This window comes from Bombyx mandarina, chromosome 03 (assembly GCF_030267445.1).
Source record: "Bombyx mandarina strain Sakado chromosome 03, ASM3026744v2".
Lineage (NCBI taxonomy): Eukaryota > Metazoa > Arthropoda > Insecta > Lepidoptera > Bombycidae > Bombyx > Bombyx mandarina.
The window spans coordinates 15,110,493-15,182,581 of record NC_143210.1 but is presented as its reverse complement, the minus strand read 5'-3'; the positions used below and the strand labels follow the sequence as shown (position 1 = coordinate 15,182,581).

The window sequence follows — 72,089 nt, the reverse complement described above, 5'->3', positions numbered from 1 at the left end:
GTAGTAAGACCTTTCGGAGGGCGCGAGTCTTTCTAAGAAATCAGACCATCTGGCATTACGGACTTCGGCGATGCGAGACTTTACGTCGCGTTGTAGGGCACGCATTTGAATACGATTTTCCGCGGTAGGATACCTGTCGTAGGCGCGTATCGAGGCGTTCTTAGCTCTAAGGAGTTCCCTAATATCGTCGGACAATTTAAAGCGGTGAAGGAAGTCCTCCGCTACAACTTGTTTCGATGACCTATCTAATGTCGAGGTGATGTGTGACGTTAAGATGTCTGTGGCTTCAGCGGTATCCTGAGGAGACGGGGTAGAGTCCGGGCTAAACGGGAGCGATGGTGGATCAGATTCAGCCAGCCCAGCGTGTGCCAATCCACCACAGCCCTCGTGACGGGAACGGAATCGGGAGCGCGACCGAGCTTCATAACGACGGGACGGTGGTCTGAATCTAACTCTGAAACTACTTCGATCGAGTGTAAGCGCAGAGTTACGTTTTTTAATAACGCTATGTCGAGTATATCCGGGCGATGCGCGATATTTAGCGGGTAGTGAGTCGGGGTTAGCGGAGCGACGATATCGAAGGCGAGATCATCGACTAACGCGTCAAGCCGCCTGCCATTCGGGGTTGTGGTGTGTGAGTTCCACCTGATGTGTTTACAATTTAGGTCGCCCGCCAGAATGACAGAGCTCCCCATGCCGATCAGCGCCTCGATATCACTGCTTAGAACGATCTTATCCGGTGGAAGATAAACGGACGCGATAACGATCGGCGCGTGTCCCGTCAGTGAGATTCGGCACACTGATGATTCGATATTAGCGAGCGCGGGAGGATCGAGCGGGACGCAATGCAGGGCTCTTCTATAGTAAATGACGGTACCACCCCCACGAGCAGAGAGCCTGTCGTTCCTGACCATGTTATAGTTCGCGATTTTAGGGTCACGGCGCGCGGGCTTAAGTAGGGTCTCCTGCACTAAAAAGATATCAATTTGATGGTCACGCAAAAAGTCAGAAACCTGATCACGTTGATTTGCGAGACCGTAAGCGTTAAAAAATCCTATCGTTACGGATAGGGGCTTTACTCTACTTATATACGCCATTGATTACCGGCGGAGTGAGGGGAGGATGTACGTATTTAATGACGCGTATACGTCGGCGTATTCTTGCACAACGGCTATAAAGTGTTGTGCAGTGGAGGCAGCGCGAATGGCGTCGCCCAAAGCGTTAACGCGCTCAAAGTTGATCGACTGAAAGAAGTCGATCGCTAAAGCGAGATTGTCGGACGCGGTCGGAGGGCAAGTCACGGGAGAGGGACGAGTCGCGGGGGCGGGACGAATCGCGGAGGAGGGAGTTGTAGCCGTGTTCGTGTACGGCAGCGGTTTCGCCCAGGCCGACACACTGGGCACCGGCGCCGGAACGAACGCTGGCTTAGCCTGCGACACAGAGGGTGCCGAGGCTTTGATGTCTGGGCCGGAAGCTCGGAGGCGATTTTGGTGGGCGACGCGGCGATTTATTTTCGGGGCTCGGGGGCATCCGCGGTAATTTGCGGGGTGACCCTGTGTTCGACACAGGACGCAGCTAGGCGGTTCCGTCGCGGTTTTTTTGATCGCGAGGGCATAGGGCCGTCGCGTGATCGCCTAAACACTTGACGCATCGGGGGCGCGCCTGACAGTTACGGGAAGAATGCCCGTATAATTGGCAGTTATGGCACTGGCTAGGTGTGCCTTTCTTGTGTGGGGTTTCGACGGCGATTCCGGAAAGGCTACAGACCGTTCGGATGTTGAATATTTGCTTACCCTCCGAGGTAGGCTGGAGGGCGACGAGAACCATGTTATATGGCTCCCTTCCGCGGCCTGTGTGTATGCGGTGTACGGAGTTAACCGGTAGGCCTTGTTCGAGAAGGTTGGCCTTGACGAGCTAGGCATTCAACTCTTTAGGGATGCCACGTATGACGGCACGGAGTTCGCGCTCCTCGTGGAGCGTATACGTGTGGAAACTTATACGCTCCTTACGGAGGTAAGAAGAGAGGGCCCTATGGTCGTCGGGTGTTCGAACCTTAATTTGAATGCCGTTCGTGATGTTACGGGCATTCGTGAAATTGATATTTTTGGCCTTAAGGGCCAGGGAAACTCGATCCCAAGCTGCCTTCTCTTGAAGGATTACCGGGGGAGGGGTCTGGGTTTTATTTTGTGCCACCGGACGTGGCGACGGAGTGGCACGGGCTGGAGGCGCAACGGGAGTCTGAGGGCGGGGGCGCGACGCGTTCGCGGCTTTGCTAATTTTAGCGGCCGCGGGAGCTCGAGACTCCGCTGCACGCTTCTTACCCTTTTGTACCAGGGTGAATCCATTCGTCGATGAGGCGGGGGCGAGGTCGACCTCCATCTCCGAGTCAGAGTCGGAGGACGAGGAGGCGGGCGCAGGTGACCTACGAGCAGGTGTTTTGGAGGGCGCGACGGAGGCCGCGGATGATCGCGCTGCTGGAACGGTGGCCACGGCGGACGACGCAGCAGTTTTACTCGCGAGTATAGGCGACGCGGGAATGGCAGGCACGACGGAGGCTGCGGTGCTCGATGCAGAAGCTTTGCTCGCAGGTACAGGCGACGCAGGAGCAGCGAGCTCGGCGGAGTCCACGAGAGGGCTCACGGTGTGATCGACCTTGAAGGCCAGAAACTCGGAAGTGAGCTTTCAAATCAAATCAAATCAAATCAAAAATTTTTTATTCAACATAAATGAAAGTACATACTTGTTGAACGTCAAAAGAACTACCGCCAATTCACAAGAACTAGCCTCCGTCCTGAGAAGAATTGGCAAGAAACTCAGCGGGCATGTCTTTTTTTTTTTTTTTTTAAATAAGAAATTATTATTTATTTATTTTTTAATATTAGATTTTTTTTTTTTTAAATATGATTTTTTTACAATGCGTATTATAACGTAACAATTACTACGATATTGAAATGCCCGGAGCGAGCAACTCATTCCCACTTTGTGCAATCTTCTAGATAATCATTGACTTTATAGTAAGCTTTATTGCACAGATGTTCTTTAATAGTTTTCTTAAACCTATGTATATGTAGGTTCTGAACATCTTGTGGGATTTTGTTGTACAGGCGCACAGACAAACACCCGAATGAGTTTCGTATCTTATGTAACCTACTCATCGGCACAACAAGCTTGTGTTTGTTCCTAGTATTTCTATTATGTATGTCCGACTGTTTAGGAAACTCCTCAATATGTTTACGAACATACATCAAATTTTCAAAAATGTACTGGGATGGCATAGTGAGAACTTTAATTTCTTTAAATTTCTCCCTCAGGGATTCCCTTGAGTGCATGTTATAAATAGCACGTATAGCTCTTTTCTGCAGAATAAATATCATTTCTACATCGGCCGCATTGCCCCATAGCAAAATGCCATAGGACATGACACTGTGGAAGTAAACTAAACGAGCCGTGTCCGCGTTTGTTAACATTCTAATTTTTTTTACTGCATATGCTGCAGAGCTGAGCTTACTCGCCAATTTATGAATATGAGGTCCCCATTGCAGTTTGGAGTCCACTGTTATACCAAGAAATACGGTTGACTCAACAAGCTCCAATGTATCCTCAGAAACAATTACATCACTATCCACTTGTCTCACATTTAAAGATGGTTTAATACATTTTAAAGTAAATTTAATACATTTAGTTTTCTTACTATTCAATAATAGGTTATTGATACGGAACCAATGAACCACACACGAAATCGCATCATTCACTTCGTCATAGCCTTGTAATTGTCGTTTAATTTTAAATAATAAAGATGTATCATCTGCGAATAATACGACCTCGTGTCGGGACTCAATAAAACTAGGTAAATCGTTTATATATATTAGAAATAAAAAAGGACCCAAAATGGAACCCTGAGGTACACCCATTTTCAACAAGGTGCCTGAAGATCTATTACCTTTCACATCTACTGTTTGTATCCTTCCTGGTGTTTGGTTTACCCTTTGGGTAGCGAAGCCGGAGAAATTCCGCAAATACAGCGTCCATGATGGCTACGTGCCCAGGTGGGGCTACCCCGGGTCTTAGAAAACACTCGCCTTGCGGCGAGGCCCCAACTTCTCGGAACTGAGCGGTTCTATTGAACACAGGTGGCGATGCGGCGCGATTACTACAGGACAAAGAAAAAACACAACAAAACAGAAATAACAAAAAGAAACAAAACAATTAAACACTTCCAGGAAAACAGTTTGTCGGCAGATGTACCACGACACAGAAATAACAAAAGGAAACAAAACAAATAAAAACTTCCAGGAAAAACACTTGGTCGGCAGATGTACCACGAACACAGGCCGCGCGAACAATGGCCGGGCTAACAAAGGCCGGGCGATCGAGTGGTCGATGAGCACGTCCGCGCGTGACGGGTGCCCCTATCGGAATGACGAACGGCTCACAACGTTAATGGCTGTACGGAGTGAATACTCGTACTACAAACGAACGCACGGCTCGCTATTAGTGTGAACGCTATATTGCTGATCTAGCAGCATTTTCAACGTTAGCATCAAAACAATATAGGGCCATTTGCGTCAAATTGTCATAGTAAAAAAACGTCCACCCATCTGAGCTTTAAAAAAATCTACTGTACTCATCAGACATTGCACCGACAGACATCTACTCTTTTCAAAGTTTTGACAACATCTTGGGTACGAAAAATTTAATACCCGAGACGCAGTAGTACAAAACGCCAGAGTTTGTTGCCTCCCGTACACCTGACTTCTTTACTGACTGACTCTGAAGAGCATTAATAAATTACCGCTGCCACTGCCCTCGTAAAGATGCATCGATGCTATGGCGTTACATATTTTGATTGATAGAAATAAAAAATTTTTAAAAACATGATTAACTTTCTAAGCGGCAATTTCATAGGTCAAGATCTAATTTCTTCATCAACAGCAGTGAAGTTGTTTGCGAAACTAGTTTATGTCTTTACAAATCCACATAACGAATTATGACATCATGAAAAGACGGACTAACGACCATGCAATGCAGTAAAACGAGATAATCTGCGACTTTTGGCAACAAACCAAAAAAACTCGCACGGAGACAATCAATCAACCAACATCACGGCAGCTCGTCACACATCCTCGACTCACAATGTTCCTCGAAAGGGGGAACTGGGAGAGCGAAGGGGAGGGATGGGTAGGAGAGGGTTGGGGAGGAACTTGAATGTTATTGACAGGTATTGTAGGTATGACGCGTATTAATGGAGTGGTCTCATCGTAGACGTCCCCAGCAGAAAAGTAGGCGTCGTGCCGACACGTGCAAGGATGTTGCGTCCTGCGCTCAGTGACAGTCACTGATAGCTCAGTGTCGCAGCTTACAGGAGATCTATTGCTGCAAGGTAAAGTAAATAAGATCGCAGACGTGTTATTGGGTTCACATGCACCTACTTGGAAAAGTTTTGTAGACTTAAGACATGGACTTGGAAAGATGGTCCAATGCAGAGCAAAAGTCTTTATTTAGGGAGAAGAATATAGCCCTCACGACTAGATATAACTTAACAGATATATACAGGACAAAAGTATCAATAGATGCTCATGTGCGCAGTTTAACTTTATCACTCTGACTTGTGTGCTGTGCGGTGACATTGAATGGCATCATCCTTTCTCTCCCTAACAAATTCATAAAGAAAAGCGACTAAGGTATTCACCGAGGATTGGGCGCAACATTTTTTGAGTTTCAAACCAGCGTTCTGCGACCACCAATCAACATTTACTGGTGGTATGGTATGACCATCTTATGAGTTTGCACGGATCGGTACCACCACCCTGCCCCTTTCTGCCTAGACGCAGTAATGTGTTAAACACTGACGAACTCCCTACAATTTGCACCTCATTTGTTTATCTTCTTCCAAAATTCAATATGCGTGTCTAAAGTTGAAAGTCAAGTTAAGACGAACTCCATAATGATAAACAACGATAAAGATAACAAAGATATCGTTAAGTAATTTTTTTTATCGTTTTGATAAAGCCGGCCGCATTTATTGTCAAACAAATGTTTAGAAATAATTGACAACTTGTAGGGTCACACGATATTCATTCTTAATAGTAGAAAGTGTCAAAACAATACGCGTGTAATATTTGAAAATGTTGATTTCAATACCTTCATTCAAGTCACTAGCCGGGACCGCTTTCATTAATTTTGATTTCAATATTTATTTCATTATTTTAAATATTAACTACATCCAGATTACATCCATATTACATTAAAAATAACACTTCACATAGAATATGTACAAAAATGAAATAAAAACAAAAGTACCTTAACATATTAGGCTGGTTTGGATGTACGTACTATTATAGTAAAATATACGAATTATATATTATATATAATTGAGTGTTTAATAAATTAAACACTAAGAAATAGATTAAGTTTAAGTCTCAAAACGCAAATACGAACCCTGAGGACAATAATGAAGTCATTAATCATTGCGATTATAAGTAATTATAAATGATATTGTGTCAACAGGATTATTAACACGTGGCAATAATTAGTTGTTTCATAAAAAGCGATGTTCTGATGACACCCTGTGAATTATATATAAATTTTTATTTTTATTGCTCCAATGCGTGGACAAGTTCTTAGCCCACCTGTTGCTATGTGGTTACCGGAGCCCGTAGATATCTACAACGTAAATACGCCACCATTCACTTTGAGATATGAGTTCTAAGTCTCAATTTTTACAGTACAACGGCTGCCCCACCCTTCAAACCGAAACGCATTACTGCTTCACGGCAGAAATAGGCAGGGTGGTGGTACCTACCTGTGTAGACTCACAAGAAGTCCTACCATCAGTAAATATTTGTCCATTATCCATGCGATTACAGGCTGAGAACCTACAAAGATTGTTTCAACGTTTGATACTAATTATTAATGTGAATCAACTCAATCCACATTATGCAGACTAAATTAATATTAATGTCTTCAAAGATTCCACACTTCAAAGTTTCAAAGCTTTAGTGTTCTGTGATTTACTAAATGTTTTCTGTAGGTCCAGAAAACATTTACTAAATCCCAAAAAGGGGTCTCCAAAGGAGACGTATCAACTCAAGACTAGCTGCTTCGCGAATGAATCTATTGCCGGATCGGAATCATGACCCCTTGAGAAGATCGAGAAACTCAGCGGGCTATTGCATGGGTTAGGTGCACGTCGAACTCTTTGCCGAGTTCGACTAGTACAGTTACCGGGGTCTCTAAGCCTGCTCCTCACCTGTCGATGCCCCTATCGTAGTTGGAGGCGTCCGTATCGGGGTCGAGGTGCAGTTGAAATACCTCGGCCTCATTCTGGACAGTCGTTGGACCTTCCGTGCTCACTTTCATAACCTAGTCCCTAGTTTGTTGGGGGTGATCGGCGCGTTGCCCAACGTCGGGGGCCTGACCAGGTGACGCGCCGTCTCTATACAGGGGTGGCACAATCAATGGCCCCATACGGGGCGCCCGTGTGGGGCCAGTCCCTGGCGGTGAGGGTTGAAAAGCTGCTGCAACGGCTGAAACGAACCGTCGCGGTCAGGGTCATCCGTGGTTATCGCACCATCTCCTTCGAGGCGGTCTGTGTACTGATTGGGATGTCGCCTTGAGTTTTGGAGGCGGAGGCGCTCGCCGCTGACTACCAGTGGCGGGCTGACCTTCGTGCCCGCGGTGTGGCGCGTCCCAGCCCCAGTGTGGTCAGGGCGTGGAGGGCCCAATCTCGGTGGTCCCTGCTGAAGTCATGGTCCAGGCGGCTGGCCGATCCATCGGCTGGTCGTAGGACCGTCGAGGAAATTCGCCCGGTCCTTGTGGGTTAATAATAATAATAATAATATTTATTCAAGCCTCTTAAAATACAAACACGTACAAAAATACTTAACACTAGTATAATAATATACATGGCTTTTTTATGAGGTATACAATAACAATATTCCCTGACTTTTATGCTAGGAAAAACCTGTGTTACAAAAGTCAGTGGTTCAGTGCTAGGTCACCAGGTAAAGAATGTTAACCAGGAAGAACGATCTGTAAGAATATAGTACGTGCGTGTGTGTGTGTGTGTGAGTTTATGTGTGTTAGTGTGTTTGTGTGTGTGTGTGTGTATGTGTGTCATACAATAAAGTATAAAATATTATTATGTATTATATTATATTATATATTATTATATAAAATATTAATTTAAAATTAGCTACAATAAATCAACAGTATATCATACTATATATACATCATTATACATTTTTACAACACGACTTGTTCTGTTTCAAAATAGTCTAAGTTTAAGAGCCAAGACTTCAGATTATTTTTAACGTCATCCCTATTTAAGCCATCTATCTGCTGAGATATATTTACTTTATTATAAATTCTGCTACCTGACGAATAAATCTGTCGTCTGGCAAATTCCGTCCTACAAGCAATAGTGTCAAAGGCCGGTTTTCGTCTCCTCGTGGAAAGTGAAGTTTCTGGTATTGATGGGAGGCAGGAGTGCTGTCGCAGAACGGACCTGTGGATAAACAGTTGTCTAACCGTCAGCACTCCTGCGTCACGATACAGTTGTCTAGTAGAGTACCCAAAAGGCTTCCCACAGCATCACCTTAAGCACTGCCCTTTGCGCTCGATCGATATTAATAAACTTTGTCTTGCAGGCACATCCCCAAATAGGGATGCAATAAGTTATAAGCGACTCGCAAAGGGAAGTGTATACGGTAAGCAATATTTGCTTATCTGCCGTGCCTCTTAGCTTTTTAAAAATAAAAATTAAGCTTCGAATGCGCGTCGTCACAAGTTCCAGTTGATCATACCAATTGAAACAGCTATCCACCAACACCCCCAAGTATCTGATATTATCAGTCCTAGCAATCTCCGAGCAATTACATGCGGAATATCGTCCATCACATACATGGGCCTTGAGAGTAATGGAATCACGCGGGGGTTGGACAGATTTTCTGCTTGCAAATGTTAAAAATTTGGTTTTGTCAATGTTTAGAGTTAACAGGTTGCGATTCAGCCATGTCATCGTCTGCTTCATTGCAAACTCAGCATTCTCAATTGCCTCTACCCACGTGTTGCCTGCACGTGTTATTGATCAGAAGAGGGACACAGACAGTGTCAAATGCCTTAGACAGATCTAGAAAGATACCAAGACACTTTTGTTTGCGTTCAATTTCCGCAACAGTGTGCTTAACTAGCGAACTTACCGCATCTTCAGTGGAAATGTTCTTTCTAAATCCAAACTGATAATCTGAAATTATTTTATTGGAATCTAAAAAGCCACTCAATGCTTTATTCAGAATTTTTTCCAGAACCTTCGATAAAGTTGGCAACACTGAAATCGGTCTATAATTGTTAACACTGTCTCTGTCCCCACTCTTGTATATTGGATGGACAATTGCCTTTTTGAGTGAGTTGGGAAATTTTCCGGATTCAATAGCGAGGTTACAAACGTAGGTAATTACTGGGGCTAACGCAGGACAGGCGAGCTTGAATAACTTAGGGGGTATACCATCCCAACCAGAAGCACAGTCACCACGAAGGCCACGTATTACGTCAATGACTTCCTGTTCGGATACTCCCGGCAGAACCATTGAATTCAGTTGAGAATATGTCAACTTGGGAACAGTGGTTTCAGTAACCGAAGCATGAATTATTTTACTAGCAAGCTTTTTCCCAATATTTGAAAAGTAGGAGTTAACTGAGTTAATGGAGACCTGGCTATCACTAAAATTATTAAGAAGCTCTAGAGGCGGAATAGTTTCTTTTCCAGTTTGAGTGATACTCTTAATTACCTTCCAGGTATTTTTTGGGTTATTTTTTACTTTATTAAACTCTGATCTCTCAAACTCTCTCCTCAGCCTTTTAAGTAGATCATTGCAGAAATTGCGGTATCTTTTGTAAGTCTGGACAAGAATGAGGTTAATGGGATTTGCTTTTACGCTTTTGTGCATGTTATCACGATTACGCATGCATCTTACTAAGCCTGTGGTTACCCAGGGTTTTATAGTTCTTAATCTACATGGGATTACAAAAGATATTGTGTGTGTTTGAAGCAGCGAGATAAGTTTGTTTCAAAATAGATCCGTAGCCAGGTTAACATCATGAGAGGTGTAGATTTCTGAAAAATCGTACACTTTTAGTTCAGCAATTAGCGTAGGATAATCTATTTTAGTACCAATTTTGTTAACGAGCCGTCTCATAGGTTGGAAGTTTAAGTTAAAAATTATAGAATAATGATCAGTTATAGTGGAGTCTGTGACAAGAGTCGTAGACTCCAGGCTCGACTTTATGAGTACGTGGTCCAGACAACTATCTCCTCTCGTGGGAAACAAATGACCAGGTAGAAGTCCATGAGATGCAGTTGTGTTCAAGTACTCGTGCGAATGAGGATCTTTATTATGGGCCTTGATGTCAATGTTGACGTCACCAATGATGACGATATGTTTAAAAGAAGATAAATTTAAAAGAGCATTATTTAGGCTAAGAATAAAATTGTCTGTGTTTTTATAAGAAGGTGATCTGTACAATCCAATGATAGCAAGTTCATCATCAACTTTACATATTAAACAATTGGCATCGGTGAAAGATGGTTCTAAAATAACATGTTTCAGAGTGTTTCTTACATATATAACCACCCCTTCATTTTGGTTCCTCGCGTTTTTCGATGAATTTGAGATAAAGCCGTCAAGTTTTGGTCAGTGTACAGTATTCATCAACCAACACTCCGACAGCACAAGAATATCATGTACAAAGCTAAAGGAGCTCAAGAGCACATAAAATTCGTCAAAATTTTTGTTTATGCTTCTGATATTCATATGTATAATCGTAAGAGACTTTGAGTGCGGGTTCAAGTACCTATCACAATGCTGAGAAGGACATTTATAAGCGTGAGAAATGACTAGCTCTTCGAGTTCATGGTTGGGTGAATCGTGACAGAGGACGCCTCACGCTCACACAGGTGCTCACTGAGCATGGTTGCTTCGGTGAGTTTCTGCACCGGACTGCAGAGTGCCACCGTTGTGGTTGCGACTTGGACACGGCGGAGCATACGCTTGTCGTCTGCCCCCCATTGGAGAGGTGGCGCCTTGACCACATCGCAAAAAAAGGAATGAGAGACGCACAAGCTTGCCGCCGTTGAACGGGGGCCAGAGAGGCGGATCTCGCCCAAAGCCTGGTCCTCTAAGCGTTTCGGGTCCTCCTCACATGTCAGTCTGGGGACCGGCGAGGGGGCCTAAAAAAACGACGTGCAAGCCGCTCTGCACCCGTTTTACGCAAGAGCATTCAGGTCATGGAAGGTCGGCTATCCTCGACCCACGCTTGTTCTGACCCAGCGGAGTATTCCGTGGGATGACCCATTCATACCGGCGTCACCTACGCGGGCTTCGGATAGCCTGCCGACCGTGAGGGCTGGTGGTCCTGGCGCCAACGACCGCCGGTCCGGCGTCCCGAGGGGGAGGGTGATGGGAGAGATGTGCTCCGCACTAAACTTTCACTTTCTCCCCTTCGTCTTTTCATGAGTTCTGTCTCATGCGAGGTTCGGACGTGAGTTGTTGAGCGACCGATATGCCATTCCCAGTGGAGGGCGGAAAACCGGTAATTTCCAACTGACCAAAAAAAAAGTCTGCTTCTATTGTTAGAGCTGAAATGTGTCGATAGCTCAGTTGGTTGGCTGCTTAGTGTTATAAGTGAAGGCGTCTAATGCAATTAAATTCAGTTAGCGAGATTCAGACATCTTTCAAGTATCTTGTGTTCTATGATGGCTACAGTTACTGCCCCATCACTCCCCTCCAAGACCAGAGGCCGTGCCATTAAGTTAGCGTTGTCTGAGATTAGCTGTGCGAGCACCAGTCCTGCGCGAAGTCTGCGGTGAGCCTGGATGCGGTGGCAGTGCCGTGTTCAGTTCATGTAACGCATAACTGCCAAGCTGGAGATATGTGACCCCGAGTGTTGATGAACCGGTTGTGGGCTGCGATGTGCTATAGCGGCGTGTTGAGGCAGTGAAGGTGCGTGCCGTAGGAGCAGGAAGAGCGTCAGAGGGTCATGTAGCCCATGCACATCAGCATTCCCTAGTCACAGAGAGCGAGGTGGGCCGATACGTTACGTAATCTAATTAGTCTATGATCGAGTGTATTCTGTGTACATAATATGTAGTTCAGCGAGTCAATTATTTTTATAGTAAATACTAAGCTTGTTTACATGCTTTTGTTCATATCCTCGACAGATCGGGCCGGACGTCGATTATCTACAGATAGTCAGGTACTCGTAATTATAACCACTTGCCCCTCGTCGAGTCTGCTCTATTCGCCTTTACTCGTGACTCATTGTTAACAAGGAAATATAATATTCACCTGATATGTTGCCAATCTTCTTCAAGTGAGTGAAGCTTTCATCCAAAACATATTAAATTCTAAATATGAAATAATTCTGTTATTGCATCTCGCAGACGTGAATTTATTCAAGTACATATTATTATAATAATCAATACATATAATAAAATCGTAACTGGTCGCTGTCTGTACATGTATCTCAGGAAAACTGTTATAAGGGGCTTTATGAACGCAATAGAACCCAAAGAAATGATTTTTAGATTTTTTGTCTGTTTATCTGTTTGTCTGTGCGTTTGTGCACGCTAATCTCAGAAACAGCTCTGCCGATTTAAATGTGGTTTTTACTAATTTATTGTGGCAAGCTTTACTTAACATTTAGAGTTTGTTTCATGTCAATCGGTTCATAAATAAAAAAGTTATGCCAATTTAAAGAATCACGTAGCTGGGCGTTTGTAGATTGATTACGTCTGTGCAGCGGCGCCGGTATACAAAGCGCGCCGATGCCGCGCCGCTGCCTCCTTGCCGAGCCGAGGGCTCGACGAGTAAATTAACCCAGAGGCACGTTTGCTTTCTATAGTTAAAAGATTAGGTTGACACGACTTCATAGTTATTAATAATTAAAAAACTGTAATAAAGTTAAACTGTGTAATAATCTGTAAGTATTTATAATTTAGTTTTATGATAAGTACGTGTTTACCAAACAACGTTGTGTTAGTAGGTACTATTTATTGTAAGAATGCCTCGAAAAAGATCCAACCTCTCCCAGTGCAGCAGCAATGCTAAAAGGATGAAATTAGTTCGATCACAGGAATCTGAAGCAGGTCATGAGGCAATACTCATTACATCTCAGGAACGTCGGGCGAGGTTTCGTGTTAGAGAAACTTCGGCTCAGCGAGAATCTCGATTGAGTTCACATTGTTCTCAAAAAAAGACCACTCGAATTAGGGTGAACAGGGAACAGCGTGACGCAAGTTTGTCCATCGATCGTGAATCTTATACACTATCGCGTGAGTCTGAGACTTTCACTGATAGGTAATCCCACCTGAGCTCCTTAGAGGGTTTGGACAGCAAATGCCCGGTCTTAGGAGACACTTGAAGAACGAGAAACACGTCTCACTGCCGATCGCGAGGCGCATGCACTATCGCTTGAGTCTGAGACCTTTACTAATAGGGAAATCCGTCTGAGCTTTCAGAGGGCTCGGACAGCAGTTACCTGGTCTCAGGAGACACTTGAAGAATGAGAAGCACGTCTCTCTGCCGATTGCGAGGCTCATGCACTATCGCTTGAGTCTGAGACCTTTACTGATAGGGAAATCCGTCTGAGCCCTCAGAGGGTTCGGACAGCAAAAGCTTGCCCGGTTTCGGGAGACACTAAAAGAACAGGAAGCACAACTCACTACCGATCGCGTTTTCAGCGAGCCTATGCTTCGTGATGATAATAAATAAAGCCCAAGGTCAGATGCTAAAAGTTGTGGGTGTAGATATAAGTGTTAACTGCTTTTCACACTGTCAACTCGGTCACACGGTTATGTAGCTCTGTCACATGTTAGCATCCTAGCAACCTGTATGCTTTGATCCCCGATGGCTATACGTCTATGTTGTGTATAGAGAAGCATTACTTTAAATTAGATTTTTCTAAATACCCAAATGACGGTGCTTATAAACCAAAAGATATGTCCTAAAACTGCTGCCCAAAGTCACTATTCCACGCGGACGGAGTCGCGGGCACAGCTAGTATGTATATATGATTAGGTTACGTATTATAATTTCTGATATAAAATTAATTAAAACATAATGACATCAATGATAATAAGCGTATTATAAAATTAGCACGTCGTTTATGACGGAGGGAGGGGTGCGGGGGGTGACAGGTGTCATAATGTAATTAATGCAGTTGCGACCTTGGAGCCGCGGCTCGAGGAGGTTGGGAGGCGGTGACGAGGCGGCACGTTGCTACTGCTAGTGTCGGCGGTGCAGTCCGGCCGGCCCACCGTGCCGTACGTGTGTATCGCTCTCTGCTGCGTTTTCGTATCGTGATCTCGATAAACGTGTTCGGTATAATGATGTTTACTCGCGACCTGAAGCAACACGCGCTAGCCGCGGCCGCCGCCTCCTCCACCTCTTTATCCTTCCTTCAACGTACTTATAAATACGTTTTACTGCCGCTTAATGCATCATACAAGCGATCAAATACTAAACTGTAATATCGCCTCAGTGCTCGTGTGTTGATGCTCGGTGCACTTACACTTCTGATATCTTAGAGTTAAGCGTATTTTATTTTGAGTTAATCATACCAAAACGAGTTTTTGAAGAATTTTAAGACCGACGATGCCATAAATGCTACCCTCGCTCGGAATATTGATAATAAGATGATCGAACGTATTAAACTTAAGGACTCCACCTGTACGCGTGATTCATTCCTTTTTTAAATATGGTACAACTAAAAAAATATTATAATAACGTTTTTAATGGTAAAGTTATAATATCTTCAGATAATGCATATTATACCGAGCGATAAATACGATCTGAATGAGAACAATAAGCAAGAGCAGAGCGCGTGGGGTCCGCGCGGCGCTGATGTATCAATTGCCGCCGCCGCCGCGCCGCAGCGAGCACACGCACGGAACAATCACCTGTTTTCAATATTAATTCATTACTAAACTGCATTATATGATCACACATAAACAATCTTGCTATTTTTATATCTTCTTTCAAATTATATAGGAATTTGGGAAAAAACAATGCTTGCAACATTTACCTATAAATAAACAACAATATGAATATGCCTCAATTGAAATGGAGTACAATAATTAAACTACACTGATATAAAGATCCGTGAATACTCGTAGTAACGGCGGTGTTAATAAATTTAATAAGAATGAGTTGTCTTTTGGTCTTCTGTAGTTTCCATTTTTTGTTTCATATTGCGCCGAGGAGGGATGCAAAGCGATAAATCTCAACTCAAATGTAGTGAGCAGTCCCTTCGCGTCGCCCTTGCAATATGCATACACTTGCACACGCACGCGACTTGCACCTTATCGTAAAGGCACAGAGTCTCGTATGGTCTTGATCTCGCAATCTCCGGCAGCGGTAACGATGCGCTAAATCCGCTGCGCTTCAATAGTTAGGGATTCGCCGATCGATTTCAATTTGATTCACAAATAAATCATCCTTTCACTTCGCCTTCGACTACAACACTAACCGTAACGCGTTGTAATTAGACAGCTCTGAATTCCATATAATGACTCTGTACTACGAGTATTGCTGTTATTATTACTAAGTGTCGGCCTGGAGCAGCCGTCTCTCCGGCGGGTGTCGTGAGGCGATTAACGGTTTCACTGGAGAATGGGGCAACTGCTACACGAGCGCCCTGCTGGAGAGTACTCAGCGTAGGCAGCACCTTGGCTGTGCCTCTTATGTTGCACTTCCCACTAGATGAGCCGTATGCTTGCCCGCTTACAATGGAAATTATTAAAAAAGAATCACAATAGTATTGATGCGTGGACCCCATGTCTGAAGGTGGGCGGCGGCTCTCTGGTTGTGATGCCTGTCGACTGCGTTAACCAGATTGTGCCGGGCGGACCCTCGCAATGCTCGCAATGCTGAGCATTCATAGGTTGCGAAATGAAAGCACAGACAGACCTGAATGCGGCTTTGTGTTCTATTGCTTATAGCTGTAGGATACAGGACGAGAGAATACTGCCCGTCGTGAGTGTTGCTGCGAGGCAGCGGTGGAGGTACTATCAACTTACTTGTCACTCACCAGCCCAGGTCTACTGTGTCGACGCCGAAGTGTCCTTCCTTGTCTAAATCCACTCCACAACTCATCTAATGCAAAGTGGTTAATATTGGAGTCTATATATTATAACTTTGGTACCCAACGTTACCAAGAAAAGCTCCTAGTATTATTTCAACCGAAAAGCATAGTTCCACTGCAAAAAGTTATTGTTCGCGACTGAGTAGCGCACCGTTATAACTTAAATGCTACATCCCACGAGTGCACTGAAGCTGAGCGCCTTAAATACATATAGGACATCCGCTGAGACAAAAGTGAACAATACGACCGAGTCACGTGTCGCACCTTGTGGCGACATCCACGTACTGCATCGCAATGGAGTCTAGATACCATTTAATAGCAATCAGCACTTGTTTATAATGCAATATAATATATAGAATTTAGAAAGAAATACCTAGTTGTTGGATAACAAAATTACATACATTAAAATAGGACTTTAACAGTATGCAACGACTTGGCTCTGCCCCTGGCATTGCTGAAGTTCATGGGCGACGGTAACCACTCACCATCATGCTCGTCTGCTTACAAAAGCAACAAAAAAGGGCTCAACACAGGATAATAAAATCATGAGGTATAACATATTTTCAGGGAGGGAGTATGCAGGACTTTATGGTGATAACTTTATGCAGAACTTCAATATGTTTATTGGCAACGTTAAGCTGAATCTATAATTAATACCTGTAAATAGCCAGACCGTTCAGTGCGCGTCACAGCTTCCTCCTGTGAATCATTCGCAAGGTGGTCTCTGTGAAAGTCGTTGATCGTTTTCTTCGTCTCCGTGGTTCGTCGGTTGGGACCTAAGTCTGTTGAAGCGAGAGTGTGGTCGGTAGCTAGAGAGCGAGTCTGTCGACGGCGACGATAACTTTGCCAATTACGCAAATAGGGAGTCTCCCTTCGATGCATCGGTATTCATTAAAAGCGCAATTAGCGGAGTGCATGGCGTGCGCGCCGCCGCGCCCTCGCCGCTGACGACGCTCTCAAACTGTAGCATTACGAAAATGTCATTCGTCAAAATTTCCCCGAAGACTCCAGGCTCCATGTACCCCGCACCCCGCGCCCCATGCCCCTCGCTCTCCGCTTTCCCCTCGTCCCTGCCGGCCGGGTGGTTGAGGTCCCGAGGGCTGGTCTCCGGCAGTCCCGCTCACGCAGGGCCCCGCGCCGCACGCGTCGCCTTCGCCGCCCCACACAGAACTTTACGCGCTACTTTGTGATACGATCTCAGTGATGTTCTTTGGAAATTAAATAAGTGAAGTCACACAGAGTGTAGTGATCGGTGTGGTTGTGAACAAGCACAAAGAAACATATTCTACGTAGCCTAGGTAGGGATCTTTTCATAATATTAGATTATGTGTTGTTTTTTTTTTTAAATTTAAACGAAGATACATTTATAACTTTATCAAAGACATGGACAACTCTAATAATATTTTTTTTTGTTATTAATGATGCGACCGATAACGCCTCTAGCATACGCTAGAGGCTTAATAAATTAATTTTTATCTAAAATGCTTAATAAATTAACTGTTATCAGGAAGTTTGAATAAGATAATTTGGCGTGCGGTGCTGCCCCACGGTGGGCGCCACAAACTAGCTAGCTGCACAAACTTAGAGTTCATTGAGTTCATTGTCGTCCGTCAGTGTGTGTTGCTAATACGAGCGGTTGTTGCTGGCTAGCAGAAGAGAAAATGATGCTATTTACTATTTGGCTATTTATAAATAGAAAATGTTAAAATATCATTCAACGTAAAAATATTAAATCTTTGTGAAATGACCCTAGTAAAAAAATGGAGCTGAGTTGAGAATGATGATGGAGGTGGCGATTACCTGATGCACATTATAAAAATGTGTCAGAGGAATCTATAGCGTAAATTATTTAATATTATCGAATATTTTTACTGGACCTCATGTGAGTCCACACGGGTAGGTACCACCACCCTGCCTATTTCTGCCGTGAAGCTGTAATGCGTTTCGGTTTGAAGGGCGGGGCAACCGCTGTAACTATATTGAGACCTAAGAAACCATATCTTGAGCTGAGTGACGGCATTTACGTTGTAGATGTTTATGGGCTCCAGTTACCACTTTACACCAGGTGGGCTGTGAGCTCATCCAATCATCTAAGCAATAAAAAAAAATGAATTCGCAGTTTAATGTTTAGATGAAATAGTTCTGAGATAGGTACTTGGGTAGCGGCTATCAGATCAGCTCCGGCGTATCCTCTTTGAGTACCTAATCGACGAACGGGAATCAGATAAAATCGGAACTACTTTTTTATGCATTGTTCTTTTATTGTTTAATCAGTTTTATTTACTCCACAAGTAAATAATGATTTAGTAAAACTGAATTTAATTTGCACATACATACACTCTCACGGAAACACTTGGCTTATGATGACAAGACAGCTTGGTAAGGATTGCTCACGTTATTGTCGTACATGAAAAATAGAACGTTGTGTGTTTAGTGCGTGTAGGTAGAATGAATCTAAATCCTTCTTCCTACTAATATTATAATCGCGAAAGTTTGTAAGAATGCATGGATGTATGTTTGTTAGGCTTTTACGAAAAACACTACTGGATGGATTTTGATGAAAATTACAATAATAGAGCTTACACATCAGCATAAAAAAAGGCTCTAATTTATAAATAGTGTGAATGGTCCAAAACATAACGATAAGTATCAAGTTAGTAGGAAAAAATCTGCCATCTGCGAGCTATTCTGGCTTGCGCCGCAAAAACCGTTAAAGTTTCACCTATAATGTACTTTGGACCTAATATAATGTATTTTGGAAGGCTTAACGACGAAGGGAATATCTTCCACCGAGCGAGTGATATTGCTCGGTAGACCGATGGTCCGAATGTTGTTGCTTGAAACTTGTAGGTATATATGCGACCCGGTCATCGTCCTCGTCAAACCCGTCGCTTGCGACGAAGGGCTCGATGAGTAAATTAACCCTCAGACACAGCCCACTGAGTTTCTCGCCGGATCTTCTCAGTGGGTCGGGTTTCCAATCCGGTGGTAGATTCTGCGAAGCACGGCTCTTGGTAGGGTTCGTGTTAGCAACGTCATCAGGTTTGAGCCTTGTGAGCTCACCTACTAGTTAAGGCGACGCTGATATAGCCTCTCAAGACTATCAGCTTAAGTAGGAAAAAAAAATTGAAAATGCTGTGGGCGGTACACACTCAAGTTCAGCGGAGCAAAACGTAAGCGGGCGTTAGTCAATGCGGGTAGGGTATATAGAATAAAAATTGATAATTCGATCCTTATATCAAAAAAAGAAATTATGTGGTGTCGTGGGACACCAGGTAGGAACGAAGTTCCTTCGGCTAATGTAGAATCGACACAAATTGCAAAAAAAATCGTGCTCAATTTTATGTAGGTTTTCTTGATTTTTCTCTTAAATGTTGCTGATTAGTTTTTATTTAAGTACAAGAAAGTATTTAGGAAATTCAGTATTTTAGGAAATAAAAAGAAAGAGGGAGAAAGAGAAAGGTATTATACACTACTCGCTTGTGTATGCGACTGTCGCGCCTGCGCACGTCTCATTTAACGGTTTTATTCCACGCACTTTTTCCACGGATTTTTTCTTACGGTTTTACTATCACATTTTTTTCAGTTCGGTCGCGCAGCAAAATCCCTATCCCCTCCAAGCCTGCCGTAAGGAACTTCGTTCCAATAAATACTTTTATCGCATCTGATATTTAAATAAACTTTGTCTTAAACCCTACATCATTGTATATTTGTTCAGTTATGACTGTAAACAACCATATGCGCGATATTGTGAAAGATGAAGATAGAAAAGTCTCTCTCTCTCTCTCTCTCTCTCTGGCTACCTCTCCCTCTCTCTCCATTTCTCTCTCTCTCTTTTATTCTAGTTAACAGTTCTTACAGCTCCTACAGCTTATTCCGTTGATGGACTTGAGCATCATTGCACAGTATGACTCGAAATGGTCAACCAGGTTTGTTGTATATGAATAAAGTGGACAACTCAACGGCGTATGCTCTAAGATCACTTTTTAACATACGACCTATAATAAAATCGTTGCCAGAACTGCACGGTGTAGAATACCGACGTGCAGAGTGAGGTTCTGCCAGTAATTGGGCACTGGCGTCTTGGTAGTGGTTGGAATTTATTTTCACCAGCAGGTTCTGCATCATTCTTCAATTGTTCGTATTGTAAAGGATGCCTTGGCCATTGAGTTCCTAATATGTGTTATTGTGCATCAAGTATAATATAGTTTATATCCAAAATAACATGAAGTTCTTGACTTCCGATAACAGAGTACATAACAGTAAGTGCGTGATAGATGAGAGTTTCGGAGAGTTATCAGTGTAGTGCGTGTCGTGAGCAGTAGATACACACGAGCGCGGCTAGGCGACCGGTGTCACGCGACACTCGTGTGACTGGACGACGACACGACGACGACACGGCGACGACACGACACATGAAGTACATACAGCCAGCGCGTGATATAACGATAGTTTCACAAATAACTAGTGACGAGCAATAATGTGATTGCTTCGCAGTAGAACTAGATAAGGTGGGGTCGGCTCGCGACGTGCCACACCACCAGCACGGTTGGAGCTGTAGGCGTCGTGGTCTAAGGGATAAGACGTCCGGTGCGTTCCTATCGAGCGATGCACCGGTGTTCGAATCCCGTAGGCGGGTACCAATTTTTCTAATGAAATATCTACGTACTTAACAAATGTTCACGATTGACTTCCACGGTGAAGGAATAACATCGTGTAATAAAAACCAAACCCGCAAAATTACAATTACTGGTGATAGAACCTTTTGTGAGTCCACACGGGTAGGTACCACCATCCTGCCTATTTGTGCCGTGAAGAAGTAATGCGTTTCGGTTTGAGGGGTGGGGCAGTCGTTGTAATTATACTTAGTAATACTGAGACCTTAGAACTTATATCTCAAGGTGGGTGGCGTATTTAGGTTGTAACCACTTAATACCAGGTGAGCTGTGAGCACGTCCACACATCTAAGCAATAAATAAAAAAGAAAGTTGCATATCACCAACCTTCATACTTCACAGTCGGACAGATCGTTATCGGCTGACCTCGCTGATACAATACCCACTTGTTAGATAAAGAGCTGCAAGTCGCATGCCCAACAGACACATCTCCGATACTATTCGCAACAGTATCGTCGTGCTCGCCACATTACTTGTTGTACAATTACCAGTGCATGTTACCAGTTCATGAACTATCAGTAAACATCGGACGAACCATCGGATGGTCGCCATCCGTTGTTCAGACACTGTTATAATTTCCTAATCTTACTTCATAATGAATCTTCTTAGGCGTCGATGTAATAGAATCGATATGATTGAGAACTAAGATAAAATGTTATAATCCGTCCCATTCCGGTATATGGCAGACCAGAAACATAAGAGGTAGAAAACTATAGCAAGAATGCAATAACATATTCCGACGCCGTAGCAGAGGAGCAAAAGAGAGCAACGTAACTTTAACGATACAAGCCATGGAACCAGATAGTTCTCCCGGTCACCGTTCTCGTCGAACCCGTCGCTTGCCGAAAGGGCTCGACGAGTAAATTAACCCACAGACACAGCCCACTGAGTTTCTCGCCGGATCTTTTCAGTGGGTCGCGTTTCCGATCCGGTGGTAGATTCTGCGAAGCACGGCTCTTGCTAGGGTTCGTGCTAGCAACGTCATCAGGTTTGAGCCCCGTGAGCTCACCTACTAGTTAAGGCGACGCTGATATAGCCTCTCAAGGCTATCAGCTTAGGTAGGAAAAAAAAAAGATAGTTCTGCGCGTCCTGTGCGCACGCCCCAGACGCCACAAGCGGACGGCTGAGTGACCGCCGTGCGCTTGCATGCCTTGTGTTATCAATATTTACTACACTTGTGTTTGGGACAAGCACTGCATCAGCAAGATCCGAAGGCTGGAGATGTCTCTCGAACCTGCACTGCCTCGAGGTGGGGTCGGTGCGGTCGGTGCTGATACGTGGGGCTGCCCCGCTCGCAGCGCGTACCTACTGCTTAAGTTACTACATACTTTAAGGTATATTCTCGCTGTGTGGTGTCGGTTTAGAACAGCTCTACCCTTTCTCATAAACTGACTAATGCGCTTAATGTTCATTGATGAGATGAAACTAATGAATCCAGTAGAAAATTAGTGACAACGTTCTCGGAGCGTACTGGAATCGCCACTGGTGCTAGGTGCGCGTACAGTAAGCCCGCGCAGCTCGCTACTACCGTCCTGTCTATCTCTACAACGAAGCCGTCACGTGTTTAAGAGGTGTGACAGCCGTTACTCAATACAATTTGCTCACGCGACTTGGAATACGGGCCCACTAACGATCGTCATTGGGTCGTTCCTTTGATGGTGTTTGGAGGATTGTTAATAAATCAAAACAACAATAATTATGTCCAAGTTATACCACGTTTAACATGAAGAGAACACAAGTACAGTAACACATCCGAGTAGGTATACAAAGTGTTTGTTTTGGTGGAAAAATTCAACAGTTTTTGTTAAACAAAAATAATTAATAGGAATTTTAATGAAGAATAGTAGTAGGCCTTTTACGACTTCCTGTTGTTGTATGGCATATCGACGGTACTGATGTTGTGTAGTATGTTATCCTCATGCAATAGGTACGTAAGTACATAATATATACTCGTACCTAGTTATTATAATGTAGCAAAAAGAAAGTTAAAGTTTCCTGACGTTGCCACTTCAGCGGATCTTGTGAAGAGCTGCGTCTTCATTGAAATTAAAATTTTAAGTTTTTAAAAGAAGCTGTTTTCCTTTGCGTTTGTCACGGAGCAGCGAGCAGCAGACGTCTCGAGACGACTTCAGAAGGACGCGGAGACGGCGCCCGTCAGCGTCGCGCCCGTCAGCGTCGAGCCGGTCACTGTCGCCCCCTCACTACTACTGTAACCATCATGTACGAGTTCAACCACGAGTATACAGACAGACGAATATTACGATATGTCGACCCGCTATCGATCAATTGTTAATCAATTTTACAGAATACAGAATATAAATAATTTGTATATTCATTATTGGGTTGATTGCGATGTCATTTACCGATAGTTGTAGATCTATATATAAAAGCATCGGTCAACCTGAAAGATCTTTTTTTTTCGAGCTTGGTGCCGAGCCTCATGCCTGAGGTTTCGGTTTTTCTTAGGGACATGCAAAGCTGTGATTCTAGTAGCTATTTCAGCTACGTGCTGCTTGGTAGATGAGCTGATGAGGTTTTAAAATAACAATAAAAATCTATCATTAATTTGTCAGTACGCGAACATTTTATTTACTATTATATTGTTTTAAAATGCCAAGGATAAGACAACCTGCATTCTGTCTGGTGGAATTTACTTCCTTGATTCACCCGGGACAAACATTCCTAATTCCATTACTGTTGGCAAGGATCAGATCGCAAAATGAAGTAGCCCTAACGTTGGCTTCATCTGGAATACTCGTAGCTGCAACATCGGCAGAAGGTGGACGAACTCCACACTCTGCCTTGAAACGACCACTGAACATGCAAATCAACGAAGCACCGGCTTACAACGTCGATACAATAAATGTACGATGCGAGGTCACTGGACGCACTGAACAGGACGTTAAAAGATATTTGTTGGTGGAGCCATGATTCTGTTGTCAAGTGATTTTCATCAAACTCTTTCAATCATTCCCCGATCAACTGTTGCTGACAAACTAAAGGCATTTGTGACAGCATGCAAATACACTCCAACTAACAACTAACATGTTGTATCTTTACAATTAGATCAAACTGCCAATATGTTTTCGAAGTAGTTATTAGATATTGGAAATGGTAAGGTCGCAGTAGATATCTCGACTGGATTATTATTATTATCAACACTACCCACGGATTTTTGTTACTTTACCAACTCAAAGGAGGACCTTATTACTGACATCGATGAATAGTTCAGAATCGATAATTGGCAGAGTGAACGAGCAATATGGGCGGCCAAAAACAAAGATATCGATGGTCTCAATCCGACCAGTAAAACTTTATTCCAGGAGAGCTGTTTTCTTATACATCAGTTGACACAGCTCCAAACCAGGATGACGTAGTCAACTACCCCACAGATTTCCTGGCTTTGCCTGGACTACTACCTCAAGAATTACAATTAAAAGCAGGGTCAGTTATGATTAAACTGCGTCACATTAATGAACCTCGACTGTGCAACGGAACGAGACTGGCTGTGAAAAACTAATGAATAGCGTGATCGAGGTCAAGATCATCAACAAAAAATGCAGTCGAACATGTTTTCCCACAGATTTGTAATTTGATGTTAAGCGTCTACAATTTCCCGTGCGTCTGGCCTTTGCAATGACCATAAATAGATCGCAAGACCAGTCGCTGCAACTCTGCGGAATCAACTTGGGATCTCCCTGTTGCGCCCATGGGCAAGTATACGTCACGTGTTCGCGAAATCGTCTTCTCTATACATATAATTACACAAAAAGCAGTATATCAGAAAGCTTTAGACTGATTAAGTATATAACTGTGTTAAATTTTACAATTCAGAAAAAAAATCTATTATGTATTAACCATATTGATACAAAGTTCACTGGTTCATCTAGTCTAAGCATATTATTATAATGAACATGAAATCTTGTCGATACAATATTTCTTTGTAATTTTCTGGTTTTAAAGGTTGTGATCGTTATAGCATAAAATTCTGGGACTTTTTGTCCTAGTTTTGTACGATTGAGTATGTCCGTAGAGGCACACAAAAGACTAATAGACGGATTTTGTTTGACTATGACTAATACATGCTTCCAATACGTCTTCTAATTACACACTCGCGTGTTGCCGTGGCGCCGGCTTATGCCATCTCACGAAATAGTGACGTAGCGCCAGTCCTGCGGGCTGTTATCTAATTCTGTGGAATCACTTGAAAGCGGTCATCGCGGATCGCCTTCAGGAAGGAAGTTGGAAGGAGTGGAAGTTGTGGGTAGCTCGTTACGAGATATCCAGGATAAACAACAGACCGATGTAAGGCTGTTCAATATCACAAATTATTGTAATTGTGAGTGCACTTCGTTTTGCGCCGACATATCGCAGCTTCACTAGAGCGAGGCGTGCGGTCCGATACACAATATAGTCTCCCGGTGAGACTTCAAGAAATTATTTACTGCAAGCAGCGACGCAGGTGAGCTCCGCTGTAGCAGAGCCTCACATCACACGCTCGGTAGCTATGCGAGAGAGAGGTCATCTACATTCTTATTATTTATTCGGTAACTTTGTCCCGTTGTTTTTGCTTCTTCTTCTTCTTCTGTTTGTACTCTTATATGTTCAGCAGAATTGAAAAGGTGCAGTGTGAAAACTAACAGACATACAAACATTAAAAGATTTATTTCACAAGCGGACAAGCTTCATGAGTTAGCTTGTAAAGTGTCAAGCCCAGAAGGGTACAAGCTGTTTCATCGATATTTGTAGAAACATCAAAAACAATTTTTTTTTCAACCGCTTTCATAGATTTCAAAATATCAATTCAATCCATAGACTAGAAGTGCTCACAGATTCATGCTTTCCAAATTAGGTAAAAAAACGCCTTAGCAACATAATCTAATCTGTTGCTGCTGATTATGAGTGTGATTGGTTTCTGTAAATTAGTTGCATACGTTCGGTGCTCGAGTTCCTACCTAGTACCTACCTTGTAGCGGAGCGCCGCTGTGCCTCTTTATGACCACCGATAAAGTGATTAGGACATATTTTATTAGTCCGTCTTTGCGTTTCAAGGATAGTCGCATCTCGCCGCTCACACGCGCGACGCCGCGCCGCACTCAACGATGGATCGTCTGTTTGTAGCAATAGATAATATACAAGATCTAAATAAAGAACAATACTAGGTTTTGCGCCCGGGACTTCTTCTTCGGTTACTTTGGGATCATGCTAAATTTTACCCGCGACTTGATTTACGTAGAAGGTGAAAATATTTTTGAATAATATAATGTTTAGAAGCTATTTAAGGTACCAAAATCACGCTTTTTAACTGATTTCAAAAGAGGAGGCTATCAATCGACCACCATTTTTTATCTATGTATGTTCACTGATTTCTCGAGAATGCTTGAACCCATTCTGATAATTCTTTTTTTTTTGTTCAAAATCGATCCTGAAGAAATCGAGAAACATCTGCAATTTTCAAAGATTTTTTTTATTGACATTGTAGGCATACGAGTATGCGGTCCACCTGATGGTGAGTGGTTACCGACGCCTATGAACTTCAGCAATACCAGGGACAGAGCCAATGCGCTGTCTACCGTAACCACACCTGGGTGTTTCTTGTTATTGTTCTTATTCTGTGCCGCCGCGCACCGGCCGGCCGGCGCCTTGTACATCAATATTACGCGCTTGATCATTATTTTGCTGCGATATTATTTTAAAACTGCTGTATTTTGTAAGATACTCATTGAAATCAAATGATGTAAAGGGCAAATTTCTTTTAAATAAAATACTTGTAAAGAATAACGTATTTATTTGGATCAGGATGAATATCTTTATAAAAAAACCTTCACAAATAATGCTTTATTTTAGAACAAATTTGGTTAGCGTAAAAAAGGTTATAGTGAGCCAACCTTAACATATAGACATACGCTGTCGCGGACTTTTTTTATAACTTTTAAAGAGGAATAATTCTGTCATACATTATTTTAGCGAAACTTTAACCGTTTCCACAGCGCACACAACGGAAGATCTTAAAAGGAAATAAGCCCGATTTTGAAATATTCTTTGTTAGTGCTCTGCTCGTATTCTTCTTAGCGTGATGTTATATAGCCTTCCTGAATCGATGAGCTACCAAAACTGAAAGTATTTTTCAAATTGGACCAGTAGTTCCTGAGATTAGCGCGTTCTACCAATTAAACAAACAAACTCTTCAGCCTTATAATATTCTAAAGTATATATAATAAAATACATAATATTAATATATTTAACGGCAGAGTTACGCTGTTCGATAAGTACTAATCAGCTGTACTCCCGGTCTAAGTTTGCCTCACACAAATACTAAACTAAATATATAAATCTGAATGAAACTGCCGCACCAGGCGGGCCGGCAATTAACAACTAACGCAGCCTACGGAATAATAAAAAAGGGTGTACTTCTCGCCTTTCCCGTATGTTATTGCGGGTCTGGCTCATTAACAGAGCACGTTCTCCTGGTTCCAGGCGGAGTGTGAGCTGACCATGTGACAAGACCAGCGGGGGGAGGTGCGTCACCGACATGTGTCTCGCCTGACGGTCCACGTGAGCAGACAAGATGGCGGACGACAACACCATCATCGAGGGGACCGTCAAGTTCCGTGACGGGAAGAAGGTCCGTTATCTTGTTGTTGTATCGACGCACCTAGATACGCAAGCACGTAGATAAGATTAGTGAGGCGCACAATGCGCGACCTTGTATTACTGTCTCAACCTTCATATACATAATATCTATACTCGTAAATATTCATGAACAATAGAGACGCAAAAGTGTGTTTGTTGATTTGTTATTCATTTAGGCTGAGCCGAATCGATGCACTTTTAGCTAGTTTTTGAGCTAGAGAAAAATATTTATTATCTCTAGTTCAATTCACGTAAGGACAAGTATTTCATTATGTGAAAGCAACAAAATGAACACAAGTGTAGTTTCCGCGGGGTGCATCATACAGTAGTTAGCTACACCAATTCGTTACTATTTGAGCCTCAGGTCTCCAAGGGCTGGTCGGCCGCCGGGCTGGTGTCCGAGTCCTAGTAAGTTCCGTCGGCGCTTGATGATAGTCCTGGAGTAGTTTGGGAGATTACGTGATTAGACTATTGACTTGTTACTGTGTAGTACTCAACGATGTTGACGGTGTATAGTTTGTAAACTCTGACTAAAAGTAGGCTGCGTCTCTCGATGTACCATCCGTTTGCAGAAACATTGCACCCTCGGTTCTGTTTGAACTAATAAGAGTTGTGTGTTTGCCGACAGTGGAAGTCGCGCTGGTGCGTCATGCGGAAACTGTCGCCCGTCGCTGGTGAGTTTTGCATTCCACTCTACCACTAGTTCTGTATCTCAATCTTCCTTCTCTCCCGTCAACCTTCTGGGACAGGTGCCAAACGGCACTTAGACAACCAAGTAAACACATTAGTTTGACTTTAGATAACCATATGACCAATCACATACAAGTTCCATGTAACATTTTTACCAAGATTTTTTTAATAAGATTTTACAATGTCATCGTGTAATACTAGATTTACAAATTTGGAGTCACATTGTGATGTCTATGGGCTCCTACAGGCGGGCCGTGAGCTCGCGAGCTACTCTGGTAATGAATCAACAAACAGTCCGCGTGCAGCGCGCGTGTCCTTTAATTAGCGCGTTTATTAATTACGTGAGGTGCTCTAGGGAGAGGGGATCAAGCTAAATCTTTCCAAATCTCACTTAGGGAGGAAGGGGATCTTAGCAAATACCACGTAATTTTTTTTCTGACAGAAAACTGTGTAAGGTTACCTACGTGAAAAATTATTTCTAGAATAAAATATGGCCAAATCTGACATGCAGCGCAACGTTGATATTTCATTTTATGATTGTGATTTTAATTACGCTAATATTCTCAAATACTAGTCTATGCTAGTCTTCAATAAAGGTCATAGAATAAGTCGTGTTTTTTTTTTCTCTCATTAATCCAACACGTTAACAGCCAAAACATACATTTTGAAGAATCTCGCGTGTGATTAGGGGTGGAGTTAGGGTGTTGAGGAAAAACTCACCATGAGGGGAGGGGGTCAAAATATTCACAAAAATGCCACGCGTAATTAATGAACTCCTCCTTGGCAGTACTTGTGTCGTTGATACTCTGTGTTCAACAAGTCGGGGGTGATGGTAAGATGTTACTTGTTTAGCTGTCATTGTAGGCAGACAAGCCTCCCGGTCACCTGATCGCAAGTAGTCCGCGTCGCTCGTGGACATCAGCAATGCCAGCGACACAGCCAAGCCTCTGTCTGCTACTATGTCTCAGGCTTCATTTCAAGACGGTAATCAGGTCGCTATCGATCACATCGATCATGTGTTCTTTGTGGACTATCTGCGCATCGCTAATGCTCCACATGTTAATGATGTCGTATTGTGCTGATGCGCGCTGATTACTGTAAGCGATTAAAGCAGCTAATTATGTAAACATGTAATCAATAATTATAATCAGATAAGAATTAAATCATGTTTCCTCTTGTTTTTTTCCAATAAACAAGTTTTTTATCTATTTACGAAATAAAACTGTTTCCGTAGATAGTACGTATGTAGGTATTTAGTCTCGCATCGCGGAAGTCCGAGATGCCAGACGGTTTGATGGACTCGCGCCCTCCCAAAGGTATTACTACCGCTTAGCTCGTACTCTCAAATCGGATACGGTAGTAACTATGCCCCCCCTCGTAAGTCCCTCAGGCCGACTCGCGACGTTCGATGATGACGAAAAAGCAGAGCTGTTGGCCGATACATTGCAAACCCAGTGCATGCCCAGCACTCAATCCGCGGACCCTGTTCATGTAGTAGACAGTGAGGTAGAACGCAGAGCCTCCTTGCCACCCTCGGACGCGTTACCACCCGTCACCCCAATGGAAGTTAAAGACCTAATCAAAGACCCACGTTCTCGCAAGGCACCCGGTTCCGACGGTATATCTAACCGCGTTATTAAACTTCGACCCATCCAACTCATCGTGATGTTGGCATCTACTTTCAATGCAGCTATGGCGAACTGTATATTTCCCGCGGTGTGGAAAGAAGCGGACGTATATCGGCATACATAAACCTGGTAAACCAAAAAATCAACCGACGATTTACCGCCCGATTAGTCTCCTCTTGTCTCTAGGCAAACTGTAAAGGGTTCGACAAAGTCTGGCACAACGGTTTGATTTTCAAACTATTCAACATGGGCGTGCCGGACAGTCTCGTGCTCATCATACGGGACTTCTTGTTGAACCACTCTTTTCGATATCGAGTCGAGAGAACCCGCTCCTCCCCGCGACCTCTCATGACCGGAATCCCGCAAGGCTCTATCTTCTCACCCCTCCTATTTAGTTTATTTGTCAACGATATTCCCCGGTCGCCACCGACTCAGTTAGCTTTATTCACCGACGACACGACTGTCTACTATTCGAGTAGAAACAAGTTCCTAATCGCGAGGAAACTTCAGAGCGCAGCTGCAACCCTAGGACAGTGGTTCCGAAAATGGCGATTAGACATCAACCCAGCGAAAAGTACTGCGGTGCTAGCTCAGAGGGGAAACTCCACACGGATTTCCTCCCGCATTAGGAGAAGGAATCTCACACCCCGGATTACCCTGTTTAGCCAACCCATACCCTGGGCCAGAAAGATCAAGTACCTGGACGTGTCCATGATATTCCGCTCGCATATAAAATTAGTCCGTGACCGTGCGGCGTTTATTCTCGGTAGACTCTACACCATGATCTGTAAGCGGACTAAAATGTCCCTTCGGAACAAGGTGACACTTTACAAAACTTGCATAAGGCCCGTCATGACTTACGCGAGTGAGCACCCTCGAATCTCTAGAATCGCGCTTTTGCAGGTTGGCCGTCGGAGCTCCGTGGTTCGCGAGGAACGTTGACCTACACGACGACCTGGGCCTCAAATCAATCCGGAAATACATGAAGTCAGCGTCGGAACGGTACTTCGATAAGGCTACGCGTCATGATAATCGCCTTATTGTTGCCGCCGCTGATTTCTCCTCGAATCCTGATCAGGTAGGCGCCAGTCACCGTCGACGCCCTAGACACGTCCTTACGGATCCCTCAGATGTAATAACCTTTGCATTAGACGCCTTCAGCTTTAACACTAGGAGCAGGCTTAGGGACCCCGGTAACCGTACTCGTCGAACTCGACAAAGAGGTCGACGTGCAACCTAACCCGTGCATCAGCTCGCTAAGTTTCTCGCCGGATCTTCTCAGCGGGTCGCGATTTCGATCCGGTAGTAGATTCATTCGCGAAGCAACTGCTCTTGAGGTGTTAGGTCTCCTTCGGAGGCGGTCGGGCAGCTTTTAGCAAATCCCACCCCTCTTTAGAATTTTTTTTCAATTTTGGGGAAATGGAACGTGTTTCATTATTTCTGAATTAGCTGCATACTAAACGCGGGTGAACTCGCGGAGCACTTGTAGAGAATGACGCGTTATAAACTGTATGTGTATGTAATTTGAACATTGTCCCTGTTGTTATCTACGAGTAAACGCCTGATGTCGTGATACGAAGTAATTTCATCGATCCTAACATTGACAAGTAGTAATAAAATACGAAATTATTCACATAATTTACTTGCTGAAAATAAAGTAGGTACCTAAGTTTTTATATTGCGCTACCGTCGGTAGCTACTTTGATTTGACAAGCGGAACAACCGATTCTAGTGGAATGGATGTTTCTATTATTATGTTTTAATTAAATTTTTTTGGTTTTACTGGTGGTAAATTTTACTGGTGGTAGGACCTCTTGTGAGTCCGCGCGGATAGGTACCACCACCCTGCCTATTTCTGCCGTGAAGCAGTAATGCGTTTCGGTTTGAAGGGTGGGGCAGCCGTTGTAACTATACTTGAGACCTTAGAACTTGTATCTCAAGGTGGGTGGCGCATTTACGTTGTGGATGTCTATGGGCTCCAGTAACCACTTAACACCAGGTGGGCTGTGAGCTCGTCCACCCATCTAAGCAATAAAAAAAAAAAAATTCAATTTAGTAGTTTCGCTTGTAACAATAACAAACGCCATCGTAGCAACACCTGGGCGACAACGGCAAGCGGCAAGTGTAAACAAACGGTACGGGTTCCGGCAGCCAGCGTGATCCTCAGGCGATAAGCCAAGCATAGTCCATTTAATAATATAATAGTATAAAATATAATAATATAAAAATAGAACAGTACATGATTAGCGATTTCGCTGAGTGTGCGAGCTCTTGGTGGAGGATTCTGGCTGCTTGGTTATGTATGTGCAAGTACTCAGTGTTAGCAAGCATAGAACAACCATAGGTGAGGTGTCTGAAGGATTCACCCGGTCAGCGGCATAATCGACAAATGTCCGCCGTCCCATCCCTCAGAATGTGCTTCCTATGTCCTGATAACCTGATCCTGTATTGCAAACAAAACCCTCGGTTTCCCCAAAGAATCGCAGCCAGCACACAGAGGCTTCTTTGTCCACGTGGGGCTCGTGCAGAGCCTGAAAGAAGCGTCCGTGCAGCTCTTTTCCTTCCCATATAACCTCACAATCAGAGGTACTGAGTACCGCCAGTGATTGCCACCCGTCTCTGGCCAGGGCTAGTGGGGTCAGTCCTTTGTCGCATTCCATGACCTCTCTATGTACCAATATTTTGCGACATGCCCAGGTACCGGTATGCTGCGCCCCCGGAGAGTGCCCGAAGGCTTATCCCATCAGATACGGGTAAACGATCCGCTGAGACTGTTCTCTCTCTCTCTACATGGAGGAACGCACACTGGTCGACTCCATTCCCATTTTGATGCGACTACTGACATCACAAGTGATGTCAAGCAGTCGCCTCAGTCCTGCAGCATGAGGAGCGTACAACATGAGGTCATCCATGTAGAATAAGTGGGACACCTTCAAGCCCCCGCCTTTGGAACTGAAAACAAAACTAAAAGCTAAACAATACTTTAACGATTGTGTCTGTACGAAACTAAATGTAAATTACGAAATTTCATTCATAGGTAATATCCGCAATACTTAGCTAACTGCACCTAGCAATTACGAATGGCAATTAAGTTAAACAAAGTGAGATATCCAAAATTAGTCTTGTGATAAGTTAATACTGAACTACTCAAATACTCAAGCATTCTAACTAATCTAGCGTCGTTGGATCTGTCTAGGCTATGTTCACTCTTGTGGTGTTAAACAAATGTGCGAAAAGCTTCTTTTTAATTCTTTAAAGAGGTCTTCAAATATTTTAAGTACATTACTTCGAACGAATACTTTAGGTATTGCGGGAGTGGCTCTCGCGGCTGCTTCCTGAGGTATGGCATTGATTAGATCTTGGTGCGACTTTAGAAGTGTACCAGTTGTTTGGGTGTAGTCGCACCGTCATACGTCGGAAACTAGAATGATTTGTCGTGATTGGAAACAAACATCTAATTGTTTAATGATTAACATTTCTGATACAGGTAAGCAACGGTACTGCTTACCACTAAACGGAAAAAAAGTTGGTCTACTTTCCATATAAAAATTAAAACCTGTTTCTTTTTTCCGCAAACTTTGCTAGTTCATCCCGATATTATCAAAAACATAAAATATTATTATGATCACTATTTGGGCAGACATCAACCTAAGCCCACTGCAGAACTACAAAACTATTGTATCCAAATATTGCAGGTAGTAATGGCCTCGTAGAGCAAGAGGGAGGCTCTCACGGTGAGCCTTGATATCGCAAAGGAATTCGACAGGGTCTGGCATAGGGCACTTCTGTCGAAGCAATCTTACGGAATAGCCGTGGGATTCTGCAACTGGATCTAGCTCTAGCTCTTTGGATGGGCGGAGCATCACTGTCGTTGTAGACCGTTGCTGATCCGATACCATGACCATTAACGCTGGCGTTCCACAAGGTTCGGTGCTCTTTTCCACGCTTTTCATCCTGTATATCAATGACATGCTGTCTATTGGTGGAATGCATTGCTATCCGGATGAAAGCTCATCCGGAAGAGTCTCTTTCGGAGTGTGGTGCAAGAGAGACGATCAAAACTTGTGTCTCAAGTGGAGAGCTCTCTCGGGCGAGTCTCCGAGTGGGGTGATTTGAACTTGGTTCAATTGCTGTTGAAGCCCATGAGCGACAGTAACCAGTCACCATCAGGTGGGTCGTATGGCTCGTCCATCTATAAGGACAATAAAACTAAAATAGTAATCTATTTATTTATGTCCACCACTACTATTAATGCGACCAACAAACATAATGAAACAAAAATGACATTTCAGCTGAAAGTTAGATAATTTATCCCGCTTTTTGCATTTGTTTAAGAATGAAATGTGACGTGAACAGTGCGCCCCGTACAGCGTACACCGCTCCACAGATGAACCAAGTAACAATTACTGATCTAAAGTAAATGAAGCTGCGGACGGGGCGTCTGAGCTACAAATAATATATTCTAGTTCATTCTGTTGTCTTAGTTCGGGTACATAAGGAGTTCTATGAATACGATTTAATCTACAAATCGATTATTTAATTCAATTTACGGTTCCTATTAGTGTGTTGTTGTTCATAAGCTGGTTACTCTACGATGAATGCGCTCCTTGTCCCTTGAGCTGTAGCACATTGGAGACAGGGTGGAGTGAAAGAGCACATTTCCCCCAAGACCGCATTATAACTTCCTACAATACTGTATATACGATTCATTGCTGCTTGTCCAAACCAAGGAACGGTTGAATCGTGACAATATTATATGATAAATATATAATATTGATTGAAGCAGCACGTACAAGGTAAGGATATCTACATAATATACACGCGTCCTACTACGGGTAGGTACATCCCGCACAGCGCCGCGACCGTGTACCTGCACACAAACATTGTACAAGTGCTTCAACATGGAGTCTGTTGGTTAACGAGCGACGGCAATGATTTACAGACGAATATAACGAAGATAAGCTGTGCTCCGAGACGCTGAGATTAACGCGCAGATTACGGAGCACTAATTTATAGCGCCCCGCTTCGGTCTATTTCTTTGTTAATCATTTTGTTTTACATTTGTTTTTACTTACTAAAAAACGAGGCTTGCGGAGAGTACTTAACGGTAGGCAGCGGCTTGGCTCTTCCCCTGGCATTGCTGACGTCCATGAGCGACGGTGGCCACTTACCATCAGGTGGGCCACATGCTCGTCTGCTTAAAAAAGAAAAAAAAAAAGAAATTGATTTGAAGGCTCAAACAAAATTTAGATATAGCCGGCAGTTAATTCGAATGTTACGTGGTGCAAACGATCTCTGAAAAAGCATAATGGACGAACGCAGGGGATCTAGGGAGAGGAATAAGTTCTGATGCTGGGGCGGGCGGTGCGATGTACAAGCACGTTCAAACTGTACTGTTTCGATAAAAACATCTATCTTTTAAGTTGTACAAATAACGTCAACAATAATTAATCATGTTGAATAAATTAATTGATAAAGTTCAGTGAAGGTACAGGGATGTAGCTACGACACAGACTACAGCGCCGCTCTCTGAGGACGGAAATTGATTATTAATTATTATTTATTGTGAGTGGTCAATTAATAACTCGTTGTCCAGCCCGCTACCATTTACGTTTAATCAGATCCTCCCACAACTTATTATAAGCTTTACCCTCCTGGGAACAAAACTGAGTTTGGCTCGTGTGTGGGAAACGAATTGAATTATGGCGAGGAGGGCGCGTTGGGTGCCCACTTACCTATTTTACATGAATTAGCTAATGGCTGAGGCGGAACTTTAACTTGTTTGGTGTCCACTCCGAGGACTCCGCCGGACTCAGGACCGACTTGTACCCGCATGCTTAACCACTACCGCACACACAGTCTTAAGTAGATGGATAAACCAATGAGCTGAACCCGGGCACCAGCTGGTTAGGTAAAATCGTCACAGAAGTCAGATGTTGTCGTATAATTGTTATATATTCTTATTAATTATTACATAATATATATTATAAAGTAAGGGAGAGAGTGATAACGAGGAGAGAGGAGAGTGAGGTATCACAGAATCAGTTCGGGTTCATGCCGGGACGCAGTACAACGGACGCCATTTTTCCCCTTCGTCAACTAGGTGAAAAATACCAACGTGCAAGTAAAAACGTGCACATGGTGTTTGTTGATTTGGAAAAAGCGTAAGAAAAAAGGTTCCCCGTGAGGTTCTGTGGTGGAGCATGAAAGTGAAAGGAGTGCCAAGGAAATACCAGCGGCTTGTTCGAGCTATACGCAGTAGAACCAGTACGTACCTATGCTCCGCAACTGACGATACCGATGATTTCAGTGTGGCGGTAGGCTTACACCAGGGATCAGCTTTAACCCCTTACCTGTTCATCATAATAATAGATGCCCTAACATCGAAGATACAGGAGGAGGCGACGCTCTGGTGTATGTTGTTCACCGACCACATTGTTCTCGTTGGAGAGGAAGGGCCTAAGGTACAGAGGAAACTGGCAAAATGGAAAGAAAGGTAAGAAAACGTGGGTTTGAAGATCATTAGAACAAAAACCGAGCACATGTTTTGTGATTTTGGCGGTTCTCCAGTCTTCACGCCAATCGCCTTAGATGGTGCAATTTAAATATGTTATTGCGATGGGCCGTGTACATATTATATTATTTAAGTATGTTATATAATTTATCTGAGCCCATACATTTTAATTTCGGCATAGTTCAGAGTTATGTAGGATATAAATGAAGTCGTCAGACTATGACCCATAGCAGGCCCGCATGTATCATCGCAGGCGCCGAAGACGATCTCGGTGGCCAGTTGATGTCGCGACCACGCGAGATGATGAAATGTTTGTATTTCTCATCCAATAAATTTAATGTTTCCGTGCTGTATGGCAAGTGACGCCGTCCTGTTGGAACCGCATGTTTGTGTCATCCATACCATTTATCCTAGGCCACAAAAAGTTTGTTATCATCGTCCGATATCGGTCGCCATTGACACTGAACGCGGCTCCTTGCGCATCTTCGACCAAAAAAGGGCCGATGATACCGCCAGACAAGGGTGTAGTGTTCCACGGTGAAATGTCACGACTAAAATATATGTGTTCATGCCAAATTTGACAGCTATTTCTTTACCGCGATGGCCGCTATGAGCTGTCAAATTTCGAGCGTATATCTCCCGCCTTTAGGTAAACTACAATTTTCCTTAAACTTCTTAGTTGTTTAATAAATACAATCAGCCCTCTAGCATCACACCAGCAACGCCGCAGTCCGTCTGGGATTATTCAATGATCAATGTTTCGATTGCATTGCTACAGCTGCTGTAGGTACTTCCTTTCGAACCGGAATGCATATTCGTGCACTGCAAATTAATAAGCAATTTATACAACTGCAATCACTGCGGTAAAAGTAATTATATAATGAACGGATAATGGTACACAGCCGTACGGACATGCCAGTTGCCCCACTAGAGATGCAAGAGGGGGCAAGTGGGGCAAGTGGTGGCACCGGTAACTCGAGGAAGCCTTCGTCCTATTAATATTATCATTAAGATTAAGATTATTAGCTCGATGTGGATGAATTAATTTGAGATGATCACGATATTTACCATCGTACTACTTACCATGGGAGCAAAATTCGTCCATGAGTGTACATGATTACAAGACTAACATAAAACCTAGCGCCAATGCGTTCATCTACAGTGCTTTGCAAATATTATATACGGCCGTGGAATGAACTCCTTTCTACGGTATTCCGCAGCCCTGTAACATGCTCTTCTCAGAGGCACCCGTCACGTGCGGACGTGCTCATTTATTTATTTATTTATTTAGACACACCAACAGCAATACACACAAAACATTCAAGCTTAAAATTAACATGTATAAAATTAAGTACTGGTATGTAAGCCAGTTACAGGCATGTACAGCAATCTCCTATAACACACTATGACATGTTACAGCAATATATATATTTGAAAACAACATGAAAACAAGAGCTAACTACACACACTACTAACTTTACAGATTACTAAATAAGAAATAGTGCACATATTTATATAGTAAAAAATTATAAACAAAAATTATAAAACTATAAAAAAATTTAAAAATTTAAAAAGTCGAGCGCGGCAATGCAATCACTCATCGACCACTCGATAGCCCGGCCTTTGTTCGCCCGGCTTTTGTTAGCCTGGCCATTGTTCGCGCGGCCTGTGTTCGTGGTACATCTGCCGACCAAGTGTTTTTCCTGGAAGTGTTTAATTGTTTTGTTTCTTTTCGTTATTTCTGTTTTATTGTGTTTTTTCTTTGTCCTGTAGTAATCGCGCCGCATCGCCACCTGTGTTCAATAGAACCGCTCAGTTCGGAGAAGTTGGGGCCTCGCCGCAAGGCGAGTGTTTTCTAAGACCCAGGGTAGCCCCACCTGGGCACGTAGCCATCATGGACGCTGTATTTGCGGAATTTCTCCGGCTTCGCTACCCAAAGCTCACTTCCGAGTTTCAGGCCTTCAAGGCCGATCACACCGCGAGCCCTCTCGTGGACTCCGCCGAGCTCGCTGCTCCTGCGTCGCCTGTACCTGCGTGCATAGCTTCTGCATCGAGCACCGCAGCCTCCGTCGTGCCTGCCGTTCCCGCGTCGCCTATACTGGCGAGTAAAACTGCTGCGTCGTCCGCCGTGGTCACCGTTCCAGCAGCGCGATCATCCGCGGCCTCCGTCGCGCCCTCCAAAACACAGGTCACCTGCGCCCGCCTCCTCGTCCTCCGACTCTGACTCGGAGATGGAGTTCGACCTCGCTCCCGCCTCATCGACGGATGGATTCACCCTGGTGCAAAAGGGTAAGAAGCGTGCCGCGGAGTCTCGAGCTCCCGCGGCCGCTAAAATTAGCAAAGCCGCGAACGCGTCGCGCCCCCGCCCTCAGACTCCCGTTGCGCCTCCAGCCCGTGCCACTCCGTCGCCGCGTCCGGTGGCACAAAATAAAACCCAGACCCCTCCCCCGGTAATCCTTCAAGAGAAGGCAGCTTGGGAACGAGTTTCCCTGGCCTTTAAGGCCAAAAATATCAATTTCACGAATGCCCGTAACCTCGCGAACGGCATTCAAATTAAGGTTCGAACACCCGACGACCATAGGGCCCTCTCTTCTTACCTCCGTAAGGAGCGTATAAGTTTCCACACGTATACGCTCCAGGAGGAGCGCGAACTCCGTGCCGTTATACGTGGCATCCCTAAAGAGTTGGACGCCGAGCTCGTCAAGGCCGACCTTCTCGAACAAGGCCTACCGGTTAACTCCGTACACCGCATGCACACAGGCCGCGGAAGGGAGCCATATAATATGGTTCTCGTCGCCCTCCAGCCTACCCCCGAGGGTAAGCATATATTCAACATCCGAACGGTCTGTAGCCTTTCCGGAATCGCAGTCGAAACCCCACACAAGAAAGGCACACCTAGCCAGTGCCATAACTGCCAATTATACGGGCATTCTTCCCGTAACTGTCACGCGCGCCCCCGATGCGTCAAGTGCTTAGGCGATTACGCCACGGTCCTATGCACTCGCGATCAAAAAACCGCGACGGAACCGCCTAGCTGCGTCCTGTGTCGAACACAGGGTCACCCCGCAAATTACCGGGGATGCCCCCGAGCCCCTAAAATAAATCGCCGCGTCGCCCGCCAAAACCGCCTCCGAGCTTCCGGCCCAGACATCAAAGCCTCGGCACCCTCTGTGTCGCAGGCTAAGCCAGCGTTCGTTCCGGCGCCGGTGCCTAGTGTCTCGGCCTGGGCGAAACCGCTGCCGCACACGAACACGGCTACAACTCCCTCCTCCGCGATTCGTCCCGCCCCCGCGACTCGTCCCTCTCCCGCGACTTGCCCTCCGACCGCGTCCGACAATCTCGCTTTAGCGATCGACTTCTTTCAGTCGATCAACTTTGAGCGCGTTAACGCTTTGGGCGACGCCATTCGCGCTGCCTCCACTGCACAACACTTTATCGCCGTTGTGCAAGAATACGCCGACGTATACGCGTCATTAAATACGTACGTCCTCCCCTCCCTCCGCCGGTAATCAATGGCGTATATAAGTAGAATAAAGCCCCTATCCGTAACGATAGGATTTTTTAACGCTTACGGTCTCGCAAATCAACGTGATCAGGTTTCTGACTTTTTGCGTGACCATCAAATTGATATATTTTTAGTGCAGGAGACCCTACTTAAGCCCGCGCGCCTTGACCCTAAAATCGCGAACTATAACATGGTCAGGAACGACAGGCTCTCTGCTCGTGGTGGTGGCACCGTCATTTACTATAGAAGAGCCCTGCATTGCGTCCCGCTCGATCCTCCCGCGCTCGCTAATATCGAAGCATCAGTGTGCCGAATCTCACTGACGGGACACGCGCCGATCGTTATCGCGTCCGTTTATCTTCCACCGGATAAGATCGTTCTAAGCAGTGATATCGAGGCGCTGCTCGGCATGGGAAGCTCTGTCATTCTGGCGGGCGACCTAAATTGTAAACACATCAGGTGGAACTCACACACCACAACCCCGAATGGCAGGCGGCTTGACGCGTTAGTTGATGATCTCGCCTTCGATATCGTCGCTCCGCTAACCCCGACTCACTACCCGCTAAATATCGCGCATCGCCCGGATATACTCGACATAGCGTTATTAAAAAACATAACTCTGCGCTTACACTCGATCGAAGTAGTTTCAGAGTTAGATTCAGACCACCGTCCCGTCGTTATGAAGCTCGGTCGCGCTCCCGATTCCGTTCCCGTCACGAGGACTGTGGTGGATTGGCACACGCTGGGCATCAGCCTGGCTGAATCTGATCCACCATCGCTCCCGTTTAGCCCGGACTCTACCCCGTCTCCTCAGGATACCGCTGAAGCCATAGACATCTTAACGTCACACATCACCTCGACATTAGATAGGTCATCGAAACAAGTTGTAGCGGAGGACTTCCTTCACCGCTTCAAATTGTCCGACGATATTAGGGAGCTCCTAAGAGCTAAGAACGCCTCGATACGCGCCTACGACAGGTATCCTACCGCGGAAAATCGTATTCGAATGCGTGCCCTACAACGCGACGTAAAGTCTCGCATCGCCGAAGTCCGTGATGCCAGATGGTCTGATTTCTTAGAAGGACTCGCGCCCTCCCAAAGGTCTTACTACCGCTTAGCTTGTACTCTCAAATCGGATACGGTAGTAACTATGCCCCCCCTCGTGTACCCCTCAGGCCGACTCGCGGCGTTCGATGATGACGAAAAAGCAGAGCTACTGGCCGATACATTGCAAACCCAGTGCACGCCCAGCACTCAATCTGTGGACCCTGTTCATGTAGAATTAGTAGACAGTGAGGTAGAACGCAGAGCCTCCTTGCCACCCTCGGATGCGTTACCACCCGTCATCCCGATGGAAGTTAAAGACTTGATCAAAGACATACGTCCTCGCAAGGCTCCCGGTTCCGACGGTATATCCAACCGCGCTATTAAACTTCTACCCGTACAACTCATCGTGATGTTGGCATCTATTTTCAATGCCGCTATGGCGAACTGTATCTTTCCCGCGGTGTGGAAAGAAGCGGACGTTATCGGCATACATAAACCCGGTAAACCAAAAAATCATCCGACAAGCTACCGCCCCATTAGCCTCCTCATGTCTCTAGGCAAACTGTATGAGCGTCTGCTCTACAAACGCCTCAGAGACTTCGTCTCATCCAAGGGCATTCTCATCGATGAACAATTCGGATTCCGTACAAATCACTCATGCGTTCAACAGGTGCACCGCCTCACGGAGCACATTCTTGTGGGGCTTAATCGACCAAAACCGTTATACACGGGAGCTCTCTTCTTCGACGTCGCAAAAGCGTTCGACAAAGTCTGGCACAACGGTTTGATTTTCAAACTATTCAACATGGGTGTGCCGGATAGTCTCGTGCTCATCATACGGGACTTCTTGTCGAACCGCTCTTTTCGATATCGAGTCGAGGGAACCCGCTCCTCCCCACGACCTCTCACAGCTGGAGTCCCGCAAGGCTCTGTCCTCTCACCCCTCCTATTTAGCTTATTCGTTAACGATATTCCCCGGTCGCCGCCGACCCATTTAGCTTTATTCGCCAACGACACGACTGTTTACTATTCCAGTAGAAACAAGTCCCTAATCGCGAAGAAACTTCAGAGCGCAGCCCTAGCCCTAGGACAGTGGTTCCGAAAATGGCGCATAGACATCAACCCAGCGAAAAGTACTGCGGTGCTATTTCAGAGGGGAAGCTCCACACGGATTTCCTCCCGGATTAGGAGGAGGAATCTCACACCCCCGATTACTCTCTTTAGTCAATCCATACCCTGGGCCAGGAAGGTCAAGTACCTGGGCGTTACCCTGGATGCATCGATGACATTCCGCCCATATAAAATCAGTCCGTGACCGTGCCGCGTTTATTCTCGGTAGACTCTACCCCATGATTTGTAAGCGGAGTAAAATGTCCCTTCGGAACAAGGTGACACTTTACAAAACTTGCATAAGGCCCGTCATGACTTACGCGAGTGTGGTGTTCGCTCACGCGGCCCGCACACGCATAGACACCCTTCAATCTCTACAATCCCGCTTTTGCAGGTTAGCCGTCAGAGCTCCGTGGTTCGTGAGGAACGTTGACCTACACGACGACCTGGGCCTCGAATCTATACAGAAATACATGAAGTCAGCGTCGGAACGGTACTTCGATAAGGCTATGCGTCATGATAATCGCCTTATCGTAGCCGCCGCTGACTACTCCCCGAATCCTGATCATGCAGGAGCCAGTCACCGTCGACGCCCTAGACACGTCCTTACGGATCCATCAGATCCAATAACCTTTGCACTAGACGCCTTTAGCTCTAGGAGCAGGCTTAGGGACCTCGGTAACCGTACTCGTCGAACTCGACAAAGAGTTCGCCGTGCAACCTAACCCATGAATCAGCTCGCTGAGTTTCTCGCCGGATCTTCTCAGCATGTCGCGATTCCGATCCGGTAGTAGATTCATTCGCGAAGCAGCTACTCTTGAGTTGTTAGGTCTCCTTCGGAGGCACTCGGGTAGCTGTTAGCAAATTCCACCCCTCCTGGCTGAGCCTTTGCTCGCCCACCTGTCCTGGTGAAACTGGAAAGGCCTCCGGGCCACCAGTAATCCTTCAATCATAAAAAAATATAAAAAATAAAATAAAAAAAACATGTTCTTCTTCAAAAAGGCTCGAAATTCGGCCATACTCTAGGTATTGCTGTCATCCATCAAGGACGGCGAACCCTCTCCATCAGATGGGCCGTGTGTGGCTCGAGTGCCACAGAAGATGATAAAAAACTGTCTGTCTCATGTAGGCATATATTTTATTAAATCAAAATTTGTCAGCAAATTTGAGAATGATACAGAAGTCTTTTGGACGCAGAGCCGGTGTCGTCCGGAGCGGGTCGGCCGCCTGCGACGTTCTGTCGCTACCCGAGACCACTTCGGCAACGCTAAAACTTTAAAGAGCTACGATGCTACACTAACTTGTTTACGTAGAAGCGGCCGCATCATTCAAACGTAAATTTATTATATTTTTAATATCAGAGTTTATCCGAAAAACTTTTGCTTTTGTTAAGTCGTTACCGTTGTAGGTCGCGAGGGTGGTCGTGTGATGCGTCTCGGAAGGGGGCCGCATTCCATACCTAATTTGTTTAAACATAATCTTTTATAACGCGCCCCACTTCACGCAGAAACCCATCTGATGAACTTGTGGGAAGTGATTCTACTGTCACGCTCTGCAATTATACGAGTACTGTGCAGCTCTACTTATTTGTAGAGCACGACAGATCTACTTCATAACACGATTTGCATTCAGTTACAATGTGCTGTACATTTATGAGATTAGATGAGATGAGAGAGATGAGATGTGCACGTTAAGTTGTGATTCGTTCTTAAGTTTACAAAAGTCTTAGAAGATATTGAAATCTGGGAGGGATAGAGCCCGCGAGGGCGCAGTGCTGAGCCGGCTGGAGAGACGCCGGTAAGGGCCCGCGGTAGTCGATAGTGTACCTCATATCGACTAATTTCGTGATTTAGTTATCATATGAGTACGCTGCATAACTTGCGGTCATTAAACTGTGATGCTAGTTTCTATATTATTGCACTGTTTACGACAAACGACAAGGTAACCTTGTGACAGACAGGCGTTCTGGTTCGAGAGTTGACAATAGTTCAAATTGTTTCTTGGAACACAGAATAAACAATTACAAAAATTTTAAACATTAAAAGTAACATACAAAGCTGAGCTAAGCCACTCATACAGAATAATCCGAATGAAACTAAAAACTGAAAGGTAGTACCGCGAGAGAGGGAGAGAGGCGATGTGCAATTTGCGTATTAATTAGCAGCCATACTCTGCAGCGGTAATTAATGGCATCGTATCCACCGTGTACTGGCACTCAAAACCTATGTACATACTGCTAACTTCCTTCTTTACATTTTGTTTTATTTGTCGTTTGATTATATTTTACTATAACTGTTTTCGGGCAAGGGGACGAACCTCTTACGTAGGTATCCGCGCCAAGGAGGTACGCGGGCTATGTGGGACTTGACGGTCTGCTGATGTTGGAAGCAGACTGCGGACCCAACCATACCTGCATTGTCACACCCGACGTCAAATCTCTGTCCGGGCTCAAAACCCGGTCAGAATATGGAGGTTCCCGCTGTCAACCCTATAACCAAACTTACGGTGTCACCCGAGGACGCCCGACCGACGCGGCGACGGCTGGTCGAGGTGAGGCCTGGGATGCATATATCTCACAGTTGTCGCGGAGTTCTGCTGCTCCGACACCATGACTATTGACGCTGGTGTTCCACAAGGTTTGGTGTTCCGCCCATGCTTTTATCATTTAAGGCTAACTGTTGATGCCATTCATTGGTTGACAAAGTTTGTGCGCTCACTGCGAAGAGGGACCCTTTTATATTGGCGCCACAATCCTAACAAGTATCCATAAAAGTTTCCACGATTATTAAGATACTTGGGAGTTGGGGTCTACCTTTCGAGCGATGACCAAGATCCTTTGTTATTATTTTATAAAATTTAATAATAATAATTCCTTTGTTTATAATTGATGAGAGAATGTTAAGTAGTTAACTCTTGTTTCATGTTCTTTACTTTTTTTTATGTCGTACTGCTAACATATAAATTTAGCCTATTTTTCCGCTGTTTGTAAAATTGCTGAAACATGTCATAGTTTGTTATGAGATTGCTGTACAAGCCTGTAACTGGCTTACATACCAGTACTTAATTATATACATGTTAATTTCAAGCTTGAATCTTTTGTGTGTATTGCTGTTGGTGTGTCTAAATAAATAAATAAACATCGACGTCATTCGGAGGGGAAAGCATTGCCGTCTAAAATGCTGTGAGTCCTCAGCAGAGTGAAGCGTACTTCACGACTGGACAAAGACTTTTCTCTATAAACCACAAATCTGGCCTCGCATGGAGTACTTCTCCCACCTCTGGGTCGGGGCTCACAAATATCAGCTACTTCAATTGACTCTATACAAAAGAGGGCCGTTTGGATTGTCGATAATCCTATTCTCATGGATAGTTTGGAGCCTCTGGGTCTAGGGAGGGTTTTCGTATCTCCCTATATTTTGCTCTAAGAAATTGTTTGGGATGATCCCATCATCTCGTTTTTACCATCGCACCGCTTGCCACCGGAGCACAGTTTATCAATACATCTTAGAACTGCCGCGTTCATCCACATTGCAATGAACATCCCTCGTCGGTGCTTCCCGAGGTATATGACATGTCCTTCTTCAAACGAGGCCTGCGCAGAGTACTTAGCCGTAGGCAGCGTCTTGGCTCTGCCCCTGAGATTGCTGAAGTCCATGGGTGCTGACGTTTTCAGATTTGTATGAATTTATTAAATATAATATATTTAGATTCGTAAGAACAATTTTATCATTAACATGTGAGGGAATCACGACCATGAGCGTGATTTAAATTTTACTTTACTTGATATGGTAAACAATTTCTCCAAATGTCGTCTCTCACAAATATCTAGAGAAAGCTATAGTGAACCTTTTTATTAGTAAGCTTTGCCACTGTTGCCGCTTTTGACCTGGGGTCAGCCATTGTATTTTTCGCTTACGGCTATCGTAAAGAATCCACTTTTCATCACATAATTCAAAATCTAATATTCTTTCATTTCTGTATCGATTCAACAAGACAATACAAGTCTCAGCACGTGTTTCTTTCTGCAGATCAGTCAAATCAGAGGCATCCATTTTTGATATTTTTTTTATTTTATTGATTTGACGCAAATGAGTCAATATTGTTGATATTGTAACGTTAAGCCATGCTGCCAATTCCCGGGTAGTTTGGCTCGGATCGGCTTCCACCACTTCTTTCAATTTATTGTTATTCACATATGTAGGTCGTCTTCCACGTGGAATTCAAATTCAAATCAAAATTTTCATCACGAAAGCGTTTAAACCAAAATCGCCCGGTGCGTCCATTAGCAGTCCCCTCTGCAAACGCAACATTGACATTGCGAGCTGTTTCTGCAGCGTTAGTTCCGCGTCGGAACTCGTATTTATAAATCACTCGAATTTTCGAAGTATCCATCTTTCTTGTGTAAGCTGAATAAAAAAACAACTGCAAGTCCATAATCAAATGCTGCACATTTTTTAAAAGAAGAACCCCATAGGTACCATTTGAAAAAAAGTTTCACCCATGAAGGCTCTACGTTAATTCGAATTATGTACCTATTACAATAAAACGGCAATTTCACACTTTAACCTCTATTGCTATGAACTAATAGTAAAAGCTAGCGCGCTCCGCTGGCTGATATTTGACTTGACCTTAATGTGACCGCTATCAAAATTTACGAGGTCATCATCATCATTCATCTGCGAGGGTATGCTGAAGGCTTACGGAAATTTTCATTGAAATCAATTTCAGTTGGGGTCATTCATGTTACGATGGCCATAGGCTCCGGTAACCACTTTACACTAGGTGGACCGTGAGCCCCTTTAATCCATGTGTAAAACATTAACCCTGAGAGTACTCCGTATCGATAGTACGGTACAAAATAGATGTTTCAAACGATCCATCCAAAGCAAGCGTCCGGCCACCTTACCGCTTGAGGATTGCTTCTCGATCGCTCTCCATCACTATTTTCAAATGATTTGACACGAACCGCCCGTTGGACTTTTGCAGACCTGTGTACTGGCGCGGACACTCGCATGTACATTTAGCATTCGTATGGGTGTATATGTACATACATATAGAACTAAGTCAAATACAACATAAACAAGAATGAATTGATTAAACTTAGCTTATATTACTGGTATTATTAAATATATAATTATATATTGTTTAACAAATACGATAAATCAAACCGTTAGTAAGTACACTCTTGTGACACGACCACCGGAGTGGAATGCTTTATAGCGGCACACAAATGTCCCAAATTACTTAAATACCAATAAAAGTTATGTCGAGAGCAGGGCGACTCTCCGCGTGTGGCCGCCTGCGAGTAAGGGCGCTCACACACCGCGCGGCGTGCTCTGAGTACTCGGGCTGTCTCACATTCGTCAGGAGTACTCGTTTGGTGTGTCCAGCAGATGACGGAAGAAGAATTAAAACTGCTTCACAAATTATGAATTGAGTGCTGGCTGTGAATTTTACTTGGGATTCCGAAACATCATTGCGAAGCAAATTGTAGGATATACTTAGTTACATAGGTATATTGTGGAGTGTGAAGGTCAACACTAAATGTTTCATTAGCATTGTTGTAGCCTACGAACGGCAGAAGACTTGTTTCATTAATGCATGGTGTAAACAGACAAGCAACAGTATGTATTGTTTTAGTTTATATAAATATTTGATCAGTAACTTTTATTACGAGGAAATGAGTTGGTAGATTTCCTTCGGGCTTCGCTCGGCGCGAGGCGGAGAGGGGGGGGGGGGGGGGGGGTGCAGCCCGTGTTTCAGCACTGGGTAAACGGTCGCGAAACTTCATTGTGATTATTGTCCCAATTTTGGAAACTTTGAGATCGGTTGAGAAAATTGCACAAGTAGTGTGAATGTAGCAGCACTAACAAACAGTAAGCTGATGAGCGGCAGCCCGCGCGCCCCGCCGGCCGTCTGTGCGCGCCCTACCGCGGCTTGTCAACGAACTACGATCTGTCGTTTAAACGTCCGCTTCCTGCAACTATGAAAGAAGAACTGTTTACTTGAATACGTCATCGACGAGATTGATCGACAAATACGATGTACTTCACTGCCGGCCACACAATACGAAGTACCCAATTTGTAGTTATCGTCGGCTGCGGAGGCGCGGCTTGTGGACATCACTAAAACTATTTCACGGCTTGATGTCGCTATCTAACACCCGGATCGGACACCTACTGTCGCGAATATCAAAACCGAAGTCGGACACTGCTGGACCCCAAGGTTACTGTAGTTTGTTCTGCGCAAAACGAAACGTACGAGTCTGGAATGGCAGTTAATACAACATTCAGATGGAGACGAGTAACACCTTAGTCGTCGCTGACCCCGGGAACTGTTAACTTTATGTATGTAGTTAGTCAGTTAAATTCGGTAAGGTCGAGGTGCGGGTGTCTACAATTCTGTTTGTGACCATTATTTACGGTGAGAAATCACGAAATAAAAACAGCGAACAATATTTAGTAGAACAATGCTCAATAATTGGAGTGAGTTCCATCAAAAGGTTTCTTTGATCAGACGTTGACAAGACACAATTAAATAAGAGAATTCCGTGACTGTTTCCTTTGTCGTTGTCGACTTTGTTGTTGTCCGGTCGCTGGCTCGTGGCGGTCTCTTATATTGAATTTAGTTTTGCGACCGACTCGTGATCCGGCGACGTCTGTAGGTGAAGTCTCAGGTTCGCGACGCGGCAAATACTACAATTGTTTCATTTTATATAATGAACATAACGAATGCGAAGAGCGTCTAGCGTGCTGCCGCCACGCCTGTGACAGTTCCGGTGAGTCTGCCATTAAGTTTTTTTTTTTTTTTTTAATCTTTATTTGAGGAGTTTATTCACTTAGTGAATATGTCACTCCATTGTGCAACAAAAGATAGTAACAAAAAATTATATAAAAAATAAAGAAAACTGTTATCGTCTCTGAAGGCCCACCAACACTATTTTATAAAGGGACTTAGCCATTTCGGATTCCGGAAAGGCTAATATGCAATTTACACCTCCAACTTGTCGAAAATCTGTATGTTTTGCAAAGAATTGTTGTCTCAAATCATCATTTCGCGCACACTCCATCATAATGTGAAAAGCGTCTTCCACTACGTCACAAACTGAACATTTGGGATCAGGAGCCTTCCCCATTAAATGAGCAAATTTATTGAGTGGGATGTGCCCGGAACGAAGTCTGAAAACAGTCACTAGGGTGGTTCTACTAAAGTTTGCCATTAAGATTCAATAAGGTTGACCTTCCGCTAGACTTGCACGACGAATCTAGACCTGTCGTTCAATCTCTCCTTCGATTTATTCAGTCTGTGAGGCGTCGGGCGTCGAGGGGACGTCGAACACTCCACTATAACGTTTTTCTAAATTTTAACCCAACAACCAACTCTCAGCTTTATTATATAACTAGAAAAGTTTGTACATTTTGTAAATATTTAGTTCAAGTATAAATATGGAAGCCGTTATAAATACAAACAGCATCTCTTTGATCGACCCCTGCACCCCTGCACCCCTGAGGCCATGTCTTCTCGCAGATCAGCGTCGCGTCGTGTGCTAACCCTCCGGAACAAATGTATTCAAGTTTCAATTTTTGTGTGTCCTTGTCTTTTAAATAACCGGAGCCAAAAAGTATTCAGCAATTATTATAGAAACGTAGAGCACGAAGCTTAAAGTTGTTTGAAATCAAATCTCACGCGCGGTACAACTTCTTTATAATGACACTAGCGACCCGCCCTCGCTTCGCTTCGGAAACATTAAAACACACATGAAACAAAAAAAAAAGAGAAAAAAAAAATTAAGAAAAAGTAGCCTATGTTCATCAGGGACAATGTCGGCTTCTAATGGAAAAAGAATTTTTCAAATCGGTCCAGCAGTTTCGGAGCCTATTCGAAACAAACAAACAAACAAATCTTTCCTCTTTATAATATTAGTATAGATACAGATTTTCGTGAGATTGATATCGATGTACCACTTCTGAAACCTTAAAAAAACCTTGAATTAGTAGCTGCGACCTGGAGTTTACTGTGGAACGACGTCAGCTTATTTGTAGTATCTTACACCAATCCGAATAAATATATTAATATACTCCTTGTATGTTGAAGGTGTCTTTTATCTTACCTCTCCTCTCATAAATATAAAAATCAACGTTCTAAGCTGATTACTACAATTCGGTGGTGTCGATTGATAAACTACTAGGCCGCTGGGGTCAAACGACCGCGACCCGGAAGGCGCGGTCTCGCCGTGCCCATCACGCAGACCGACCACTTGATAAAGGTCGTCGGAGTCTGGTGAGTGCGGACAGCTCAAGACCAATGATTGTACGAACCTTATGTATGTCGATGTACGAGCCGTATGCACCCCACTTGTTAATCGCCTGCACTCTCGGCAGGGTGTTCATGGTCACCAGTTCGGGTGGTGATGCGCTCCACAAGACGTCGCCGTTTAATGCCCCACAGTGTACAGTTATAGACTAATGTTATAGGTGTACGACCTTGTTGTTAACTATTTTTACAATATTAACAATGCACTGTGTGTATCAGAAGTCAAGAAAGCGTCTGCACTAGACTAGACTGCGTAGTACTACTGATCTGTTACGACCCTGTTGTCCCATAAAATATATTTCCTTTTCATCAAAAATGTAATCAAGAGAAATAAAAAAGTAAACAATGATGGTTATCAAACGAGAGTGGGAACAGGCAGCGATCCTGCGTAAACACGAGCGCGGTTGTGTTTGAGACCTCCTCTCATTCCTGAGCGCCTGGTACAGAGAGGCGGCTACGCTACGGGCGAGTTTTTTTATTAAATTAAATATTCGGAAAAAGAAATTACTTATTCTGATTACCTAGTGCGCTTGCAATTTCTTTTGTTAAATTATTTTACTATGTGATTTAATATCTAATTCGTTTTAATGTAGTCAGCGAAGCAATACTTTCCAAAAAACGTTACTGGTTGCGCTATGCGGTTGGTAGACCAAAATTGTAACGGTCATCTATTACAAAATGAGTGTGGACTGTATTTGCGTTGTTTAACTATTACACTTTCTCGAGCCGTGGCGGGAAGAAACAAAGGAACACAACCCGAGGGAAATTGTGAAAGAAAACGCCGTACCTGGAGACGATGGAGTCGTCCGAATCACGGCTGCTAAAAGTGCTTGAAGCCAGTTGGTGTATCTTCTATCTTGCACGACACTGTGATACATTGACACTGATGTATAAGATTAAAGTCTTAGGCCATCTCAATAATTAAATCACAAAATAACTGATTTCTGTAATGCGGAGCGCGCGCGAGGTAACCGCCATATTTTTCTTCCTTTTTCTTTCTGTGTGCCCGCGACGCTCGTACTAGCCAATCCAGGGCGCGGGGGATGGGTGAGGAAGGGAAAGGGAAAAGTGTCATAGCTGCCATATTATTATAAAAACATCTATCTACAAATCCCTAAAAGCAAAGTGGTTGTTTTCTCTCGGTCCAGATCTTGTCCTAACGTTTCAATATCTTATGATCAACATAATTTTTCGGTTGTAGACAATGTGAAATTTCTTGGTGTTGTATTAGATTCTAGATTAACTGGTGTCCATCATATTAATCATATTGTTAAAAAATGTGAAAAAAATATTAACATTTTGCGTTCCTTATCTGGTGTCTGGTGGGGCTGTCACCCCTATACTCAAAAACTTATGTATAACGCCTTAGTACGTAGTCACTTAGACTATGGCACTTTCCTTCTGGAACCTTGTAACAAATCTGCTATGAGTTCCCTTGACAAACTTCAATCTAAATGTCTGAGATTAATCTGTGGAGCTATGAAATCGTCACCTATTAATGCTCTTCAGGTAGAATGCGGCGATGCTCCCTTATTCCTTAGAAGACAATACTTATCTGACCGGTTCCTTTCTAAAGTCATTCAATCCCCTTATCATCCTCTTATCTCTAAACTTCATATCCTTTCTGATTTTATCTCTTCTAATAAATATTGGTACCACAAGGATTATCCCTGCCTTTTCAATAGTTTTGTCAGCTATCTCCGCCTTCCTTGTCCTGTATTTCAGTATCAAAAATTTCCTCTTTTCGACATCTCTTTTAAGGCTCTTATCTTTCAGCCTCAAGTTCTTTTAGATCTCGGCATAGAAAAAAAATGTAATTCTGCAAATTCCCAGTTAAATAGATACATTGCCAAGCATTGGCCCGATTGGCTCATCATTTACACTGATGCTTCTAAGTTCTCAGACCAGGGTTGTGTTGGCTCCGCTGTCTGGATTCCCAAATACAATATGATTCTCAATTTTAAATGCCCCCCTCAAGCTTCAGTCTTCTCTGGTGAGTCCATAGCTATTCTGGAAGCACTATCATTCATTGAGTCCCATAAACTAAATAAATCTGTTATTCTTACTGATTCTAAGAGTTGTTTACAGGCTATCGTTGCTAACCAATTTAAATCTAAATCTAAATTTCCTTACATACTTAAAATTAAAAATTTACTTTTCAGCTGCCATTCTAAAAACATTGAAGTTGTCCTTGCTTGGTTGCCTGGCCACAGTGGCATTTTAGGTAATGAAACTGCAGATCTTTGTGCCAAAGATGCCACAACAACTGGCTGTATGGATCATTACAGAATTTATTCTAATGATTTAATCCCAATAGCTAAACAACGATTGCTTTCTTCTTGGAATTCTTGCTGGCAAAAGACTAGTTTTTATAAAGGTAAACACTACGCTGATATTCAAGGCTTTATTCCTCCCCGACCTTGGTTCTGCAACTTCAAAGATTTACATAAACGCGTTACAAGTACGATCTGTAGATTAAGGCTAGGCCATACGTGTACCCCCGTCCACCTGGCTAAACTTCATACCAGGGATAGTTCTATTTGCGAATGTGGTCTTGACGAAGGCTCTCCAAATCACATGTTTTTCAGTTGTCCTCGTCTATCTTCCTCCCTCTATGATCTCCTTCCTCCTGATATTCCTCGCCCCATTGATCTCAAATCTCTTCTTTCCCTTGTCAACTCTCCTTTCGTTTATATTCTTAGTTCATTCATTAACCAAAATAACATTAAGCTGTAGTTTGTCTGTCTTTTATCGAACTAACCCCTGTATATATATTGTGTGCGTCTTATTTGTTTTAGGTAAATCAACAGAGATCCTGTCATCAAACATTCTTAGCTACTCACTTAATTCTTAGTGAATATCTGTGACCTTGCTCGTTCACGAAGCCCGCTATAGAAAGCAGAGTATTATATACACTTGACATTGGCGAAATCTAAAAGGAAACGCCATAAACCTAAGAGATAGATAGATATCTACAAATCTGTAATGACGCTGGCGCAACCAGTTACTTTTCATATAATTAACTGGTTTATTTGTAAAAGGAAATAATTATAAATAATTTATTAATAAAATGAAAACTTCAGAAAAAAAGTTCTAGTTACCTACACTGAAATTTTGAAAGTCAAGTTACAAGCGTGTATTAAATCTAAATACAAAATTGAGCGCCTTACCTGTTGTAATCTAATGCGTCCGATATTTGCCCGGGAAAGGGAAATTATCGTGTATAGATTGGAATCCAACTTCCTATTTATGTCGTTCATACAAAATAATACCCACACAAACATTTTATAAGCTTTGGACCGATGTAGTGCCCAGGCCGACGATAGTCGAGCTCCGTACCGAGCTGCACTAGGACACAACGCGGACTAGGCGTGGATATTGTGGACTACTTTAGTGCCTAATATCCTTTAGTAGACAGAAACTACGTCGGCTTCGTTTCCACATTTCTCCCTCTAACTTCTCTGCAGTGGATATGCCTTGGATGAAGATTGAATTCTATAATAATAATGTCAGTGTTTATTAGTTCCAATTAAAGGTGTGTTCGACGAACCTGGAACGAGACTTCAGATCAATTCTTGAAAATATGCTATTTTTGCTTGTGGACATTTGAATATTTAAACGCGCCAAAAACGAGAAATAACAAATATCTTCTTGAGTACATCTTAATATAAGTTTGCTGCAGGTGGCTCTCTTCGTAGGCTCCCTAATTTTCTCCCAACTGCTACTAAGGTGGTTATCGCACAGACTCTGTTCTTGCCTATTCGTGACCATGTCGATGGTTGCTACCCCGCCGACCCCGCCACCCCTCACTCTCTTCCTATACCTGAAAGAGTTCTTGCATTCGTCCCGCACATGCTCTCGTAGATCATCTAACCACCTTATACTGAGTTTGCCTACTCATGAAAGTAGTGAGAAAGTGAGTTATATATGGCAGATCTATCACTGTCAAAGCTGCTGGATTCAGCTCCATCAGCTCGCTGTTTCTATCAAGCAAGCAGAATCTGTGGGTGCGTTCAAAAATAAAGTCAAAAATAATTATTTGTCATTTTTGTCATTCTGTTAGATCGGTCGTCTATTCCATTTACATAAAAAATCAACTGTAGTAAGTGTGCGACTGTGACTTCTCAGCTTCTGTTTGCCTTGTATAAAAAGTTCCATACGAACTAAGGTTGTAATAATATTATGGAGTAAATTCTATTTCATTTATTTCCACATATAATATATTTTATTGTACCTAGTCAGGTCATAAATTCTGTCACATGTTTAATGTAAAATAATTGAAACAAGTTTATTCATTATGTAACCATTCATATACCAAAATGAACTTAACAAAACATAGATTCTTATGACACTAAAGTTTATTCAAAATGACCTCCGTGATTTTGAATACAGGCCTTCAATCTGCGCGGCCAGTCGTCTATCGCAGCACGAACGAGGTCCATGTCAATATCGGCGGCTGCCTTAATCAAGGATGTCTTGAGTGACTCCAAATCGGGATGAGGCTTTGAGCACGCCTTTTCCTCCAAGTGTTGCCATATCTTGTAATCTAACGGATTCAAATGTGGACTGGAGGAGGGCCAGTCTTCGTGCCGGATGAAGTCGATTTCACGCGCCACCAGCCAGTCTTGTGTGCTCTTCGCTCTATGAGCTGGCGCCGAATCTTGTTGGAATACCCAGTGCCTGTTATTGAACATGGTATGAGAAACAGGTTTCACAAGGTTCGTCAGAACTGTATTTTGATACACAACTGCATTCGTTTTTACACCTTTCTCACAAAAATGTACCTCTGTTAAGCCCCAATAAGAAACTCCCAACCATACCATGAGCGAGGATGGAAAATGACCTCGTTGGACACGCGGAATACGGTTGCTCGTTTTTTCACTACTGCGTGCGTACACCTTATCATTTTTTTTGTTGTAGCTCTCTTCTACGGTAAAAATTTTTTCATCCGAAAAAAGATTTTCCCGATATTTTTTTCCCACGTACCGCTTCAACAAAGCGCGGCATCTCTTCAGTCTCAGGTCCATTAGACGAGCATTCAAACGATGTCCTGTTTTTCTTCGATATGCCCGAAGCCCTAAGTCTTCATTTAACACCCTTTTCACCGTGGTTCTGCTTAACCCCATCTGAAGGGCCAACAGTTTCTGCTTACGTTTGGGATTTCTTTGAATTCGCGCCTTCACAGCTTTTATCACTGCTGGAGTCCTAACAGACCGAGGGCGACCACTTCTTGACCTGTCATCTACACTAGAGTCTTCATTGTATCGTTTGATGGTACGATAAACGAATCTTTTGGTTATATTCAAATTTTTCAGTATGTTAAAAATTTTAATTGGCGCGTAACCGCAACGATGCAACGCAATAACTGCAACACAGTCTTCTTTAAGCGTTCACTCCATGTTTAAAAGTGAATAAAATTCTAAAAGTATACATTTTTATTTTCATGAACAATTCGAAATTCGAATTCAATAAACTTTTTTGTGGCCAGCATTCTAAAAGAAAAGTTTTAACTGTGTGACAATACTTATGACCTGACTAGTTATACATACATAACTATATATGCTCACATAATTACCCATATATATACATATAATATATACGTACAAGTAACTATACTTAAATTACGCAAATCTATCCTATATTATCTAAAATCACCTCATTCAAGGGTTACTTATGTGATATGTTTATTTTTACTCATTTATTTTTTCTATAAAATGTCATTATTTTAGCGTAACTTAGTGCAGTAAAGTGTTTTCGTATTGTACTACCCTTCCCAAGCACAATGATAGTTTGAGATAGTTGATCTGTTGTCTGTCAGACTGCGTCCACGTGCAGCTGTACCGCGACTCCCGGGCGCGCTGGGGCGGCGCGGGCTGCAAGGCGTCCCTGTCGCTGCAGCACTACCTCGGCTGCGAAAGCGGCTTCACTCTGGACAAGCACTCCAACACCCTGGCGCTCGTCTGCCGGGACCTCGTTGCGCTACTCGCCTTCGAGACCAGAGAGCGTCTCATACAGTGGCAGGTACGCTATAACTCTCATATGTATGTTGTAGTTTGGTTTCGCTACCAAACCTCTGCGACCTCCTCTACGACAAACATCCTGGTAGTACTGTAGGTCTTATGTTTAGAAACCGTCGCGCCTTAGATGATTATAAGCCCGGCGCACTCACATCCAACGATGTGGCGACGTGCACGCTTATGTCCCGCATCCCATTAGGTACCAATGCTCTTTCGGAAATACGTACGTAAAGCACGTGTTTACGAACGAGTTCCACGGTGAAGATATTACATCGTGTAAAGAAAGCATAACCCGTAACAAAGGCATGTTTACGTAATACTGGTCCATAAGACGTACTGAGAACTCTCATTTCATTGGCACCATCATGCCGCTGTATACACGTTTAAGATTGAGGTGAATCCACCTAATGTTATAAGGTTGATTGCGGTAGTACGCTAAAAAAATTCCCTTGCGTCTCCGGCCATAAAGTGATCTACCTTAATAGAGCACCTACAGATAAGAACACATTGATGTGTTGTTCTAGTGACAATTAAATTATGTAAATATCACCCGAATAAATACTTCATTCATTAGTGTCGATAATATCATTGTAAGTACGGTACAGTTCAATAACCAACGCTATGTAAACTCTAGTGCCCAGCTCCAGATAGGCGACTGGAGTTTTGCGTAGTTCCAAATTGTATAATATATATGAGAATTCACGTATAAACGTTTATATGATCTCCTCCCATGGCTGGTTTAGGTGAAAGTGAGTGCGCATTTGGGTGAGCCTCGTCACTACCTGCTGCTGGTGGGCTCTGCGGTTAGTGGCAGCAACAAGAGACTACCGGCGGGCCCTGCGAGGCTCCACCTTCACGAACGAAGGTTTGCCCTCACCGCTGGTGTACCTCCTCGGCTGTTGGGAGTGTGGGAGCTGGCACATCTGAGGTAATTTATAAAGGGTGATTTTTATTCTCTCATTCAAATTTAGAAATAAGGCAGACGTACAAGTATTTAAATAAATAAACGAAAACGAGATAAATAAACGAGACACTTGTCAAATGACATCTAGCACAAGCAGCTTAGGAACTATAAGAGAACAGCTGAATATCCAAACATCATGTACTTGTGAACAAGTGCTATTCACTCTGAGCAGCGCCGTAAATGCATTCTGTGTTTGTGACTTTGATTTATATGTTTCTATGTAGACGCTACGGTGTGGTGGAAGGTCGGTTCTGCTTTGAAGGTGGTTCGCACTGCGGCAAGGGTGAAGGTCTGCATGTCCTCATCACCGACCAGGCGGTGGAGATATCACACGACTTCGACCTCGCTTCGCAAGGACGGTTGTCTCCAAGGAGGAGACCTGTTGGATCTAAGCGAAATGAAGGTTGACCATTTCATCATTTGGCCTTACTGCTTTTGATTGTTTCACTATAAATAAAGATCATCTAAACAAGTTCACAACGTATTTTGCTGATCACATTTTTGCGCATTATTTTACATATTACGAGTATTAAATTAAAATATGGAAATCACTCTAAAGCAGGTGCAGAAAGCCCGAAATCACATAAAGCGTATCGTCCCGACACAAGGCTCTCTGAACTGAACACCATCGACCACTCCCTGCCTCCCATGGACCTTCGGCTTTACGAAGATCCATTCGTAGGAGAGGAAGCTGGTGCGATATCTCCTTACTGGCCTTCTACCGAGAGGACACACTACCAGGACATGGGTCACGGAGATACGGTTTCAGTCAACGAAACTACAGAAGGAACAGACACAGCACCGTGGAGCGGGCAAGGAAATGTAACTCTAGAGAGGTGCATGAGCTGTATGTCCAAGCTGGGAGCCCTATCTCGATCTTCGACGGCCGCTTTGACTCCAGGTGCTAAGCACTTTAATCCAGCATGGACTATGGAAGCGTTACAAGAAACTCCGCCAAGAGATGCAACTAATAATGACCCTTTACAGTCACGCAATAAGACCGAAAATGTATGTCTCTGCCCCGACAGACCGCCAGAGAGACCACCAAAGAGCAATAAATTAGATTTGAAATTAAATAAGAAGCCGCCAATGCCAGTTCCTGTACAGACGTGTAACTGTGCGCATGTACTTCCTGTAGAAAATTCAAGTAAAATTGGTCCCTATGAAAACTATGACGTTCCGAAGCTTCCTTCAGCAGACGTAAGTACACTACTTGAACTTTTTAATATCCGATACTGTATTATCAAAGTTTATGTTTTATGACGTCATCGTATTTCATAAAATATTTTTGATGTCCGAAATATAAGTGAATAATGAGGAATCTATACAAATTATACCTAGCTTACTCAGATTTACATTTAAAGAAATTCATTTTATTAGGTGGAGGAAGACTACTACGACACACCAAAAAGGCTCAAAGAAAGTCTCAACAATGAGCTTTTTAAAATCACAAAGAACTCGACTTCAAACGCCGTTATATTAAAAAAACCCTGCGGCTGTTTGCTCAAATTCGGCAAAAGACGGAGGGAGCCCACTGTCATAGACACCGAGGAAACCATTCAGCCGGGTAGCTGTCCTTGCCAACGAGTCACCGACTGGGCCAACAATTGGATTAAATTCCCCTACTGTAAAAAGACTACTGTTTCTAGTGATAACTTAGCGCTTAACAAGGAAAACTGTGTGCCAACGTACAGTGATAGAAGTGCTCTCTATGCTACCATTGATTTATCGCGGAAAACTAGACGGAAACTTAGCCCAGACAACTGTCGAGAACTACCCGCTGAAGACCGATTTAAACAATGTTTGAGTCCTGAAGCCGTAGAAGTCGACAACGGGCCTTTGGCTAATTACGAAAACCTTAACTTTGCATTGTCACTTGAGTACTACGAAAATGCTAAAGATCTTCTTAAAAAAGCTGGCATCACGCAAACGGAGCTAAATGCCATCTCGGCGAATTTACGTCCACTGTCGTTGTCGAATACAGACAGAAACAGTATTTGTGCGAAGTGTGGCCATCCACAAGTAAAACAACAAAAAGATTCAAATATTGAAACGTTAGACAGTGGTTTAAGTGACGATTATTTGATCATGGAGCCGAAATCTCTAGAGTGTTCGTTAGATCGGAACAGATCGTTACCACCCGGCTATGCACCGATGTCACCTATAAGCAGTTTTGCTTTCCAGTCTCTGAAACATCCAGCAAAGAGTCCAATCAACAGACTGCTGGAGGAAAAATCTGCAAGTAATCCCACTCTGTGCGGTCCTGAAGAAACTCGAGGATGTAATTCTGGTTCTGATAAAAACTCTGGAATTCTTCGTGGTAACGGTGAACATAATGAAAGAATAGAATATAGGAAAAGATCAAGCTCAGCAGATTCTTCTAGATTTTTAGAAGACGTCAAAGAATTCGATGGAAGTGTCGAAAGTCACGGATCCACGTCGTCCATTGAGACCCTACGAAACATAGTCCTGGACAACGACAGGACGTCCGTGCCTTGTGATTGTCTGGTGGCGGATAACAAACACTCAGACGCAGATAGTTCAGAGGCATCAAAAGATCCAGGTCGAGGTGTACCGCCCGCTAAACGATCGTCTTCTGTTTCTGGTAAAGTGGGAGGGAACAGAGATTCATCGAGTTCGAACGACTCCGGTGTGTCGAGTTGTTCGCTCAGGCGGGGCGCGGAGCTGGGGGAGTTCGAGCTGCCCCTGACCAGGGTGGTGACGCGGCGGAAGTACGGCCAGTACCGCAGCGAGACGCATGCCACCGACGCCGCGCGCGCTACCCCGCCGCGCCGCTCGCGCTCCACCGACCCGCCCACAGACTTACCCACTTTACACAAGATTCGTGTCCCGGCGAAGTCCTCTTCTGCAGAAGCGGAGGTCCCTGTACTCTCCGTGAAATCACTTCGAGGTAAAATTACTGTCCAGAGCTTTGGCAACATGTTTGTAATTTTCAAAATGCTTCACGTGTTTATTTTTTTTGACAGGTGTAATGGACACGCACAGCACATCCAGCGGCACGTCCGACATGTCCGACTACATAGAGACACTCTCTATTTGTTCCTCTCACTCCTCCACCGATACTCCTATCACCATGAGGTAAGCCACTGAATTACTACTACTTGAACATTAATAATAAGCTTTCCGCATTGATGCAAAACTGCGTTTTTTGTATGACGTAGCGAAGAATAAAAAATACTAGTTATTCAGATTGAAACATGATTGAAACACCTGCTTCCAACAGACGTCATTGTTTTGTATGAGATAATAAGGATAGATCCTGGACCGAACCCCAGGGCGTCTAGTTCGGGAACGAGGGCCCGTCAAATTCATGTTTTGGTTGAGAATTTTTCTAATATAATATTAGGATTGTTATACCAAATTGCTTCGATCAACCATATTGGCTAGTTTGGGGTGATGCAACTCTTTCCACTCATGGATCACATACCCGTATATTCTTAGTTTGGTAGTGTAAAGCGCGTGTGTGCGTGTGTGTGTGCAGAGTGTTCCGGCAGACGACGAGCACGCTGCGGCCGCGCTCCGGGAAGGAGTACCAGAACCTGGACCCGCGCCTCACCTCCGTCTACCGCGCGCACACCCACTACACCAACCTGCCCTGAACACAACACTGCTGCACAAAACTTTACATTCATTCTATACGTGCTACCTATTTATTTTAGGAAATAATTTGAGCACTGTTAGATAACGTTTAGGTACGAAAATCTCGTTTCAAGATCATGCTGATGTTAGCACGAGAGCTGAAGTACGTGATTTCATTTAAATCTTTGTACTTTTTTAAAGATTTCATAATTGAAGTGAAACTTCTTTATCGACGTAGGGAGGAAAAAACGTATGTAACGTTTTTCGGTTACGCGCCATCTTAATTTCTGTACATTTTTCCGTTACGCGCCATGTTTATTTTATTTCTATTTAGTTTGTTATCAACAGATGTCACTGCACATAAATTCAACAATTCCTGAATCGCGGTGACGAGATGTTATACAGTTGATAAACGTTCTCGTCTTTCTCTTGCTATCGATCATACTTACCTCGCGTCGGCATACCGTGATCATGTAGGCGGTTCCCCCAGGGCGCGGCTGTTCCATTGCACTGCGGAGTGGTTGACCCTTGCGATTAGCGATGTGAACCGATTACAATTTCTAGCTCCGGTTTATTACCGGTTTTTTTCTCAAAAAACCGGTTTTTTTAGGTATTTTTAGGTTTTTTCCATAAAGGCTAAATAATCACTAAATAAAACAAATTTATGTACAAACGAAGAGTTTTCTTCATACAATTAATTGGGTGAGCATATTTTATATAGGCTTTTAATGATCATATATATTATCCAATAATAAAAGCTTTTTATTTTTTATTTAATACTATTGTATTAAATCAAAATTTTGATGCAAGAGGCATAGTTGGTCCACTGCGTCATTCAGAAGCCTGCTTCTGGATGTTAGCACGTGCCAGCAATTTCGGTGTGGTTTTCTGTGGCGGCTTCAGTCTCAATATACATTCGCACTATATTCACTGCGGCCGCCGTGGCGTTCGGAATATCCCGTTTTCGCGAATGCAAAAAATCCAGAATACCAGGCTTTTTAAAATTGTTTGTGGTTTTTTCTGGCTGGTCCGATGATAAAGCGAGAATTTAAAATTCTTCAAGAAGATTCCCCAGTTCACTATGCACCATTTCTTTTGCAGATAACATGTGCTCTGGTTGGCGAAAGCCATTTCTGAGTGTTGGGTGCAGATATGTGGATATTTAGGTCACGGTCCTCATTTCGTACGCTAAAAGTCTACCAACCATATTGTGGTTATTGCACTGTAGTTTTTAAATGTAATGCACGGTAATTTGATTCTGAAACACGGTTTTTTTTATATTTGTAGCTTGTATATTTGATCTGGTAGCACTGGTGTGAACTGTGAATGTAAAGCGTAAAAAAACCGGTATTCTTAAATAAAAACCGGTATTTATCGGTATGTATAAAAACCGGTTTTTCTCCGGTTTTCTTCGAACCGGTTTACATCCCTACTTGCGATTATTTTTATATTTTATAAGTTTGACTTCTACCGTGTGTGACTTGCACACTTGTGGATGTCATTTGAGTATTTCCCACTTAAATCTTATGTATTGTTTTCAAAGTGCATATAATGAAACCACAAATAGAGTACAGTTTGCGCTCTGTACTTCATTTCACGAGGACTCCGCGCATCGGGCTGGCAGTGTCCCCGGGCCCCTCCCGGACAATGATCAGGGATTAAATACTGGAACGCACGCAGTATCCTCCGCGGCCACTGTGCCGCGTGTTTGTTTATTTTATATTGTTTATCAGAATTAGGAACTTACCGAATTAGCCACGTACTTCGTTGTTTTTATTATTCACTAACTAACATAAGTCAAACTAAATACTGTAACAGCATAATAATATTCATAATAATATTATACCAAAAATAGGTGTTCACCACCTCAAGGGTTTAATTATAGACAATCGCTTACCAGTGAATATGTACTTAAATATGTACGTGACTAAGAGAAGCTGGTGTACAAAATTAATGTTTCAAGTTCAATGGATTGTATTTAGTATAATTCAGCTGCGATTGATTACTGCCCCGTGCTGTCTAGCTACAGTTAGTCAGTTTGGTCACAGTACTCGCGGGGGTGGCGCGGAGGGGGCGCGGAGCAACAACCGGTTTGAACCGATAGTGCTCAAATTATACCCTAAAAACTACCTACATACTATACTTTATTCATAAAGTGTACATTAGAAATTAGTTATCCGAGTTGTGAAAAAAACAATCTGATTGTGTACAAATAAAAAAACATTTGTAAGATAACTAAAGAGAACAGTGCAACTGTTGTGCATCGGTACAGTGCACGTTCAAGTAATTTTCACCATTAAAATTTGTTTTCGATAGGTCAAATTAATATTATTGTATAGTCGAATGTGAATTATATGTAACTCACTAAGATGTTATTGAAACGATGTAAACTAAAAGCAATAACTATTTGAAGCAATAATTTTAGTTTAATTGGATTATATGTAAATAGTAAGTACTGTGTGTCGTGTATTTGCAGTAAGGTCCGTCCACCGCGCGGCCCCCAGGTCCCTTCAATATCCTCAAACAAACAACATCACAGACAACACCACCAAGGAACATTTCATTTTACAGTCGTTACCTGCGGACGTTTCACCCGGTTTTATTTATTTATTTTATTGCCCTTGTAGGCAGACCAGCATACGGCCCACCTGATAGTGAGTGGTTACCGTCGCCCGTGGACTTCAGCAATGCCGGGGGCAGAGCCAAGCCGTTGCAAAGTAGTAGGTGGTAGGTAGTAGGTGGTTACTGTTGCCGATAGCTCAGCCAAGCAGGCGCTCCCTTGATAGCGCTATGAGTTTTGGTTGATATCCCAGTACAAGGAGAGAAGACCCAAATTAGTGATTTTTTGAATTAGTTGCGGTAAAATTAATCAATTACATTATTATACTGCTAAATCTAGTGTGAATCAAATCGTTGTTAGAAACAATGGATGCAAGCAGCAAGCAGATCAAACAAGCAAAGAAGTTAATTATGTACAACGTGGGTGAATGGGAGCACCCCGTGAGAGGAGGTGCCTCGACTCGAGTGAAGTCGAGTGCCAAATGAATAAAACTCTCATTCTGACAGTCGACTCTACTCAAACCAGAACTTGATTATAAGTGACTTAAAACAAGGAGAGACCGTCTCCTTGATAGTTTACGGAGGTAATCAAATTTATCAATAAGGGAAATTTCCAAACACGTTCGCACGTCTCCCGCGTCCGTCGGATACACCGCGCTTCGCTGAAGAGAGTATTAGAAACCTTAATACATCCTTAAAGTACAACAACAACACAAGGTAAGTGACGAAAGACGAGTCCATGGTTTCTACTCGTTCTTATTCATTTCTTAATATCTTTATAATCTCTGAAAGTGGGTAAACAGAAAATGTAGCTAATTTATTAACCACTTTCATATACCTACCAATATATACCAAACACATTAGACTGGGGCTATACGAACAATTATCATCTGAATTTCTGCGGAGAACATCTCAAAAAGCTTAGCCTAATGTTAGACTGTTATCATTTACTTACAAAGCCTCCTGAAGTACTCGTAGGCACAAGTATGTATTAGGTATGTGTATAGTTGACACAGTATATATTTTTATCTTCATGAAAGACTTTTCGAGAGATTAATTCGTCAAAAGTCTCTTAATATCTTATTTTTGTAGATTTTAATATTCTAATAATATATTGTAATTTTTCTAAGCAATTTAAACTAAATAGGGAAGATCTTAATTCGTCGTTTTTGTGTCATATTGTATAATGTATAATGTAACTAAACGAATTACAGAACAGGTGAAGATACGTTTCCTAAGTCGAGCGAAGTCTTAAGTGATTTTTCAGCCAAATAACATTTCTAGTCATTTATTGTCTGTACAAAATGTAAACGTTCTTTGTATGTAATATTTATGACGTTTTGTTCTGACGTTCTTGCTAGAACAACTAAACTAGTTTATGTCGACTAAAGTTAAAGCCTTATTCTAGTTAGTTGCCGCACCACTAAAATATGGATTTGAATTCGATGCAATATCTTTGTCTTGCAAAAAATAAAAGGGGCTTTTTTGAATGTGATTACGGATATTCGATGTTTACAAAGTCCCAATGACTTTGTAAGCATCGGTTAAAACAAAGTACGTCATACTCTATTGTTATAACAATAATGTACAGAGATTTCTTTACAACGATTTTTTGTCTGTTTGCCACAAAGATGTAATGTTTTGATATTCAGAGTTTATCTGAACTATTCCTAAAGTCTGATAATATTACTTTTTATTTTTTGTAGTTGTATGCAATTGATAGTTCCATAGTCATTTAAGTGATCGCCGTGAGACGAGATCAACTACTTTTCACATTAAAGTTTATTAAATATAACTTAATGTAAGCCAAATAGAGCTTAAACTCCTTTATAATAAATTAGTATAATCTTGTTCTCGTCTCACGGCCCGGACAGTCAGATGTTGATGAGTGCATCTAGCAGCGGCGCCGGCGCGACCAGGGGCGGTCGATCTATTGTAATTGTTATACAATAATTATTAATCCTGTATCCAATAAACGAATGTATATTAGCGAGCGGTGTGTGTGTGTGTGTGCGCGCTCCCGTTACTGTGTGCGTGTGTTGCGTCACGACCCCGCCCGCACTGCTAGTGCCGGAGTACACTGTCGCCTCACGCATCACGCCATCACGGCATCACGGCATCACGAGATATGTAACATTTGGTATTTAATATTGAAACGGTGAAGTGACTGTGAGCTCTAGGCACCAGGGGTTGGAGCGGAGCGCGCGGGTCTCTCGGGCTCGAAGACTGGAACTGTATGCAGGTTACTTTAGGCATAACGCTAGAATGAATTTATATAAAGACGGAATGTTAATAAAAACTGAAATTTCCGAATAAAACCATGATTAAGTGTAATTGTGTTCTCATTGACGCTAATGAAGTGACGTGACACAGACGGATGGGTGGCCGCCTGCGAACCCGACACTAACAATGACGTAGAAAAATTCCAGCCGCTCGAATGCTATCTTCAGATGACAAAGAAAAATTGGGAGTTTTAGAGCGAACGCGCCGACACGACTCTGCTACGAACCTTCTAATTACGAGCAGATCGGTACCCGCCCTCGGGAAGACCGCGACCTCGGAGCCCTCCCGCGCTCGTGAGGCCGCGCCGTGGCCGCTCACACCAGGACGAGTGTCGAGTATAGACACACTTTGTCATTTGGATCTAGGGCTGCGTCACCAGAGCTCGCCTTTAATTTTTTATTTTCATTTCATTGAATTTACCTTCTTTCACCGTTCCATAATGTTCAAATAATTTATTAGATTCAGTTTGATAATAAAATATTTTTTCGATTTTAATAAATGAAGAAATATTAAACGTTTCGCCCACTTTATTGTATTTTGTAACATTGACGGCGGCGCGACTGTCTAGGGCAATTAATCACCTACAACATTTCGTTTTGTTTTTGATATTATTGAAAATGGATATTAATGCACCAAAGGAGCCAGCCGATTATTAGAGCCCAATAGGAAACTAGCATCGATTCCAAACCGAATACCGTCGCAGATCGTCAAACCTGAACTCGATAAACTATCGCTTTGGAGATGACGCGACATTTGTTACAGAGCCGCTGTAACGATGTTGCTGAATCACATAATCTTTCGACAAGGTCACTCCGCCGACTTGGCGAGAATGAATTTGTGATAGTAAGAGGAATCTTTGAAAGTCAACGTTGTAGTTTTGTTATTGTAGGTAAATATAGCTTGGTGACAAAAACCCCACATTCAAGTCATTTAGCGGGCCTTTGTTCCTGTACTGAGCTGATGAGCACCTGGAGCAGACGCAGCAGTCACGAGCCACGCGACTTCAGATCTGGGCTCGACATTTCGCTTGAGGTGCACGGTGGCTCCGCTTAAAATTGTGGATAAGGGTTTCGGAAATGGCAGTTCAATAATTAATTCTTGGACGATTTTTTTTTACCTTTGACCCAGAGCTCTCAAAATTGGATACTCACCGACTCATCTATGCATTTTCAGTTCAAATCTCACAAGCACCAATATGGTCACGTTTGGCGTTTGGCTACTAATATACTATAATAATTAACTGTTTGTTGAGCTGGCGAGCGTAAAAAAAGTACAGAAGTGCTTATAAAATAAGGTGATTTTGATTTACAACGTTAGAAAAACAAGCTATAGTTTTTACGACTTTGAGTTAATGAAAAGTATATAGTGATTAAGACGGTGAGTGTTCCTCTGAGGGGCCGCCCTCGTGCAGATTATGAGCCCCCGTTAAAGACTCCTCGGTTCTAAGGTCGGCGCCTCGTCGAGCGCCCGTCGAGCGGACGCCCCGTGCATATTCATGGAGCTTTGTTCGCGCCTTACTTGTTTTATTGCCCGTCTTCTTGTTCCGCATTTGATTTATACGAAGCATCATTTGTAGCCATCAAACATTAAACAGTTCTGTAAACGAGTTGCACCTCATACGACACTTCACACGCTTTGCTGCAGATTAAGATTGATCTTGATTATTGTTACTATGATGAATATCTTGGCTGAACACATGCTGGTCATGTTTTTTTTTTTTTTTTTTTTTTTTTTTTATTGCTTAGATTAGTGGACGAGCTCACAGCCCACCTGGTGTTAAGTGGTTACTGGAGCCCATAGACATCTACAACGTAAATGCGCCACCCACCTTGAGATATAAGTTCTAAGGTCTCAATTATAGTTACAACGGCTGCCCCACCCTTCAAACCGAAACGCATTACTGCTTCACGGCAGAAGTAGGCAAGGTGGTGGTACCTACCCGTGCGGACTCACAAGAGGTCCTACCACCAGTAATTACGCAAATTATAATTTTGCGGGTTTCATTTTTATTACACGATGTTATTCCTTCACCGTGGAAATCAATCGTGAACATTTGTTGAGTACGTATTGATACTGATGTTCAGCGTAATACCAAGGATATTTCTTAATCGCTCACGGACGTTATCGCAGCATACCGCTGAATACCCACCCAACTACGTTTGAAGAAAGTCATGTCATAGCGCTCGGGAAACAACGTAGAGGGATGTTTATTCTAAAGTCGGGTGGTACGTGACAGAAAAGATCTCCGGAAACGCACAGTTGATGGACGCAGTTGATAGTTCTAAGTAGTATGGATAAACTATTTCTCGTGGTGAGTAGTGGGATGGTTAAAATGAGATGATGTGATCATCTCACATAATTTCTCAGAGCACTCATCATGGAATATGCGGTACAAAATACAAAGAATCTCAAAAAAGTTGTCTTGAACTAAATTTAATTCACCCCATTGAAAGATCCGTTCCGGAGAGTTCTCCATTTTAGACACAAGTTTTGATCATGTCTCCTGCAACACACTTCGAGAGAAACTCTGATGGCCGATATATCGCACGTCCCTCATGCTGTCACCTGCATAGTAATTGATAAACAAAATAGGATGTCAGGAGAGAAGGACCGATAGGTTTTGGTTAGTAGTCAAAATTTTAAGAGAGGGTACCTCGGTAGAGGCATCATCACCCACGTGACACGGTGGCGCACCCGTGGAGGACAGCTGGAAAATTCTCTCCCCCTGTAAGAATAGCATTAGCCCTATTTGTCGCAGCTGCCGAGGCTGAAGTCACTCGTTTACCGGGACGCCCTCGATCGCAAGTTCTTGCGGAACATTTTGTACGGGCATCCCGAGGGATCCTGGTTGAAAGTCCCCAGGAGCATCTAAATATCTTAAGATTTAGCCCCACTGATGGTCAGCCGCAGCAGCTTCTCCTTCTGGCGTCAGTCGACGTGCAGCCGGGCTGCCAAGCCGTGTAAGCTCCTAACATTGCTAACATCCACATTAAATGTGGAATAGGGATCTGCCGGTCTTGCAAATCAACGTCTGATCGGGCTTCTGATTTTTTGCATGATCATTAAATTGACATTTTCATAGTGCAGGACCCTACTTAAGTCCGCGCGCCGCGACCCTAAAATTGCGAACTATAACATGGCTAGGAACGACGGGCTCACTGCTCGTGGTGATGGCACCGTCATTTACTATAGAAGAGCCCTGCATTGCGTCTCACTCGATGCTCCCACGCAAGCTAAGATCGAAGTATCAGTCTGCTGAATTTCACTGACGGGACACGCGCCGATCGTTATCACGTCCGTTTATCTTTCACTGGATAAGATCATTTTAAGCAATGATATCGAGGCGCTGCTCGGCATGGAATGCTGTCATTCTGGCGGGCGACCTAAATTGTAAAAACATCAGGTGGAATGGAACTCGCACACCACAACCCCTAATGGCAGGCGCCTCGACGCGTTAGTGGATGATCTCACCTTCGATATGCGACTCCTACCTACCCCGTCCCCTCAGGATACCGCTGAGCACATTCTCGTAGGGCTTAATCACCCAAAACCTTCTTCCGGGAGTCTCCTTCTTCGACGTCGCAAAAGCGTTCGACAAAGTCTTGCACAATTGTTTGATTTTCAAACTATTCAACATGGGCGTGCCGGATAGTCTCGTGCTCATCATACGGGACTTCTTATCGAACCGCTCTTTTCGATATCGAGTCGACGGAACCCGTTCCTCAGCGCGGCCGCTCACAGCTGGAGTCCCGCAAGGCTCCGTCCTCTCTCCGCTCTTATTTAGTTTATTTTTTAACGACATTCTCCGGTCACCGCCGACCCTGTTAGCCTTATTTTCCGACGACACGACCGCTTACTACTCGAGTAGAAACAAGTTCCTAATCGTGAGGAAACTCCAGAGCGCTGCTGTAACCTTAGGACAGTGGTACCGAAAATGGCGCATAGACATCAATGCAGTGAAAAGCACAGCGGTGCTATTTCAAGGGGGAAACTCCAAACGGATTTCCTCCTCGATTAGAAAGAATCTCACACCCCCGATTACCATTTAGCCAACCTATACCCTGGCCCAGAAAGGTCAAGTACCTGGAAGTAACCCTGGATGTATCTATGACATTCCGCCCGCATATAAAATCAGTTCCCGACCGTGCGTATTATCGGCAGACTCTACCCCATGATCTGTAAGCGGAGTAAAACGGCCCGGCATGACATAGATATAGTGAGAAAAGATTTTCTTTTGTAATTTTTCGGAAAAGTTCGTATTTATCGTGTTTTCTCAAATAGCTTCAGTACCATCTTAGAGCCGTAGGGGTAGGTCGCATCAGCAGAACAATATATATAGGTATATATAGAGTGAATAATACGCAATTCAAATATTGAAATAAAATGTTCATTAACCAAAATACAACTACACGAAACTATTGTCGACATAAAGAAGACTTTGTAAAATATTCCATTAACAAAATTTAATATCAACATGGACACGTAGTGTTAAAGTTATCGTCATACCACCCCGACGTCAAACCACCCCGACGTCATACCACCCCGACGTCATACCACCCCGACGTCATACGACCCCGAAGTTTGTGATCATGCTTTCAAATGTAAAAATGAATATTACTCACAGCAACACTCGATGGATGATCACATTGATAGGGTTGTTATTAACGTCAATGAAAGCACTGACGAATCGATCCCTTCCGACTAGGCGCATCAATACCCCCGCCCCCGCCGTTCGCCCGATCACGATGTTCGACCAGCCCATACCGTGGGCCCCGAAGGTCAAATATTTAGGCGTCACCCTCGACAGTAGGATGACATTCCGCCCCCACATCAAGACGGTACGCGATCGTGCCGCCTTCATTCTAGGACGTCTCTACCCGATGATATGTAGGCGAAGTAAAATGTCCCTTAGAAATAAGGTGACACTCTACAAAACTTGCATACGCCCCGTCATGACCTATGCAAGTGTAGTGTTCGCTCACGCGGCCCGCATACACTTGAAATCATTCCAAATTATTCAATCCCGTTTTTGCAGGATAGCTGTCGGAGCCCCGTGGTTCGTCAGGAACGTCGACCTCCATGACGACCTGGACTTAGAGTCCATCAGTAAGTATCTGCAGTCGGCGTCCATGCGCCACTTCGATAAAGCGGCACGACACGAGAACCCTCTCATCGTGGCCGCCGGTAACTACATTCCCGATCCTGCGGACAGAATGGAAAGCAGTCGACGTCGCCCAAAACACGTCATCTCGGATCCGCCCGATCCACTAACGGTGCTTCTAGGTACTTCAAGCACCGGTCACCGTTCTCGTCGAACCCGTCGCTTGCGACGAAGGGCTCGACGAGTAAATTAACTCTCAGACACAGCCCACTGAGTTTCTCGCCGGATCTTCTCAGTGGGTCGCGTTTCCGATCCGGTGGTAGATTCTGCGAAGCACGACTCTTGCTAGGGTTCGTGTTAGCAACATCGTCAGGTTTGAGCCCCGTGAGCTCACCTACTAAAGTTAGGGTTACGCTGACATAGCCTCTCAAGGCTCTCAGCTTAGGTAGGAAAAAAAAAACTGACGAATCTACAATAATATATTTGACTGTTACTCTGATTGTGAAATGAAAAATATTGAAAATATCGAACTAAATATGCAGTAGGTTTTAATTAAATTTTAAGTCTTTATATGGATTGTATCCCTCTCAGAGGCAAGTTATTTACTTAGGTACGAGAAGGACGCCAATGACATAAAATGTAGGCAGGTATTGAGTTTTATTATTGTAAATATTCTCCAATAAGCTCTTGTTTCCTAATGACAATAAAACTGAGTATTTTCTAAGTTACAGAAGGCGGTTGTAACAAAATTGATTTTAAACAAACATGGTCACGAACATAACAATTATTACTTAAAAATATCGGGAGCTCATTTCGTATAATACACTGGTTAATATCCCGTTTCAATTAATAATTGTTATGGTTGTAACATCTCTATATTATACAACTAGCGACCCGCCCTCGCTTCGCTTCGGAAACATTAAAACACACAAAAACCAAAAAAATTAAATAAAAAAAGAATTAAAAAAAGTAGCCTATGTTCATCAGGGACAATGTCGGCTTCTAATGGAAAAATAATTTTTCAAATCGGTCCAGTAGTTTCGGAGCCTATTCGAAACAAACAAACAAACAAATTTTTCCTCTTTATAATAATATAAGTATATAAGTATAAGTATAAGTATAGATGACATTATTCATTTTGACATTTTTCACTGGTGGTAGGAACATTTGTGAGCCCGCGCGAATAGGTACCACCACCCTGCCTATTTCTGCCGTGAAGTAGTAATGCGTTTCGATTTGAAGGGTGGGGAAGCCGTTGTAACTATACTTGAGACCCTAGAACTCATATCCCAAGGTGGGTGGCGCATTT

General features: G+C 43.5%; 1 protein-coding gene across 1 annotated transcript; it reads left to right on the top strand.

Moving 5' to 3' along the window:
- The first annotated feature begins 16,561 nt into the window (after positions 1 to 16,561).
- LOC114251941 (uncharacterized) lies at positions 16,562 to 65,730 on the top strand. The gene is made up of 10 exons (XM_089740152.1): positions 16,562 to 17,438; positions 27,294 to 27,441; positions 28,078 to 28,123; positions 56,075 to 56,277; positions 57,017 to 57,201; positions 57,462 to 57,640; positions 57,797 to 58,437; positions 58,618 to 60,148; positions 60,225 to 60,336; positions 60,740 to 65,730. Exons 2-10 carry the CDS (start codon positions 27,385 to 27,387, stop codon positions 60,855 to 60,857), a joined length of 3,072 nt encoding a protein of 1,023 aa, XP_089596278.1. The 5' UTR covers positions 16,562 to 17,438; positions 27,294 to 27,384; the 3' UTR covers positions 60,858 to 65,730.
- The last annotated feature ends 6,359 nt before the right edge of the window (positions 65,731 to 72,089 follow it).

Coding starts and splice junctions, on each gene's coding strand:
- LOC114251941 (XM_089740152.1), top strand. CDS start 27,385: ATGGCGGACGACAACACCATCATCGAGGGGACCGTCAAGTTCCGTGAC. Junction 28,124..56,074: donor GAAACTGTCGCCCGTCGCTG/GTGAGTTTTGCA, acceptor GTTGTCTGTCAG/ACTGCGTCCACGTGCAGCTG. Junction 57,202..57,461: donor TGGGAGCTGGCACATCTGAG/GTAATTTATAAA, acceptor GTTTCTATGTAG/ACGCTACGGTGTGGTGGAAG.